The following is a 72,089-nucleotide window of genomic DNA, read 5'->3' as shown; positions in this document are numbered from 1 at the left end:
TAATAATAATAATCATAATAATAATGGTAGTAATTATAATAATAAAAATAAAACTATTATTACTTATATCACATAATTACTACCAACATTTCCAGTCTACCCGTCCCACTATGGACTCCACACCTACACGCTCAACCACACACCCTTAACAAGGCCAAACAATTAAAATAACACACGACGATTAAATAATTAAAAATAGGGTGTTACAACTCTCCCCCACTTAAATTATTTTCGTCCTCGAAAATTTATCCGATACAACTACTCCAACTACTTATTCCATCCGACTAATCAACCTCATCTCCGAAAAACAACCCCACGTATAATACAACAATTCATAACATCAACGGTGAAAACAACACGAATGCTACTCAAGTAACACACTTTACAACTTAACATCACAACACAAAGAGTAACCAACTTAAGAATTCACCGGTTTAAGAACTAGAACACAACAACATAAGAACACACAACTTAAACACGACATCAATGCAACCAACCTACCAACATCGTTGTTACTCACGTATGAACAACTGCACTACACCACGCGTTCGCCGCGCACTCTGATTACTTGTAAAGTATCAACTCTACCCCGTTTACTCCAACTTCCAATCACCAAAACCGACATAATAAAGATTTTCGACTTAACTCTTCGGAAGTTCCATTCCAACAGGTATTCTACGCTCTCGTAGTTACCGAATATTTCAAACTTAGATCCGTAAGATAACACCTCGGAACATTCAACATAATTACAACAATGACTACTTCCAAATCTTGAATGAGACATTCATATACTTCCATAAATTCCTAATTGTCATAAAACATAACTACAACTTTACCATCTTTTAATAACACATTCTCCAAAATCGTCTTAAACACATAACAACATTACAACCACATATGGTACATGGGTCCAACTAATTCTAACAAGATAACTCATTTTCTTCACTTCCCACTAATTCAACATACCAAATCATCGATTCCTACTTATATTGACATAGTGCTCCATAAATTCTTGTCCGAATCAGCACAATCGAGTAACTCATCTTTTTCCAACCAAAATCGCACTTTAATAAACCAACTTATAATTTCACTCCTTTTAATAATCACAACTCAACTTTCAATTATTCTACGTGCTCTTCTTCTAATTTTATAACAGCTCAAAACATTCACAACAAACATCAACTCCAACTCATCCAAACAAATATGGAAGATACGCTTCATACTCCATACATACACCTTAAGGCTTACTAGCCATTCGCTTCATCACAAACAACGACTCAGGTTATCCAGAACTCGACTGTGAGTCTCCATACTACTCATCAATCCAATCGCAACTTCATGCTATCATTCTTAAATTCAACTAATATACTTATATACGAATCTGCATCGACAAATCAAACAATTCTCAAGCGCTCGGCTTGACTTCAACCAATTCAACATACATACTATACTAGTTGGCACGACACATCTATCCATCAATTATGATTCTGTCTACTATCAACAATAGATTAAGGGTGATCAGTTCCTCAATTTGTCAATAGATAGCCGACAACCATAATAGTGGCATAAATCATCATTACCCAACGACAATATCGTACTTCAACTTGTGCCTAAAGTCCGTAAGCATAATGCTCCGCCAATTCTCTAAGGCCTACCAACGTCTTCTTAGTTTCCTCAATTCCAACATCGCCAATGATACAAAAACATTCAAAATCCAATACATATTCTTATACACGCTCGTAGCACAACACAATTATCAATTAAACATCCTTCTAACATCGGGAATTGCTACTACATCAAGTACAATCTGATTCGGTTCGCTCCAATTGCAACTTTCATCAAAGTTAAGAATTTCAACAACGCTAACCAACCAATCGTCTTTCTTTTATTCTCATAACCTTTATAATCCACCTATTTTCACACTTGGCCTCATTAAATTCACAACTCAACAGTATTATCGCGGTCTCTCTTAAATTCGTTCTTCTCTCAACATTACCATCTCATAACATCGTCACTATAATCATTCTCATTCAACATAAATTGCATCTCCATGCATTTTCCGATACCGTCGCATTCTTACAAATACCAATGTTTCATCCCTTATCAATATTTTACATTCTTCTTCACCTTTTCAATTTTCAGCAAGAATCACCCAACTTCAAACACAATTATCTCTTCCAATACAGACTTCCCAAGCATAAAATTATATTCCAAAATAAAGGGAATTTCGTGTAGATTCCAGAACTTCAAGAGTCTCCCATATCCGAGTTACGAGTAAAAAGTTATCATTCTTGCAATGGGACTGGTTTAGAATTTCCGTATGCAGAATTTTCCAAAATGTCAGCATCAGACCCAAATATTACAACGCATTTTTCTCCCTCTTCACAAACCTCCTGAAGACAAATCTTATATACAAACTGTAGGAAATTTTGTAAGCTTTCCAAAATGTCCAGAATCGCTTCAATTAGAATCACGAATAAAAAGTTATGCCCCTTTTACTGACAGCTGCTCCATAATTGCAAAAATCAGAATTGGAGATTGATGAACATAAGTTCCATCTCTCTCTCTTGCTTCCAAGATCTACCAACATCCTTTCTTTTCATCCAACTACGAAAATCACCTGACTTTAATCCAACTATACTCAAGACATACCATCTACCGAATTAATCCATCAACTATCATTTCCATTGGAATAATTCCTCATTCTCAATCAATTCACCATCCATAATCTACGCACATCTCAAACTCGACTGTTACGAATTCATGAGTCCATACTCTCACCGGTTCACAACAACATCGCTTCAATAACGTTTGGACTCTTACAATCAACACCACCTTGGACCAACTTCTACATACTAACAACACGTCCAGGAGACAAGCCTCTCCCCCACATATTTCAAACCAACACCTGCAGACAACGACTAAAACTAACAAACAAGTACCAACAGTGTTTCACACACATGTCGAGTACTAAGGGACAAACAACATTAGACAACATTGGCTGGACAGACCGACCTGCTCTGATACCACTTGTAACACCCCACTTTCCCATTTTATAAAAATACGGTAAAATAATAAAAATTTATCAGAGTTCACAAACAAAAGTGGAATGTCACGTCATTTCAAGCCAAACTGAATATGAAGTCTCAATTACTTCATCTATTCATTTCTCATTAATCAATAAAAACAGCGGAAATATTATTTTATTTGAAAATAATCACGGAACAATTGCCAACTTATTCAAACTCCACACAAAATCATGGTCCTCAAATATTTGAATCAAAAACAGATACGTAACAAAATTCAATTAAAAATAACAAATAAAATAATCTCCAAAAACATCCCGTGTTACGTATCAGAGCGACTCGAACTAACAACACGGAAGACTTCCATAATGCTATCCTGGACTTCCACTGCTATTCTTGAGTACCTGCCCATTTCCCATGGTAGGGGAAATATCAGCAGAAAGGGTGAGTACTTACATACCATTACAAAAGATATAGGAACTGATATAATAACATAATTCACAGGTTGTGGTTTATGTTCACATAACATCACACTGCATATACAAACTTCATTTATTCAAACACTCATCACAGTATAAATTAACGCATTATTCACAATATCATAAACAAGTCATCACAGATGCATTCATTTATGCAACTCCACAATGCACATATCACGACACACATGTCCCTCCCAATCACAACTCAACAAACATATAATAATAATAATGACAATGCAATGTGACTCAATGACTTGACACAATGCATGTGGTACCAAAACATCGTGGTTCATGACCACAGTTCCCGTCGGAACTCTCGACCCCTTTTTCATGGTCCAGTGTGACCCCTATTTCATGATCACACCCACGACCCCTGTTTCATGGTCAAGTACGATCCCTATTTCATGACCGCACCAATTCATGGTTCATTCAATTGAACGCGATTCCTAAAAGAATCCGGATAATTCGCATACACTGCACTGAGCAACGAATTATCTCCACCACGACTCCACAATTGAGTCCGGACCTACTAGGCATCTACCATAGATTTTCACCTAGCAGTCTCAATGCTATGTTATGCAATGCACAATCAACACAATATGCATAATCACAAATAACAACATGCATATCACACGATCCTCTTGATCACATGTAAGCCACACACTAACCGTAATTCACAAAGAATTACCACAACACAATATGCACATTCATAATAGATAATATGCATATCACACGATCCTCCTGATCACACGTAAGCCACACACTTACCGTAATTCACAAAGAATTACCACAACACAATATGCACATTCATAATAGATAATATGCATTCAACAACAACATACAACAACTACCAATTCTTATGACTATCATACAGTCACTACATCATACCACAACTGTCCAACACATCACATATACATGTCAAAACCTGCAGCAATCACAATCCACAGCTACAACACACATTCGCACAACCAAACTCAACATTTCACAGTTCAACACATCGTAACATATACGGAAACACATATAACACATCGAATTATTAGAATTCTGGTATTGAAAATAATTTTAACAAAAAGTACACGAAACCAGCTTTCCAACGATTCGAACGGCGCGCGAGTCGGACACACGGAACAAAAGTTATGATTTTTCAAAGTATTTCAACAAACCCGACACCGACATTTTACACTGACACCTTAAAGCACATTAGACCTTATTTAAATTTAATTCTAGGACTTGAAACCATTTTTACAAGAAAGTACATTGTATTAGGTTTCTCCAGGTTCAAACGGTGAGTCAAACGGACACCCGAAACTCAAGTTATGAATTTTTGAAGTTTTATGAAAATCCTGCATTTTTCCCGCGAACAGCTCTCGGGTTCCCACTCAAATCCCCTCAAAATCTCATCTAAACATCACTATAATACAAATTAAATACATAGCAACCTATATCTATCATGTATCAACAATTAGGAACCTTAAAACATGATTTCTAGCACAAAAGTTTTGAATCCAAATCCAAACCCTAACATTTTAATTCTAGCAATTTCAAGAACAAAATCCATTTTCAAAATTGTTCGTAACTTCATTCCGACTCTGACACACGAACACGCAACAAACAACACATTTACATCATACACTTCATAATCATACAATCTCATAACAACAATTGCAACCAATTATCATTCCAACAACAATCATCATAACAACATAGAATTCATAAATCAAAAATCAACAATCATCAAAATTATCTCATAACGACAAATCCCCAAAACCCCAAATCATATCATTATACCTAAACCCATATCAAGAATAATAGCATGGAAACCCCCTTACCTCGAAATTGCTCAGAAAATCCTGTGGAGATTGATTCTTGAAATTGCCCTAGTTCTCCCTTGATCTTCCTCTCTAGCTTGTTCTTCTTCCTCTTCTCACTTCTACGATGTTTTCACTTTTCTACGTAACTCCCCCTTTTCTCAACTTCTAATTCTCTTTTATTCCAATACTAACCCTTAGACCTCTAATACCTAATTCCAACCTTACTCTTCCCTAATTAAATAATTATTTAATAAATCACTAAATAATATTCATTCTACTATTCTATTAATAAAAATAACAACATTAATAATAATAATATTAATATTAATAATAATAAGCATAAAAATAATAATAACAATAATAATAATAATAATCATAATAATAATGGTAGTAATTATAATAATAAAAATAAAACTATTATTACTTATATCACATAATTACTACCAACATTTCCAGTCTACCCGTCCCACTATGGACTCCACACCTACACGCTCAACCACACACCCTTAACAAGGCCAAACAATTAAAATAACACACGACGATTAAATAATTAAAAATAGGGTGTTACAATCTTTCATCTAACGTCACTCATCATTTAATGCAATTGATTTCATTTGATTCTGTAACTGCTCATTCTCATAACTTTATTGCATTCATTTTCAAATCCGTCTCTATATATACAATTCAAATCATAATGTTTATCTTTTTCGCTCCCATTCTCTCTTTCTTCTTGCATGCATTTTTGCAACCTTTTTGGTCTTTTCTCAAACCCTAAGCGAAAACCCAGAAATTGTCTTTCAAATCTCTGTACTGTTTCAATGGCCGCTTCATCATCTCACAATGTTGGCTCATCTGTCCCTCTCCATCTGCAAGAAGAAGATCAGCAAATCACTCCGGTTATTGCCTGTTCTATTTCCAAAAAGGAGTTGGAAGTTATCTGTGAACTCATGGTAGATTTTGATAGCATCGAAGAACATGAATATCATCTTAAAGAAGATATCATTTTTCAAGGATGGACTTCATTGTTTGCTGAGTTCTGTGGACCGGTCTACCTAGATCTTGTTAAGGAATTTTGGGTGCATGCAGTTGTTGCCCCTAAATCCATTCTGTCTTTCATCCATGGGAAGTTTGTGGTCGTCACTGAGAACATTCTGAGAATGATGTTCGATCTAAGAAACCCTGAGGGTGCTTATGAAATTGATCAAAGGGCTTATTGGGATGAAGTGTTGTCTACCCTTTACACAGACGTTAAGGAGACAAAGCGTGTCAAGGACATGAAAGACCTCTACAAAATCTGGACCAAGATTCTTCTGGGGTGTTTCTATCACAGGAAAGGAACACATGCTGCAGATTTCGTCAACAATGAGCAGAAATACATTCTGTATTGCATTGCCACTAAGAAGAAGGTTGATGTTATCTACATAATCTTCAATCACATGTGGAATGCTGTGAGGGATTCCAGAAATGCCTTCAGAGTAAAGAAGTGTACTATTATTCCTTTTGGAAGAATCATTACAAACCTTCTGGTTCATTCCAAGATAGTTGAGGAATTGGAAGCTGAAGGTACCATCAAAGATCTGGCTGTCAATACTGGAAGTTGCTTGAATGCTCTCACTTTGAGGAAGATGAATGTTATTGATACTATCATCAAAACCCCTCAACCTCTTCCTGGAGCAAGAAGCAGAAAAGATCCTATTCTTGCTGACTTTGAAACCTTCTTCAGAAGTGAGGTGCCAGAAGTCAGAACTAGATATCTGAAGTCACTCAAAGAAGATGAAGGAGTAAAAGATCAAGAAAAAGGTGCTCCTGCTAAAGAAGGTCGCAGGAAAACTTCTACTTCTAGGGCTGCTGCCTCGGAAGATGTTTCAGAAGCTGCTCCTGAAGCTGCTGTGAAGAAGGAAAGAAGAACTAAGAGAAAATTTGATCTTCCTTCTGATAATCAGGTGAAGGTAGTTCAGAGTATAGCTGCTGCTACTACCGTTGAGAAAACTGTTCCAGAAGAAGCTGTTGCTGAAGAAGTTCAAGTTGTTTCAATTGCAACTAAGAAGAATGTAAAGGAGACTGCCGAGAAGAAGAAAAAGAAGAAGTTGAATAAAAATGTTGAAATTTGTATAGCTGTTGAGAAGAAGAAGACAAGAAAAAGAAAATTAATATTAAATGCCTCTGATGATGATGAGGATGTTCAAGAAGCTGTGAATCAGCAAGTTAAAATATCTCAAGGACCAACAACTCAAGCAGTTGAAGGTCAGAAGGTTGTTACTAGTAAGGAGGAAGCTCGTGAGTCTACCAGAAGAAGAGAAATCTCTCTTGGAAAGGCTAAGATTGTGGAAGAGCAGAAGAGTAAGAAGCAGAAGAAGCTTGAGGCTGTGTTTGAAGCTGTTCAGAAGGTATCCAAAGGTATTCATCTCTCTGAACCTGATTTTGTTCCCACTTTACGTTCAGAAGTTGCACCAATAGCTGTCGCTCAAACCCCTGAACCAGTAAATCAACCAGAAATAGCCCCATCAGAATCACCCATAAAAGTCCATGTTCTCACACCTCCTTCCTCTCCTATAACCAAAAACCTTACTCCTCCTCTCTCACCCATCAAAAACGCTCCCATTCCTTCATCTCCACCCACATCCAACTTTGCTTCTGACCAGGCCCTAGGAAACCCTGTTCTTAATATACCACCCTGTAGCGGGGAAAATCTGACATCGAAGCCATGGGATTGACTCGAATCAATATTCCGTTTTGAAATCGCCACCGCGCTTTATTTTTTCAAAGGAAAAGGGAAAAGAACGTAAAGCCCAAAGTTTTGTTTTTAAAACAAGAAAGAGAACTCAGGTTCGGGTGTTGATTATATGAGGGGAAGGTTTAAAGCACCCCTCATATCCGTGGTACTCCACGGGAACCTTTTTGAAAATCTGTGTGTGTGTGCTAAAAAGGGTTTGTTTTATTTTTTTAAAATAAGCTCGGCAAAGCGTTAAGCTTTGGGCCTACATACCTCCTCGGTGCAATGGAGAAGTCAGAGCTAATGTAGTTCCGCTTTTGGGAAAAACGTTTTTAAAACGAATAAACACTTTGTTGTCGTTAGAGAGAAATACTCAGCCATTGATCTTGAGCATGAGAACAAACAAGTTCTTTGCATCGCAAATGAAAGAAGGGCTCCAAATCGGATAAAATCAACGAGTATGCCACTAGCTCTCTCACGCGGAAAAGATCTCGTTATTATCAATCAATTTCAAAATCGTGGGGTATAACCACTCGTTTCGACAATTAACGGTGTCTAAACTTTTGAAGAAAAGCCACTAAGGGCGAAAGATATTTTTAAGAAAAGAAAAAAAATTTTGAAAAGGTTTGCAAACATAAGAATATTTTGGAAAAAGGGAGAAGATTTTGAAAATTTAAGAATGGGAGGAGATGAAGAGGCTAACCTAATGCATAAAATAAAAGCTAAGGAAAGAAACGGTCTAACCAAATAAGAAGCCAACACTTGACATTAAGAGCCAAGGTAGTTTTCCCATCCTTTGGATTTATCAATACCAACACATTAACACTTGGGGATCCACATGAACTTATTGTCTTAGAACCACTTTGCATTAAGCTCGTTAAGATTCTGACGAAAATCGGGCAGAGTAACGGCTGTTTTTCGGGTGAAATCCTTATATCAATGCCTTGGAATTAACCATCAAGGGCTTTCAAGGAAATACCTGCACACATAAACATACAACAGAACAATGCCAGACAGACAGAACAATCACAGGATAGTAATAGAATGAGTCCAGAGGTACTAGGTCCATAAGTCCGAATCTCCAAAGCGCTAGGGATAGTAACCGATAGTCCAAAGAGAGCCTTATGTATTTTTTAGATTTTGGTTATTTATTAGTGTTTTAGCGAAAAAAGTAAAGTATGGTCCAAGTGGACAAAAGAAAAAAATACGGAAGCATAAACATATGTCCAAGTGGACAAAGAGAAAATGACGGAAGGTAAATATGATGAAATGATAAAGTAAAGCGATAAAGCAAGAAATATAAAGAGCGGTAATATAAAGAGCGGTATAGTAAAGGTGCGGAAATTAAAGTTAGTTGTTAAGTGTTAAAGATAACCATCTTGAAACTTGTCAAGTATGTTATCAAAGTTAGTAGGAAGATCTATGGTGAGTGAATGATGTACTCGGATTTAAATTCAATGGGGTTTATCAGAAGCTTGATGAAATCATAGCGACTACACGATAAAAACCTCCACAAGTCTTAAATCAACCGCATACAATTCTCTTCCATATTTGATCTTTTTTATTCGGGACACGAAATATTGCGCTATGTTAAGCAGATCGCCAAGTGATTTATGTAGAAATCACCCTACAACGAGGCCGGTCAAAACTTTATGTGCTAATGCATGCGAGAAGAACGATATGTAGATCGCCTTCCGAAAGCAATACCGCACGAAAAGAAAATAGGTAACGATCTAGTCTTTATTAAGAATCCATAAGAATTCTCAAAGTATTAAGACTGTCATCGATCAAAAGAAAAAAAAGGAGAAGGAGAAGATAAAATGCATAGAGATAATCAACTCACACTATCATTAATATCATTCATCTAATATTATGGATTTGGTTCTTTCAAACCTATCAACATCCTAGATCCAATGATATTAATGAAATGGAGGAAGAAGAATAAAATTCACAAAAGATAATCAACTCACACTATCATTAATATCATTCATCTAATATTATGGATTAGGTTCTTTCAAACCTATCAACATCCTAGATCCAATGATATTAATGAAATGGAGGAAGAAGAATAAAATTCACAAAAGATAATCAACTCACACTATCATTAATATCATTCATCTAATATTATGGATTAGGTAATTTCAAACCTATCAACATCCTAGATCCAATGATATTGATGAAGTGGAGGAAGTAGGAAGCCAAAACAAGCATAAAAAAGGCAAAAAAAACACATTCTGCCTTACTGGAAATCGATTTACCTCTGTAGGAAATCCATTTCCTGAGTGCAGAGTTCAGTTTTGGCGCAAAAAAACAGAGTGGAAATCGATTTCCCTCTGTAGGAAATCGATTTCCTGCGCACAGTTTTCAAAAAAACAGCATTATGAACTTGGAAACTTGATTTAGACAAACATACAAACACCTTATGATCACATATCCATAGGAGCACGAATTTTCCATCAAATCACCATCAAATAGCACCAATATAGCATCAAAGATGCATTGAACACAAGCAACAAAGATCTACATCTTAGAATTGAGGAATTTACCAATTCTTGAATTAAAGTGTTGAAGTAGCTTCAAGAACAAGCACAAAGTGTAGATCCTTCAAGTATGGAGATGAACAATCAAAGAAAAGAGTGAAATGTAGGAGGCTTAGTTCAAAATTAGCAAGATTCAATGTGAACCTTACTAATCTTATGAAAATGAACTTTGGGTGAGGGTTTTGGAAAGGGTGAGAAATGAATTTGCAAGCAATTTTTTGGCTCTCCAAGCTTGAGAAATGAGAGAGTAGAGGGCTCTATTTATAGAATTGGAGGAAGAGTAGTGGCAAATTGGTCTTTTTGTGTTTGGTAATTAGCTTGTGTTTAATTGGTGATTAAAGTGGCAATTAAATGGTAAAAATGGTAAAATGAGGTTAAAGTGGGTTTAATGAATGAGTTAATTTTGATGAGGTGGAAAATTGATAAAATGATCAAATAAAAAGGTGCCAAAATGATGTCAAGCTTCCCTCCTTATGTTTTTTTTGAATTTTGCGCACAGGAAATCGATTTCCCACAGGGGTAAATCGATTTCCATCTTCAAATTTTCAAAAAAACGGTTTTCTTGCACTGTTTTGATTTTTGCCCGATCTTTCACCTGTAAAATATAAACAAAAGAGACAAAACATATATTTTTGATTTTTTTTTGGTTAGTATAAACAAATAAAAAGGCTATAAATGCTCGATAATTCCCCTCAGAGATAATCACAGTATCAAAGATAAAGCTTCATAATGGTGCTCTTGATTGATGATTGAATGCAAATGATGTATGATCTTAGGGTCAAAAATTGGGGTATGACAGATGCCCCTATTTAAGTTTCTTCTTTCCGGAGATGTGAGGGTTAAAATCCTCAGCTCGACGTAATTGAAGAGACTTAAATATAAAACACACAATTTTTGAACCTAAGGTATAATGCGATGCTAATGGATGCATCAAGTATGATTATGGAATAGAGAGGAGTATAACACCACTGGGGAGATAAGAAAGGATTCCACTGGGGGAAAAGGTATGTGTCATCCAGGGATAAAACTTGGATTCCACAAGAGAAAGAGACAGTCAACAGAAGCTTTCAAGATAAAACATGATTGCACTTCGAGAAGAGAATATCTGAGGCCTACATGGATGTGGCTACATCAAAATGAATATCAAGGTAAAACATGATTGGACAACATCAAATGACAACCAAGGTAAAACATGATTGGATATCGTCAAAGGATAATCAAGGTAAAACATGATTGGATAATCATCAACGGACAATCAAGGTAAAACATGATTGGATAATCATCACAGGTCCATCAAGGTAAAACATGATTAGATAATCATCACAGGTCCATCAAGGTAAAACATGATTAGATAATCATCACAGGTCCATCAAGGTAAAACATGATTGGATGTCATTAAGGGATAATCAAGGTAAAACATGATTGGATAACATCAAATGACAATCAAGGTAAAACATGATTGAAAAATACCAAATGACAATCAAGGTAAAACATGATTAGGTAACCAAGATAAAACATGGTCGAAAGTGATCAGGATAAAGCATGATTAGAGACAATCAAGATAAAACATGATTGAAGGGAAACAAGATAAAACATGGTGTAAGTGATCAGGATAAAGCATGATCAAAGACAATCAAGATAAGACATGATTGAAGGGAGCCAAGATAAAGCATGGTGTAAATCTTTCAGGAATGACACTAAAAGAAGAAAAGATACATCTAGGAACCACACTAGACGGACAAGACAAACAAGTATCTGTTTTGGATAGGTGCCAAGTAAGTTGGACTTTGATCTCAAGGTGAAGATGTTGATAGCAACAGGTGTAAGTTTAAGAGTGCACCTAAGAGGAGGGGTGAATTAGGTTTTTCAAAGATTTATCCGGTTTTTAGAATACTTGTACTTTATTGTTGGTTAAGTGTTTGAAGGTTGTTGAATGGTTCTTTTCTTTTCTTGATAATAGTGATGAAAGCGGTAAATTGCGGAAAAGTAAAGAACACAATGATGTATACTGGTTCCCCTCACAATCCGAGAGTACTCCAGTCCCCTTTCAAACACGAAAGAGATTTTACTATTGTTAGATCTTTGTACAAGCCTAGACTAAGACTCCTCCTACAATCTTCTAACAAAAACCACCAAGAACAATCCTCTTGGATTTCAATAAGTCCTTAAGAGAACACCCTCCCTAAGGATACCTCTTGTTTCCAAAACTATGGACAACAAGGTTACAACTACCAAGAACAATCCTCTTGGATTTACCAACTTGATTATGAGAACAATCCTCTCACTAATCAACAACCCTTACTTCCAACAATCTTGGATAGCAAGTCAATAATAACAAAATATATTTTGAGTAGAAGTTTTGATACACTTAATCAATCACTTGATTGATCTTCCCTTTCAAGTAAACAAATCTTTTAATGTAACACAAGTGTTTATGAATGGTATGAAATGTTTCTTTGCAATATTAAAAGAAAATATATGCAAGAGGTTTCAATGAAATTTGAAGTATATGACACTTGGTGTTTATATGAAGATTTCTTGATGTATAAGATTTGTATGAATTTTTGAATGAAAGAGGTGATTTGATAAATCTGAAATTCTGTGTTTTATAGCCTCTAAAACACCCCTACAAAAGATCATAATCCATGGAAGGTTGCCAATACAAAGGGTGAAGAGGTATGACATAAAAGCTGTTGGAAAAAATATAATTTTTCAAACTGCGCACAGAGGAACCGGTTCCCAAAATCTGGAACCCGGGTTCCCTAACCCAACGTTAAAAAGAAATTCAAATTTTGAACTGGGGAACCGGTTCCCAAAATCTGGAACTCGGTTCCTGACTCTTTTAGCGCAAATAAAAGTTGGCAGAAGTCTTGGGGAACCGGTTCCTCCAATTTGGAACCCGGTTCCTAAGAATGAAAAACTCAAAAAACTTTATGGAAAGGTTTGAAATGATTCTAGGATGTATGTAAGATTTATAGATGATGTATATATGTTTGAAAACACTTGTTATGCATTAATAGACTTGCTTTGCCATAAATCTTAATACCTTAGATCAACCAAGCTTGAAATCATTGAGAGAATCTTGAATCTTGATTCTTTTTAAAATACTTGATCCATTGCTTATTTGATCTTTTTGCTCATCCTTTATTGATGCATACTTATGATAGTTGTCTTCATCAAAACATAGTGTTGTAGAAGCTTGCCTTCACATTCTCCCCCTTTTTGATGATGACAACATTTGAAATATGAAGTGTAATGCTCTTATGTGAATGCTCCCCCTAAATTTGATAACTCCCCCTTGATCAAAGCTCTCCCTTGATTCTTGAGAAATATTATTTCTTTGTGGCTGCAAATGTTAGGTACAAGCAAGCATACACATATACACAAATATCTTCTCCCCCTTTGTCATTATCAAAAAGGATGGGAAAAAGATAAATTATTATAAAATATGAACACAAATAATTCTTTACCCATGAGTTTTACCTCATTGGTGACTTCATCAATGATCAAGCATTCTTCCTTAGTGAATTTGATCTTGAAGCCTTTGTCACAAAGTTGACTTTTGCTTAGAAGATTTTGCTTTAGTCTTTCAACATAACGTACATCCTCAATGGATATGAAAGTTAGTGATCCAACTTTGTTAATGCCAAGAATTCTTCCTTTAAGGTATTCTCCATATGTGAAATCACCCTTGGACTTAAAAATTAGATTTGAAAGATAGTTTATGTCTCCCATCAAAAGCTTAGAACCACCACTTGATAAAAACACCATAGATTTTAAGTGGTCCTCAAGCAAACCTACAAAACAAATTAAGTTTGATTTGGTACCCAATGTGCTTTGGGTCCATCATAGTTAGTTCCTTTCTTCACCCATACATAATGTCCACTAGGAACACTAAAGTTCCTTACATAACAAGCATTGGGTGTGTGACCAATAATACCACAATAAAAACAAGTAGGTTCAAAGTTATTTCTATATCTAGGAACATATGGTTTCTTTTTAGGAAACCTTTTAGGATGATGATGAACCTTTTGTACTTTATTCAATTTGTTGAATTGTTCACTTGTCTTCACAAAGATAGTTTTACTAGTACTTGGTTTAGACTTTGCATATCCAAGACCACTTTTATCATTAGGGAATCTTTGTTGCCTAAGGACACCTTCCAACCCATTTTGTCCTTTTTCATACCTTTCAAGGACTCTCTTTAATTGAGCAATTTCAAAAGAAAATGATTCACAATTCTTGCATGCAACACTATCTTCTTGAACACTAATCATTTTTTCTTTGTCATCTTTTTCTTCTATTATCTTAACCTTCTCTTCTAAAGATGATATTATTTTCTTTTGAGATGAGATAGTTTTATAGAGAATTTTGCACTCATTTAATAATTCATTTATAGCATCTTGAACATCATTATCAAAAAGAGAAAATTCATTACTAACCTCATTGTCTTCATCATCAGAATGGTGTGTTGCTACCAATGCAAGATTCACATGTTCTTCATCTGAAGATGAACTTATTTCATTGTCATCCCATGCTACATATGCTTTCTTTGATTTTTTATCCTTATTTTTCTTGAAGTATTTGTCCTTCTTTACAAGTTTAGGGCATTCACTTTTGACATGTCCTCTTTCTCCACATTCGAAGCTTTTAATCTTCCTTGTTGGTACTTCATCTTTAATGATCTCCTTTTTCTTTTCTTTTCTTAGAAATTTTTCAAACTTTTTGATAAACTCATTATCTTCTTCACTAGTGGATTCATCCTCTTGATTGCTATCATGATGCTTGACTCTTGTCTTCAAGGCAATATCTTTTGAATCTTTCATTTGAATTTCATGCGTTTCAAGTCTTCCGAGTTCTGTTTCATATTCTTGAAGTTTACCGAACAAGGTTGCGGAAGTCATCTTTGATAGATTCTTTTTCTCGGATATCGCCGTTACTTTCGGTTGCCATTCTCTTGTTAAAGATCTGAGCACCTTTAAATTTAGTTCTTCGGTAGGGAGAGTCTTACCGAGTGCCTTCAAGTGATTTGTTAAATGAACGAATCGTTTTTGCAATTCGAGAATAGTTTCTCTGGGCTTCATTCTAAATAGTTCGTACTCTTGGCTTAAGGTATTCAATCTTGATCTTTTAACTTCAGCGGTACCTTCATGAGTTTCTACAAGAGTATCCCAAATTTCCTTTGATGTTGTACATGTTGATATTCGGAAGAATTCATCCATACTAAGAGCACCATGAAGAAGACTGATCGCCTTTTTGTCAGCAAGAACTTTCCTTCTATCATCATCGTTCCATGAAACTTTAAGCTTTGTTGATTCAACACCATCGACGATAGTTGTAGGAACAAAGGGACCATTTTGGACTGCTTCCCATACTTCTTCTCCTTTTGCTTCTAAATGAGCCTTCATTTGGATTTTCCAAAAGTCAAAGTATTCACCACAAAATAATGGAGGCTTGTTGTTACTACCACCATCTCTAAAAACTGGATTCTGATTTGCGGAAGCCATTCTGGATCTTTAGGAACAGGTTACCTATAACCTGCTCTGATGCCAATTGTAAGTTTAAGAGTGCACCTAAGAGGAGGGGTGAATTAGGTTTTTCAAAGATTTATCCGGTTTTTAGAATACTTGTACTTTATTGTTGGTTAAGTGTTTGAAGGTTGTTGAATGGTTCTTTTCTTTTCTTGATAATAGTGATGAAAGCGGTAAATTGCGGAAAAGTAAAGAACACAATGATGTATACTGGTTCCCCTCACAATCCGAGAGTACTCCAGTCCCCTTTCAAACACGAAAGAGATTTTACTATTGTTAGATCTTTGTACAAGCCTAGACTAAGACTCCTCCTACAATCTTCTAACAAAAACCACCAAGAACAATCCTCTTGGATTTCAATAAGTCCTTAAGAGAACACCCTCCCTAAGGATACCTCTTGTTTCCAAAACTATGGACAACAAGGTTACAACTACCAAGAACAATCCTCTTGGATTTACCAACTTGATTATGAGAACAATCCTCTCACTAATCAACAACCCTTACTTCCAACAATCTTGGATAGCAAGTCAATAATAACAAAATATATTTTGAGTAGAAGTTTTGATACACTTAATCAATCACTTGATTGATCTTCCCTTTCAAGTAAACAAATCTTTTAATGTAACACAAGTGTTTATGAATGGTATGAAATGTTTCTTTGCAATATTAAAAGAAAATATATGCAAGAGGTTTCAATGAAATTTGAAGTATATGACACTTGGTGTTTATATGAAGATTTCTTGATGTATAAGATTTGTATGAATTTTTGAATGAAAGAGGTGATTTGATAAATCTGAAATTCTGTGTTTTATAGCCTCTAAAACACCCCTACAAAAGATCATAATCCATGGAAGGTTGCCAATACAAAGGGTGAAGAGGTATGACATAAAAGCTGTTGGAAAAAATATAATTTTTCAAACTGCGCACAGAGGAACCGGTTCCCAAAATCTGGAACCCGGGTTCCCTAACCCAACGTTAAAAAGAAATTCAAATTTTGAACTGGGGAACCGGTTCCCAAAATCTGGAACTCGGTTCCTGACTCTTTTAGCGCAAATAAAAGTTGGCAGAAGTCTTGGGGAACCGGTTCCTCCAATTTGGAACCCGGTTCCTAAGAATGAAAAACTCAAAAAACTTTATGGAAAGGTTTGAAATGATTCTAGGATGTATGTAAGATTTATAGATGATGTATATATGTTTGAAAACACTTGTTATGCATTAATAGACTTGCTTTGCCATAAATCTTAATACCTTAGATCAACCAAGCTTGAAATCATTGAGAGAATCTTGAATCTTGATTCTTTTTAAAATACTTGATCCATTGCTTATTTGATCTTTTTGCTCATCCTTTATTGATGCATACTTATGATAGTTGTCTTCATCAAAACATAGTGTTGTAGAAGCTTGCCTTCACAACAGGACCTCGAAAAAATGCAAATGAGTATGCATGATGTTGAATTTTTCTATGCATGATATATGATCAATGCAATGCAATTGTTTGTTACAACTGAGGTAGACTCTTTTGTGAGGCACGAAAGGAACTCGATTCCTCAACACGGGAACTCTGCCAATTCTGCTTACAAAGAAGATGCTTGGACATACTTCTATTACACTGGTAACTGTATCAAAACAATGATCCTTTGAGAAGGGCTGATAAAACTGCTTGGGGATTGCTGAAGAAGATTGCCCCTGATTCACTAATTGTTGCAAGTTAACTGATCATGGCTTCAGCTGAAATGTATGTTGGGATGGCTTGCCCCAGTATAAGTCTTGAAAGGATATTCTGATCAACAAATCTTGACTGAACATCTGAACAACAGGATCTTGAAATAACATGCCCCTGATAGGATCACTGGTCAAGTTTCCCGACTGTTTGAAATTCCTGAAAAATGAATGCTCACTTGCAAATAAAATGTTCATTCAAGAATGGTAATTTTAATGCAATGCTCAAAGAATATTTTTGAAATCAAAATCATTATCGGAATAATGTTATTGATGTAAAGGAAATGGAATCATTGGTAAAAACAAAAGGTTAAGACATTCAAAGTGAAAGATAAAGCAAAGGCATGATATCAAACAAATGATTGGAAAATCTCATGGGAGTCAGCTTACGCAACCTTGTTGTAGTATGCTTTCAAACAAACCTTGCCTCAATTAGGTCTTTTAAAGGTTGTAACGTGGCCAGGTTCACGGTTTAAGAAACAAAGGATATAAGGCTCAAAATTTGATTGTTCCCACCCCCTTCGTGATGATCTCCAGTCCTACAACTCAGTTAATTCAACTTATGCATTCAGGTTCCAAGAGACTTCTGGAATTGCACCTTTGATAATGATGATATTTCACAAGCAAAGAGAACTTTTGAGATGGCGATCACTTCTTCCTTTTGATATCACAACATTTTGTTGTTTGGGGAATTTATTGACTTCTCTTTTTTCATCTTTTCTTTTTATATATCCCTAACTTTTGCCTGAACTGTTTATTTTTGAACTTACAGTCAGCGGGATGCCTTATTTTTGCCTAAGTCATTTTATGGTTTTGACTTAGCAGGCTTTTCTTTGTATACATATATTTTTTTGATACATTTTTTTTTTGAAAGATAGTGACTTCCTTGCTTAATGATTGATAAACTATCGTTGGCTTTTGATTGACATCTCCAACATTTCTTTGATGTATGCGGAGGAAAGCTTGCGATTGAAGCACTTGTTGAAAGGTGTACTGAATGATTCTCTTAAAATAGAATGCACAGCCAAATTAACTGAGAACTACCCTGCCCCAGGTTAAAAATGCGGGTTTTTTCATACAGAAAGAAACTCCAACTTCGAAGGCTCAGAGGGGTTGACAAGGGATTAACTTCCTTATTTCTCCAATGTTTGGGAATTGAAACAATGCCTGTACATCATCAGCAAAGTTTTATTTGAAAGCATACAGTTCAACAACTTGGGTATTTCGTTGTCATCATCCTCCCTCCAATCTTTGCATAAAACACAAATTTGATAGAGAAAGAAAATGGAAGAAAAAGTTTTGTAAAAGAAAGCATAGTATATGTGAATGAATTCAAAATATGCAATGCTCATTTCATTAAAATTACCATTCAGAAACAAACAAAGTCTAAAAGTAAACAACACAATAAAGGAAATACAAACAGCACAGAATCAAAGCCTAGTGACTAATCAGCAACAAAGATGAACTATCTTGTCTGAAACACTTGGCTTTAGGAAAATTGGGCTTTGACTTATCTTCAGCCACTTTGATCTGGCAAAGGATTAGTGACGACATTAGGACCCATATCCTTGAAAGAGAGCATCTTTGATCTCACCAACTCTTGAACTCTTTCCTTCAGAGGGAAACATCTTTCTAAATCATGGCCTGCTGCACCTTGATGGAAAGGACAATGAAGATCAGATCTGAAACCATCAGGGAGAGGATTTCGAGGAGGCGGCATAGCTCTTGTTGTAATCAACCCTTTCTGGACCAAAGCAGGATACAGTTCCGTATAAGTCATGGGGATTGGATCAAAGTCGATCCTATTACGAATTTGATTCCGCTTAACAGCTTGAACTTGCACAGGAGCAACATCAGCTACATAAGGTTGATCACCATTTTGAGGTCTACGACGAGATCCCCTTCTGTCATCAGACACGGCATTGGTCTCATTCTCTTTCTTCTTGTGGAAGTTTCCATAAGGTTTCTTCGATCCACCAGAGGATTCAGCAACATTAGCAACTTTCCCTTTCTTGATTCCCTCTTCGAGTCTCTGGCCAATAGTAACCAAGTCTGTGAAGTTTGAAGACACACTTCCAATCATTTTCTCCCAGTAGAAAGGTGAGAGAGTATCCATGAACATTCCAGTCAATTCTTTCTCAGCCAATGGTGGTTCAACTTGGGAAGCCAATTCTCTCCAACGTTGAGCATATTCTTTGAAAGATTCCTTTTCCTTCTGAGCCATGTTCTGAAGTTGACGGCGGTCAGGTGCCATATCCAGATTATACTTGTATTGTTTCATGAATGCATCAGCTAAATCTTGGAAGTTTTGAACACAACCCTTTTCCAAATTCATGTACCACTTCAACGAAGCTCCACTTAAACTGTCTTGAAAGCAGTGAACGAGCAAATTCTGATTGTTGGTGTAAGCAGTCATCTTTTTGTAGTACATGGTCAAATGACTCCTTGGACAAGTATGCCCCTTGTACTTCTCAAACTCGGGAACTTTGAACTTGGACGGCATGACAAGATTTGAAACAAGACCCATATTATCAGCATTCACACTAAAGAAATTGCTTCCTTCCATGGCTCTTAGCCTCTTTTCCAATGCCTGATATTGCTCACGGACTTCTTCAACTTCACCACAATCTCCTTGACTAACACTTCGAGAACCAACAGAACGGTAATCATAGAGAGGATTGTCATAGCGAACTGGAACAGCTTGAGCAGTAGTATGAATAACAGGTGGAGGTTCAGAAAAGACCGGAGGTTGGAATATCTGCCTCGAAGTTTGACCCACCATAGAAGCATTGACATATGTTGGAGAGAAATTCTCAGGTAACCCAAATTCTGGCCAAGTAGAAGGTGGCTTCTGAACCTGTAAAGGATCAACAACAGCAGTGGAGACTTCGGAAATAACAGTCCTCTGAGGGGGATCAGTCCTAGACATCAACACTTGCATCATCTCGGTAAGCTTAATCATGCCTGATTTCAACTCATCAATTTCCATTCTGACTTCCATGTTATGTTTCTCTTGATCTGCCATTCTTTGTCTAACAGCAGCTCTAGTTCCGTACTTGTGTGGAGGAATCAGCTTGACGGTAGACAACAACTCTGAAGATGGAGACAGACAAGGATGAGTTTTCTGGACAACCTGGATGTACGTATGCAAATGATGCAATTGCTGTTTTTTTTTTTTTTTATTTGATTTTCAAAGAATTCAAGTTATTACTTTGTAAACATCAAAACATGAAGGAGGTAAATCCTATATTGGATCAAAACTTTGATCAAGTTATCATCAAGATCAATCATCCATTTTGGTGGATTAAGGTTTTCACCTCATCGACACCCAAGATCCATTGAGTTTGATGAAACTTATGATGTTTACAAAGAAAGACCTATGAGTTCCTTGGAAATCAAATGAATGCATGGATGCATGGTTTATGCATCAATCACAATCAAGATCACACACGGTCACACAAACAGGGTTCAAAGGTTCGACGTCACGAGCATGGAGTCAAGGTTAAGAACCACCCACAAAGGTATGAACTAGGGAATTTTGTACCTGCCGAACGGGTTCTACAAAGGTTCCCAGAGTTTTTAATCTTCTATCGGATACTACCGGCACGCACAATTGCTCATGGGCGCCAATAATATGCCTAAAAAGACCTCGTCTGAGCGTAGCATCGCATGACAACAAGCTCAAATTGGTACTTGATCTTGTTTCTGCGCTACATCCTAAAAAGGCTTAGATTGGTTAAAAAGGTTCTAGGCCATTCAGCTTCTACGGACACTCACTATTGAAAGTAATAGCGTTATCACGATGGTTCGTAACAACCTCTACTACCTTCCATGAGGCCTCCACTGATTGGGGTTCCACCATATGATGCTCATGTTAAGGATTGCTCCTGACATGCAACTATTGGTCTTACCGCCTCCTATCTCAAGTTACTCACCAAAGTTCGGGTTAGAACTTTATCTCATCATAGAGGAACCATCGAGCACCAAAAAGAAAAAAAAAAGAAAATAAACAAACAAAGCACACAACAATATATACAGATAAAAAACACACAGATAAACAAAAATAGGCTTAACACACTTAAAACTGGATCCCCAGTGAAGTCGCCATTTTTCTGTAGCGGGGAAAATCTGACATCGAAGCCATGGGATTGACTCGAATCAATATTCCGTTTTGAAATCGCCACCGCGCTTTATTTTTTCAAAGGAAAAGGGAAAAGAACGTAAAGCCAAAAGTTTTGTTTTTAAAACAAGAAAGAGAACTCAGGTTCGGGTGTTGATTATATGAGGGGAAGGTTTAAAGCACCCCTCATATCTGTGGTACTCCACGGGAACCTTTTTGAAAATCTGTGTGTGTGTGCTAAAAAGGGTTTGTTTTATTTTTTAAAAATAAGCTCGGCAAAGCGTTAAGCTTTGGGCCTACATACCTCCTCGGTGCAATGGAGAAGTCAGAGCTAATGTAGTTCCGCTTTTGGGAAAAACGTTTTTAAAACGAATAAACACTTTGTTGTCGTTAGAGAGAAATACTCAGCCATTGATCTTGAGCATGAGAACAAACAAGTTCTTTGCATCGCAAATGAAAGAAGGGCTCCAACTCGGATAAAATCAACGAGTATGCCACTAGCTCTCTCACGCGGAAAAGATCTCGTTATTATCAATCAATTTCAAAATCGTGGGGTATAACCACTCGTTTCGATAATTAACGGTGTCTAAACTTTTGAAGAAAAGCCACTAAGGGCGAAAGATATTTTTAAGAAAAGAAAAAAAATTTTGAAAAGGTTTGCAAACATAAGAATATTTTGGAAAAAGGGAGAAGATTTTGAAAATTTAAGAATGGGAGGAGATGAAGAGGCTAACCTAATGCATAAAATAAAATCTAAGGAAAGAAACGGTCTAACCAAATAAGAAGCCAACACTTGACATTAAGAGCCAAGGTAGTTTTCCCATCCTTTGGATTTATCAATACCAACACATTAACACTTGGGGATCCACATGAACTTATTGTCTTAGAACCACTTTGCATTAAGCACGTTAAGATTCTGACGAAAATCAGACAGAGTAATGGCTGTTTTTCGGGTGAAATCCTTATATCAATGCCTTGGAATTAACCATCAAGGGCTTTCAAGGAAATACCTGCACACATAAACATACAACAGAACAATGCCAGACAGACAGAACAATCACAGGATAGTAATAGAATGAGTCCAGAGGTACTAGGTCCATAAGTCCGAATCTCCAAAGCGCTAGGGATAGTAACCGATAGTCCAAAGAGAGCCTTATGTATTTTTTAGATTTTGGTTATTTATTAGTGTTTTAGCGAAAAAAGTAAAGTATGGTCCAAGTGGACAAAAGAAAAAAATACGGAAGCATAAACATATGTCCAAGTGGATAAAGAGAAAATGACGGAAGGTAAATATGATGAAATGATAAAGTAAAGCGATAAAGCAAGAAATATAAAGAGCGGTAATATAAAGAGCGGTATAGTAAAGGTGCGGAAATTAAAGTTAGTTGTTAAGTGTTAAAGATAACCATCTTGAAACTTGTCAAGTATGTTATCAAAGTTAGTAGGAAGATCTATGGTGAGTGAATGATGTACTCGGATTTAAATTCAATGGGGTTTATCAGAAGCTTGATAAAATCATAGCGACTACACGATAAAAACCTCCACAAGTCTTAAATCAACCGCATACAATTCTCTTCCATATTTGATCTTTTTTATTCGGGACACGAAATATTGCGCTATGTTAAGCAGATCGCCAAGTGATTTATGTAGAAATCACCCTACAACGAGGCCGGTCAAAACTTTATGTGCTAATGCATGCGAGAAGAACGATATGTAGATCGCCTTCCGAAAGCAATACCGCACGAAAAGAAAATAGGTAACGATCTAGTCTTTACTAAGAATCCATAAGAATTCTCAAAGTATTAAGACTGTCATCGATCAAAAGAAAAAAAGGAGAAGGAGAAGATAAAATGCATAAAGATAATCAACTCACACTATCATTAATATCATTCATCTAATATTATGGATTTGGTTCTTTCAAACCTATCAACATCCTAGATCCAATGATATTAATGAAATGGAGGAAGAAGAATAAAATTCACAAAAGATAATCAACTCACACTATCATTAATATCATTCATCTAATATTATGGATTAGGTTCTTTCAAACCTATCAACATCCTAGATCCAATGATATTAATGAAATGGAGGAAGAAGAATAAAATTCACAAAAGATAATCAACTCACACTATCATTAATATCATTCATCTAATATTATGGATTAGGTCATTTCAAACCTATCAACATCCTAGATCCAATGATATTAATGAAGTGGAGGAAGTAGGAAGCCAAAACAAGCATAAAAAAGGCAAAAAAAACACATTCTGCCTTACTGGAAATCGATTTACCTCTGTAGGAAATCGATTTCCTGAGTGCAGAGTTCAGTTTTGGCGCAAAAAACAGAGTGGAAATCGATTTCCCTCTGTAGGAAATCGATTTCCTACGCACAGTTTTCAAAAAAACAACATTATGAACTTGGAAACTTGATTTAGACAAACATACAAACACCTTATGATCACATATCCATAGGAGCACGAATTTTCCATCAAATCACCATCAAATAGCACCAATATAGCATCAAAGATGCATTGAACACAAGCAACAAAGATCTACATCTTAGAATTGAGGAATTTACCAATTCTTGAATTAAAGTGTTGAAGTAGCTTCAAGAACAAGCACAAAGTGTAGATCCTTCAAGTATGGAGATGAACAATCAAAGAAAAGAGTGAAATGTAGGAGGCTTAGTTCAAAATTAGCAAGATTCAATGTGAACCTTACTAATCTTATGAAAATGAACTTTGGGTGAGGGTTTTGGAAAGGGTGAGAAATGAATTTGCAAGCAATTTTTTGGCTCTCCAAGCTTGAGAAATGAGAGAGTAGAGGGCTCTATTTATAGAATTGGAGGAAGAGTAGTGGCAAATTGGTCTTTTTGTGTTTGGTAATTAGCTTGTGTTTAATTGGTGATTAAAGTGGCAATTAAATGGTAAAAATGGTAAAATGAGGTTAAAGTGGGTTTAATGAATGAGTTAATTTTGATGAGGTGGAAAATTGATAAAATGATCAAATAAAAAGGTGCCAAAATGATGTCAAGCTTCCCTCCTTATATTTTTTTTGAATTTTGCGCACAGGAAATCGATTTCCCACAGGGGTAAATCGATTTCCATCTTCAAATTTTCAAAAAAACTGTTTTCTTGCACTGTTTTGATTTTTGCCCGATCTTTCACCTGTAAAATATAAACAAAAGAGACAAAACATATATTTTTGATTTTTTTTTGGTTAGTATAAACAAATAAAAAGGCTATAAATGCTCGATAATTCCCCTCAGAGATAATCACAGTATCAAAGATAAAGCTTCATAATGGTGCTCTTGATTGATGATTGAATGCAAATGATGTATGATCTTAGGGTCAAAAATTGGGGTATGACACACCCCTACAAACTCTCTTTCCACCTCACACAAATATATCCACTTCTCAACCACCTCCTCATGCACACTTTGAACCCATTCCTTCCACCTCTCAAAACAACCCCTCTGGATCTGGTCTTCCAGATTCTGCATCACATGAGCAATTGCTCCGTGACTGCAACTACACCCACAAGCCTCGTCCTGAAGCTGAGATGGTAGTGTTAGATTCTGAGAATGAAGCAGAATCATCTTTTCGGTTGAATAGAGAGCCTCAACCCTATTTTGTCCCTAACCCTGTTTCTCCCATAACCAAAATAAAATCCCGCCGAGAGTACCCTATTGGTGTAAATTTTGAAATGATAAAGAGGAATCTCAGAAGAGTCTTTGATACTCTCAAAATTGTTGAAAGTTCTGGCTTGAATGATGCTGCTATGCGAAAGTTCTGGAGAATCTTCCGAAGAAAAGCAGATGCTTGTTTTGAAGAACTTCAGGAAATTTGTGTAGAAACTACTCCACGCCCTTGTGGAATTCTGAGGAGTTATGAAGACTTCTGGTTTAGTCGTCTCGGAGGGAGATATATTCTTGAAGAGAAGTTGTTCACTGATGAACTTGAGGAAGCAAGAATTGTTGCAGCAATGGAAGCCAATCCTTGCAGGGATATTGTGGTTTGGAGACCTCATTATCTAGTTCTGACTGGAGATTTCAAGTTCTTGTTTGACTTGCTGAGGGCAAATCCTTCTGAGGAAGACTCAAGCTTGGTCATTCCAGAAGTTGCTGATCCTCCAGAAGTTGAGGGTCCTTCTGCTCCAAGGAATCTAGCTGCCATTCTTCAGGCTCTTGAGAATGGAGATTCTGAGGTGCCTGCTGCAGAGTATGGAGATGCTTCTATGGAAGAAGCAGATGCTGAAGATCATCCTGCTGACAGTATTCCTGTTGAGGAAAATCAAGGTGATGATCTGATCATGGAAGCTGCGGTTCAGAATGCTATCCCTCTGGACAGAAGTTGTGAAGCTTCTTTTGATGAACCTTCTCGTCTCGCAAGGACTCTGGAAGTTATTCAGAAGAACTAGGTTGAGCTATCTTCTCGCATGGATGAGCAACGCACGATCAATGCTGAATTCCGCACCTTCATGGAGAGGCAGACTGAGAGCAACAATGGGATTCATGACATGCTGGCCAAGATCATGTCTAAGCTAGGGTCATCTTAGTCTTTGAGTCTTAGATTGTTTTCTTTGTTTGTTGCATCTGTCTTCTATGCATCTTCAAATCTCTCTTGTACTTCTGACAATTTCTCCTTGCTATCAATGAAATTATCTTTTCCTCTCTCATATTGTTTGTTCTGTTTTTCATCTGAATCTTTTATGTTTTTGATGTTATGACAAAAAGGGGGAGAAAGATGTGATAAATGATCTGATTTACTCTATCAGTTACTGGGAGAAAGGCTCCACATTTCTAACAGAACTACTTGCAAAGTTCTATGTCTTTGAGTGTTTTGCAGGAATTGAAGATCCTCCTTAAAGCTCAACATAAGAAGCAGATACATGGGGAAAAGCAATTCTGTATAAAATCAAGCTCATGGAAATTGAAGCAAGCTGAGTGCTGTAAAGCTTCAAGATCAGAAGCAAGAAGGAAGAATGTTCTGATATTCTGATGATAGAATATGCTCTAACACATTCTTTTTCCTTATATGTTCTGATGCATGTCTTTTATATGCTCTGTAACATTACTTGTTTTTGCTCTGATACATATTATATGTTCTGATACATATTTTATGTTCTGATTCATTCATGCTGAATTTTGTCGTTTAGTATGTTCTGTAACATTTCAGGATGTAGAGATGCTCTGATGATGCTCTGGTACATTCAACAATGTTCTGATACAATCTAGCATGCAATGATTCAAGAAGAAATTCAAGCTCTGAAGCTGTCCAATGGAAGCAAGAATCAGAAGCTGAATGTTCTGAAGATCGAAGAAATTCAAGTTCTGAAGCTGTCCTATGGAAGCAAGAATCAGAAGCTGTGAATGTTCTGAAGATCTAAGCATATGTGATCGTCTCAACTGAAATGAAAAATACTCAGGGAAGTCCTTTATTTATAAAATTCTTCCAGTATTTATTTCAGGGGGAGATTATTTATCTCAGGGGGAGATTGTTAATCTCAGGGGGAGACATATTCACACATGTTTATATGCTTATGCTATAACTGTGTAACTGTCTTTAGCCGTCTGATATTCTGATCGCAAATTCATATCATTTATGTATGTTTTTGTCATCATCAAAAAGGGGGAGATTGTTAGAACAAGATTTGTTCTGATCAATATTCTTAGTTTTGATGATAACAAGCATATGAATTTTGTATGAGATAATGTGGTACTCTAATACTATGCAATTTCCACTTCAGGAATTATATAAAGAGTATGCACAAAATCAGCGCAAGAAGCACTGACTCAGAAGGTTCAGCATGCAACATCAGAACATGGTTTGGCAAGACATCAGAAGATGGTCAAGCAGAATCAGAACATGGGTCTATGGAAGCATCAGAAGAACTTAAGATCAGAAGCAGAAGCACTGAAGTTCTCATGGTATCACGCTCAGAAGCACTTCAAGGTCAGAAGACAAGAAGATGCTCTGCACCAAGCTGTTTGACTCTGATGATATTCAAACGTTGTTTACACAAACATCAGATCAGAAGCAAGTACTAGACTGGCAGGCTACTCTGACTGACAAAAGGAACGTTAGAAGCTATTAAAGGCAACGTCAGTAGACACAGCGAAAACAAGGCTCGAGGTAGTTGACAAAAGAGTGAACATTAAATGCAATGCTGTACGGAATACGCAAAGCATTAAATGCTCCCAACGGTCATCTTCTCAAGTGCCTATAAATATGAAGTTCTGATGAGAAGCAAGGTTAACAACTTACGTATTAAAAACTCTGAACCAACTTGCAGAAACGCTGTCAAATTCAAAAGCTATCAAACTTCATCATCAAACTCACTACATTGCTGTTGTAATATCTTAGTGAGATTTAAGCTTAAACTTAAGAGAAAATCACAGTTGTGATAATAGCTTTATAAGAAGCATTGTAACTCTTAAAAGAATTTGTTTACATTAAGTTGTAAGTTCTAGAGTGATCAGGTTGTTGATCACTATACTCTAGCAAGTCTTAGAAGTTGTCTAAGCAGATTGTTCCTAGAGTGATCAGGTTGTGATCAGTATACTCTAGAAGACTTAGCAGTTGGCTAAGTGGAAAACCATTGTAATCTCGTGTGATTAGTGGATTAAATCCTCTGGTGAGGTAAATCACTCCAAGGGGGTGGACTGGAGTAGTTTAGTTAACAACGAACCAGGATAAAAATCATTGTGCAAATTGTTTTTATCTTACAAGTTTTAAAGCTACACTTATTCAAACCCCCCCTTTCTAAGTGTTTTTCTATCCTTCACTTTCTTGCTCCAATTTTTTCTGCAGTGAACAAATAATTTCCTTGGCCCTTGATGAGAGTTCACCTTCGTACCAAACAAAGTGGCTACACCTTTTATGGCCTTGTACCTGCAAACAACACATATATAGAATCACAAATTCGTTCTGCTACATACATATGAGATAAAAATGTAAATTTTCAGTTATAGCAACCATGACATTACCTTGTACATCCCACACCCAAAAAAATGTCTGCCTGGGTTCGAATCAGTCCATGAGGTCATCAATGGAGCTTCAAGCCCGCACCTGCACTGGCTTCGAAACTGACATGAACGTGTAGCCCAGATACTACTCGCCTTCGTGCATTGAGACATCTCTGGAAAACGAAAACGAAAGAAGAAGAAAAGGGGAAGAAGGATGAAGAAGAAGACTTCGCCCTAGTTCATGTACGCTTGCGTTGAAGGATGAAGATGGGGACTTTGCCCTAATTCCTGTACTCTTGCATTGAGAAGGATGAAGAAGACAACCTAATATTTAAAGAGTCAATTTAATCCATAAAATAACATAAAGTGTTTTATTAAAATATTAAATATTAACTTAAGAATTAAAAATTGAATTTAAAATAAAAATAGTGATGTGGCAAGTGACTGGACCAAATATTAGTTGCCATGTCATTAAAATTGCACTTAAGTGATGAGGGACCTTTAAATATTCACCAAAATTGAAAATGGGGACCTAAAACTTGACTTTTTTAATTTGGGGACTAAAAAGTTAAAAACATCAAAGTAGGGGGACTAAAAGTGCACTTAAGCCTATGTATTTTCTATTGAATACAATTTACTTTAATTAGGTTTCAGACTTTAAAAGCAATTAATGAAAGATTTTTAAAAAAAATTATGTCAAAAAATTCTCACATCAACAGTGAAAATTAAACTCATGATAAATATTTACGTAAACTAGTTTATTTTAATGACGTGGAATAGTAAAATAATTATTAAAAGTACCAATAAACACGAGGGAAAATTTTGTAAAATTTAACTTCTCTTTCATGAAGTAAAAAAAAAAAATAGAATAACTTAATTCTATATTTTTATACATTTTATTGTTGATGAATGAAAATATGGAGAAAATAAAGTGTAAAAAGATAAATAAAAAATATATATTATATGTTATGTTTTAACTTAAAAAATTAAAAGTAGATGTTTAATAATTTGTAGAGATTAAAAAGTGTAATTTTTTTCAAAAACTTAAAATGAAACATAATAATAATTTTGTAAAATAAAAAAATATTTAATTATTTTGTTTTCCAATAAAATTATATATGACCTAATATATTAAAATAAAAAGTAACTTAGATAAACAACAATTCTAATGAAACGAATCGTTTGAATTTTAGATCGAAGACGCGCTTCCTGTCCCGACGGCGTCGCATCGTTCCTCCGCCGCCGTGAATTGAAGGTTTCTCAGTCACCGGCGCACGTGCCTTTTCTAATTGCACCTCCTCAATTCAACTCTGTAAGTCGTAACTTTTTCTTCAATTTTCTCATCTTTCTTCAATAACATGTTTCAGTGAATAACATGGTTTCATAATTTACCTAAAAATCATATCTTTTTGTTCAATTGGTTCTCTTGTCCTTATAAAACACATAAAAAAGCACACATTTTTCGTAATTAGTACTTTTTTTATGTTTTTCTATTAATCACGGACACCAGAAACACGACCGTGAAGCAGACACGTTTTTTTCAGAGGTGTCGGTGTTGCAGAGATGTTTTTTTATAATCTTGTGATGAATTTTTTTATACTATGTTGTTTGGTGATTTAACTTTGGTTTCAATTTGTTTATCTCTAGAGTTTGAGCATACAGAAACAGTGGTTGGAATTTGGTAGTGTTTGGTAGTATTTGGTTGGTTAGAATTTAGAAGATGAAGCGAAAACGCGGACATAAGAAAGGAAAATCGAAGAGTAGTACCAACCCTGTTGCTCTTAGAATTGAAGAAGATCAAAATAATTCAGAAGCTTCTGGTTTTGATGTTGGTAATGATAATAAAGAAGATAACTCTGGTATGGAAGTTGACACGCCGTCTTCCACTGGCACCGATCAACGTAGCAATCTTGCTAACGTGAATCCCGATGGTTTTGGCAGCGTTAAGGATGCTGCAAAGTCGATTGGACGTGTTAAGGTGAAGCTTAGGACGCCGAAAATGTTGGACTCTCAACCGAATTCGTCTGATGCACCTTCGCAAAGTGATACTGATAGGAGTAGTCAGCAACATGGGCTGGAGAGACATAGTGTGAATGTTGATAGAATTGAAGATAGTGTGAGTTCGTTGCCTCATATTAAGTTTGGTGCTTCGTCAAAGAAAGCCGGTAGTATAAAGATTAAGTCTTCGAAGGGTTTGGGATTAAATTCTGACCAGACAAGCAAGCCTTTGCCAATTTCCTCGGAAACTGCTGTTTACATAAGAGAAAGGAAAGCACCGCCACTTAATCCCAGATATCATAAGCAGGAATTGGATACCTCCTTAATGGTGTGTTGGAACTTTAGTATTGGTTTCCTTTAGCTTTTTTTTTCCGGTCCGAGCATTAAATTATTCATTATAATGGAATCCGTATCGAGTAATTTTCTTTTGGGTTTGTTTTTTGTTTTATTGTACAGATTATAAGGAAGGTAATGAAAATGGATGCTGCTGAACCCTTCAATGTTCCTGTTAACCCGGAAGCTCTGGGAATTCCTGTAAGTATAAATATTTTCAAGTGACTTTCGAAGTTTATTTTCTAGTTAATATGGATCACATTCTCTAATTTTAGTTCCATTTAATGTAAAATATTATGTTTTCTTGTGTCTAATATCATAACTCGTACGCTATCTGGAACCAGGACTATTTCGATATCATCGATACGCCAATGGATTTTGGAACTATATGCAGCAACCTTGAAAAGAATGGCAAGTATATGAATTCGGAGGATGTTTATAATGATGTAAAATACATTTGGGAGAACTGCTATAAGTATAACAATAAGGGTGACTATATCGTGGATCTTATGAGGCGAGTAAAGAAGAATTTTATGAAGTACTGGACTGCTGCTGGGTTATACACTGAACAGCCAAAAGGGACCAAAGGTGAGACTTTTGCATGATCTTTTGAAAAACAGATTATTTCTATTTCATTTCTGATATCATTGTGGTAATTCATTTTTCTCTTTGCATATGGCGCTACGGCAGAAGATATTGCACTTTCTGGTGATGGAAAAGTAGGGAAGGGTGGCCAGTTGAAGCATAAGAAAAAAAAGGGTCATGGGTGTGTGTTCCAACATTTCAACTTAACCTTATTTATTGTATGATGTTGTCATTCCTAAAGTAATCTTTCTTATAGTGGAAATGATTGAGAGTTATAAGGTTTTAAAAACGGTCTGCGGCCACAACAAAACGTTATCGGCAGATGCCGTTATTCATCGTTTTTATGTTAAAGAACAATTTGTGGTTGGTTCACACCGCGAAGACTGCAATTAGGGTCGCAACACCCGTACCGACCAAAATCGCAAAAGCCTTTACGCGACCGCAACCGTTATTTAAAACCTTGATATAATGTAAACTAAATGAAATCTGATGTTGATACTGTGTTTGTTTGTATTAGTATTATGATCAAGTTAACAATACAAGTTCACTAAAAGATTGAAGGTAAATAAATATACTTGTTACCATAAACTTGATATATGCCTGATATCTATTTTTCTTATAACTTAATTATAAATCTTATTTAAGATAAAGGCAAAGAGAAGCCTTTGACTTTAGGGAATTGCATTTCGTTATGCATAAGTTCTTCAAAATGCATCTTTTAGTTCTTTTGTAAACTTGGTTGGTTCTTACATAAATATTAATGTCCTCAATGATGAGTTTAATGACAAAGGATGCTTTTCCTTATTTGAAATGTTTATATGCTTGTTTTTTCTTATTTGCAAAAGATACAATAAACATGATAATGTTTATATGCTTGTTTTTTCTTATTTGCAGAAGACACCATAAACATGATTGTTTATGTGCAATTTGTGTGCTAAAGCGCCGTAGGAAGGAACGGGAGGAGAATGACCGAATTGCAAAAGGAAATTTTGGGCCCGGTGGTGATAAGCGTGTTAGAGACTTCAAACAAGAGGTATTTTTATTGTTCGTGTTAGAGCAATATAGAAATTGAAATATCTGCTCTTGTTTATTACCATGAAATTCATAAGTAGACATATGGCTCAAATAATTATGTACTTTCTCTTGGTTCAAAGGAATCGATGCTTGGAGATAGTCCTGGCGGGGAGGATTCATCTTCAAACACAGATGAATCGGCGGGTACTGATGGAGATGCTGACGAAAACAAAGGAGACGTGACAAAGATGGAGACTAGCGAGAAGCAACGCAGCCCTTTTGAGGGAAGGCATGAGGTCAATGAAGTTAACGACGATGAAGATGATGATGGGATGGAGGAAGATGACCGTGGCCCAGAGAATGCGGAAGAGGAGGAAGATGAAGAGGGAGATGAGGAAGAGATTGAAATGGACAGTGAGAAGAGACAGATAGATGGAACCTTGGCAGAGAAATCGGAACTTGGAGACACAACTGGTCTTCATGATGAATATAAAACGCAACTAGAAGGACAAGCTGCAGCGTTCCAACAACACAAGAAGCACAAGGTATGCCAAACACAATTTGATTTAGCCTCAAGGAAATTATACTTTTCAGAATGCAATTGCATTAAGTTTCTGTTATGACTATTGGCATATTTTCGGTTGCAATATGTATTTAATGGTTGAATGTGTTTGTAGGAACCGCAAAATAGACATCAAAAAGCTAAGCTACTTGAGAGCTTTTATTCTGAAAATCCCATGCTTTCAAGTTTGTGTGGAACTCTCTTCCCCGAAAACAGCCAATCTGTGTGGAGTGGCCCGCACTCGCTAATATGTCAAAGAAATTCGGCTCGCAATAGTTCAATCCACGCGGCTATTAGGTCGTTCATGAAGTAGTTCCAATAAGTCTAGATTTTTAATGTTGTAGATTTTTCTTGACAGATTTTAGCGCATTCGTTGCTAAATGTACAATAGTCATAATAATACTTAGAGCAATGGTAGATTTTGTAGATTTGCTTTGTTTTTTATATTTTATCTTCAAATTTGAAGTAAATGTCACCAGAGGTGGGGTTTGAATTGTGATTTTATTTGTTGAGTTTTTGCATGTAATAAAACCAAATCTCTAAAGTTTGTGAGATTTTTTTTAAGTGCTTAGAAATTCTTTCTTTGATCTCCATTTATACAACTATGTATTTATTTATTTCTAACTTCTTTAAATTTGATTTTGATTAGCTTCGGTAAACTTACACTATCACTCAAAAAAATTGTTTGTATTTACTTTTAAGAAGATTGATCCTTGAATCTAAATAAGTTTGTACAAATAAATTTGCGATTGTAACAAGTAATTGTAAAAACTATCATTAAAGAAACTTTCATGCAACAAGAATATTAAAGAAACTTTTATTCTAACAAGTAATTGTAAAAACTATCATTTATTCTTTATTTTAATACTTAAAAAGCAAGACAATATTCTTGCTCCTGGTGTGAGGATCACAAATGTCTTCTTAAAAGTTGTGACATTAAAACAGGAGTCTCATGTTTTATGCTTGAAAATTTCTTTATCAACCCCCATGTCTTCTTGGTCACCTCTGGTGAAAAACCCAAATTATCCCTAACTTCGGAAATGCATTTTCGAAATGCAAGAAAAAGGTGTTTTCCGAGATGCATCTCCGAAAGCGCCTTTTTTTTTGAAAAAATTGTCTTATTTCGGAAGTTCATTTCCGAAAACAGCATTTCGGAAGTTCATTTCCGAAATACTGCGCGTTTTGCAGATTAAGCAAAACAGCCCCCTCCCCCTAATCATTTACCCTAATCTTCTTCCAAACTCAACCCCAAGAGATTTTTGTGCAAACCAGTTCCAAGCTACCTCAAAGGCTCCATCTACTTGCTCTATTACATTCAAAAGTCCTCCAATCTATTCAATCGGTAAGCATTTTGATTTTAAGATCTATGATTAAAATGTATATTAGGGTGTTTACAAATAGCAAAAAATGTATTAGGTTAGGTTTATACTGATATTTAGGATGTTTAGAATGTGTAGACATAGGTTTGATGTTTGGTTTAGGGGTCTGCCATGGAAGTTGCAGAAAACTTCCTCGCAGGGGTGTTTCGGAAGTTCATTTCCGAAAACACCTCCATCCCAGTTTCGGAAATGAACTTCCGAATTGTATCAGAAGTTCAATTTTTTTAGTTTTTTTCTTTTGTCTCGCATATTAATCGATTTCAATTGTTTACAGGAACATGTCAGGCAACCAACCAGCACGCATCAGACAGGGTAGGGAGACTCAGACTGCGTCGGCTAGACGCGAGCGGGCGGCGGCGCAGCTGGCGTCGACACAGGGACGGGGGCAGGGCCGGGGACGACGTGTGCGAGTTCCCGTGGGCGAGGGAGAGGGTACATCTGCTTCAGGATCTAGGAGACGGTTGGCTCGGGTATCTTCTTCCCGCCAGCGAGAGGAGGAGGAGGAGGAGGAGGATGAGGAGGAGGTGGCGGCAGTGCCCTACCACGAGCCGGAGGGGGCACCGGATGTTGACCCTCCAGCCGGGGAGGAGGATGAGCAGGAGGACAGCTATCCGGGAGGGCCCTTTGACACTTCCGTGCTGATTCACTACCACGATCACGTCGCTCGGCGTATCTGGGAGGGAGAGGTATTTTTTATAAATTAACCGTTTATTTGTCACCATTTTTTATAATTTAACCGTTTATTTGTCGCTTATTTAATATATGTCGCTTATTTGTTTTTTTTGTAACAGGAGAGAGCCGTTGAAAATGGTGAACCACGCCCGGAAGATTTTCAGTCTGTTTAAACCAGCAGCTGAGTGGTTTAACGACCATGTGCGAGGTTCAGGACTTAGCGGGCTCTGCATGACGGGGTACACCACCATCAGCACCGGCATGCAGGGGGCATTTGTGGAGCGCTGGCACAAGGAGACGTCCTCTTTCCACTTGCCGGTTGGGGAGATGACGATCACCTTGCATGACGTGCAGTGTCTTCTCCACCTGCTCATTAGGGGGTCGGTGTTGCACCACTCCCGGATCCAGAGGGTCGAGGCCATTGAGTGGATGACGCTCTATTTGGGCATGGAGCACGAGGTTGCTCACTTTGAGTGCGTCACGACATCTGATCCTCATATCCGGTTCACCACACTGAGCGCTTATTTTGAGCACCACCTGAACGCGGCGGCCGATGCCGAGCAGGAGGGTGACGAGCTATTCACACAATATCACCGCGGCTGCGCTCTCCGGTGCTGGTACATGCATGTGGTAGGCGCTGCATGCTTTGTAGACAAGAGTGCAAGGTACGTCGACGTGACCTACCTCCGCTACTTCATGGACCTGGATACCGTTCACCAGTGGAACTGGGGGGCAGCTACTCTGGCATACCTCTACCAGAAGCTGAATGAGGCCTCCAACTGGAGGACGAGGTAGTTGGTCGGATCCTGCACACTACTTACGGTACGTTTTATTTTAATACATTATCGTATTTATTTATTTATTTATGTTTCGTATTTATTTTTAATACATTATCGTGTTTCTGTTTCAGAGCTGGATCATCTCCTACTTCTCCCGCATCCACGGCTTTCACATCGATCCTGCGTACGTGGACGCCATGCCCAGGGCCGCCAGATACGTTCTCCAGAGGGGGAACGATGCGATGGGATCATACCGTGGATACCTGGACCGCACGATGCACGACGACGTCACCTGGAGGCCGTTCAGCGACTACGCTCAGATTGTCCCCTTTGACGGCATTGCTCTATATTCAGGCTGGCTGGCATGCGGGACTACCATCATGGTCCGGTATCTCCCTGAGCGGTGCATGCGTCAGTTCGGATTCGTGCAGCGGATACCCAGGTCACCCTTTGAGGCTGCTCCCGACATAGTGACCCGAGTGCAGCTCACTGCCATATGGGAGGACTGGCATCATCATGTGGTACCGCAGGAGTACCGTCTCACTCGGGTCACACAGGACTGGCACAGTGAGGAGGGATACGTCACATGGTTCTACCGGGTGTCACATCCTCTGCTGAGACCCGACGTTCCCGGCGCTCCTAGGCCAGCACACGAGGAGATCCTGGAGAACCAGCAGGCCGAGGATGATCACGCCATTGATCTCATGCCGATCTGCCAGCGGATAGAGATGCTTGGGCGGGACGCGTTGGATCGAGGTGTCGTTCAGCAGGGCGGTCCAGAGGCTGTGGCCGTGATGGAGATGATCGTCACTGATGCGGGCCGTGCGGCGGCATACAGGCGGCAGAGGAGGTCCCAGGGAGAGAGGGTTAGGCACACCCAGTAGTGGTCGGGTTTATTTATTTTTTGTTTTCGGATTGTATCTTTAGCACATTATTATTATTATTATTATTTGGATTCAGATCGGTTGTATATATTACTTTTTTTTTATCATATTAGTATTTTCACCTTTATATGTCGTTTATTTTATTTCCCGGTTTCTTTTAATTAAAAATACGAAACTGTTAAGAAAAACATAAAAAAAAATCTCTGTTTCTGCATAATTCGGAAGTGCATTTCCGAAACCCCTCAAAATCTGAACAAAGGTGTTTTCGGAAGTTCATCTCCGAACACACCCCCCATGAAGTGTTTTCGGAAGTTCATCTCCGAAGACACCCCCCTTGAGGTGTTTTCGGAGATGCACTTCCGAATTGTGGAAATGTTTTTAAAAAAATCAAAGCTTCGGAAGTTCATTTCCGAAGCAGGAGTAATTTGGGTTTTTCGCTGGGGGTGACCCCATAGGAAGGTGGCTAAAGAAATTTTCTTATGCTTTTATATTGTTTGGTCCCTAAATAGTTTATCGCCCCACATACAAAAATAGTAGTAACTTCTTTTTATTCTACTTTAACATTAAATAATTGTAAAATAATTTCTTAACTGAATTTTGTATTACTTGGCCTCTAGGCAATTGCTCGTACTTAGATGTTCATCCTCAATCTTAAAAAGATATCTTTTAACTAGAGAATTGTATTATTTCTTTGTCGCACATGATACCCAACTGTTCTTTTTAAATATGATTTTTTTTTCAATCATATGATCTGTTTTTTAAATGTGATGAAAAATAAGAAATGTAGGAATTATTTGAGTTTAACAACTAGGACGATACTTGTTTAGAACTGACTTGGACTATTTATCGTGCAAGTAAACTCAGTTTTACCACTCCATGCAGTCCTGTAACCGTGTACTTAATCCTAATAGCCTGCACCAAATTTGGTTGTTGAAGTTTTAATGTTTCAATAAAATCGACCAAGTATCTAGCTTGATGATTTATGTTTAACCCTCAACTAGAAAATATGGAACACAACAAATTACAATACTTTATTTGGAATTTAACTTTAGTAAAGACTCAAATCAAAGACTCATATCTCAATCACTCATAATTTGTTAACATAAAGAGTTAGAAAGATACAACTTACAAGGGTACAAATAAATAAATAACCACTTTAGTCCACTACCATTTCCTAGAGATTCAAAATGTTAAGAGCAAAAGGAAGAACCTATCTCAAAATTAATCTATTAGGTTGATGAATCTCCTAGAATTACAAGTCCCTTTCAATGAACTCCTAGAATTACCAGTTGTTATGATCAAATTAATTTCTAGGTTTAAGGCTAGGTACCTCCAAGAAGAGATAGAAAAATATGTATTCATTCAATGCTTTTAAATTTCATGTTACAGTATTTATATTATTTATTCTCTCAAAAACAGTCATTCCTACAATTTGGCATTTTTGTTATCAACTATATTATAATATTAGTTATAAATACCCATGCCTAAAATACTTGCTGTCTAGATTTTTTTTATCTCATCTCTTCTTGGAGCTACTAGGCCTCAAATCAGGATCATAACACCCAATGTCTACTAACTAGGTAGATCGTATTTCACCTCTGCCAAGTAGAGACCACATGCCGGGGCCATTGGACTTGCGGCTTTAATAGTCTTTGCATTCAGAATTCTTTCAACTGAAATGGTACACCAAGTGAAATCATTTTTAGCCGAAAACATAGTATAGATATTGTCAAGTATCTATGAATATATATTATCACATACGAAAAGAGAAAACCGAGATGAGTACCTACCATCTGGAACTGTTAAGTTTCCAGTGCCAACTGCTTTGAGAACCCCAACAAGTAGTCTAACCTGAAATGAATGACCATAATTATTCAGATCAAAACAGTTTGTCCATGCAGGATTAAATCACAAAGCATAACATACAACCTAGAAGCCTCATTCGAAAGGAAGATACCAACCTGATGGTATAGAAAAGCACGTGCGCGTGCAGTTACTACCAAACAACGATGATACCTTCTTTTACCAAATCCCACATCTTCATTTGATGTCCTTACTTCATCAATTCTTGCACTAGAGCCAAGAGGAATGGTGGATTCAGATTTGCTGTGAAAGCCATGAAGATCATCAGCAACTTTAATTTGTCGTTCTCTATCCATTACAGATGGAAAATATGGACTTGGTATAACTTCAATGACACTGAGTTCATCTAAAGTTCTAATTGGTGATTTTGCCTGTAAAGGGGTAATTTTGCATCATATTTTCTGGTTTATATAAAATAAATTTTGCATGATATGATATAGAACTTAAAACAAGACCTCTAATTTTGAAAAGAAAAGATAAATAGACACAGTAATAAGCTCTTCAGAAAGAATATACAAGGAATATTAAACTGAAATTAATCCTTCAAGTAATGGCATAATAACAACTTATAAGTGATAATCATGAAATTGATCCTTCAGAGGAATACAGCAGAGGGTCGATGGGTACTAGGAAGTTTATCATTATAAATTATTATTGGTTACAAGTTACAACATCGGAGAAAAGAAACCTCACCTGACAACCAGCTGCCCTGAAAGAACTAAAATCATGATGTCCAACTAGAACTCTGCATGCTTCCTGCATGGATATCATTTATCACTCGCATCTCATATGATAGTTCTGAAAGCATAATAATCTACTAAATATAGGAAACTGTTAACTAACTTGCATTGCTGGAAGATTAAGCTCCTCCTCTACATGCCATGCTCGATCTTTCTCCAAGGTTGACAAAGGCTCTGGCCCAGACAACAGGCGATAGAAGTATCTGAATGGAAGTTCCAAGCAATTCTCAAAACATGATCACAAGATAATAAAAAATAAAGAAAGAAAGAAGAATAAAAAGAACTATTGGCCAGTGCATGATAAAATATACATATACATCATTAGACAGTCTAAGATCAATCTTGTCGTGATATTCTTAATCATCCCTATCATATACAATCAGTGTTGTCAATGGCGGACGGCGGTCCATGGTGGAGAGCCAAAATCCTACCATACCTGCCGCTGTGTGGTGCTGTTATAGCGGATTATGACAGAAAAATCCGCAATATCAGCCAATATTTACCATTGCGGCGGGCCCAAAAACCGCAATATCAGCCAATATTTACCATTGCGGCGGGCCCAAAAACCGCCATGTATATCCGCCATAGCGGCCCTATTTGATAACACAGTATACAATAGAGAATTTTTATATATCAAGCAACTCATCCATCCATAATACAACAAATGTCAATTGCAAATAATAATAGTTTCATAAAATAGAACTTCACGAAAGCCAATGATGCTACATAATATTGTAAGTGCATTTGTAACAAAGATAACCAATGCACATGTAACTTACGTGCGCTCTTGTGCGCTATATCTGGCATGCAAATCTGATGGAATACATCGAACATCAATGACCATTAAGTCACCATTTTGCTTCTGAAATAAATCAAATTGCCAAAAAGAAAACTGTCAGGAGCTTTTAAGCACACACACTTTACTCGAATGGTATCAGCTGATAAATTATGGAGAAAGTTGATCCATGTAGTCGACCCCACTTTGTGGGATAAGGCTTGGTTGTTTGTTTGTTTGGTTTGGTATCAGCTGATAAATGAAACTTCAGGAACAATTGAGGTTTTTAAAAATGTGGCTCCAACTTTATATTCGAGCCAAACATGTAGTTGATAACAAACATTGGAACAGAGTCACAGACTTGAGCCAAACATGTAGTTGATAACAAACATTGGAACACAGACTTGAATAAGAATATATTCAATAATTCATTTATCTTCTCGAAATATACATTTTAATTGAAAATGAAGTTTGTTCTAGTATAAAAGTTAAGAATCCAGACTAAGGGAAAGCTATTATAAACAACACATCTATTCTTCAAAAACATGATTGATTTCCCATTCAGTTATTATTTGGCATTTACATTGCCTCAGATGAAAACTAAACATGATTTTGATTATGACAACAGCATTTTACCAAAGATAGAAGAAGCACCAATTTCAAAAGATATAGAATAGAATTTACCAATCATAGAAGAACACACCTGTAAGAAATGGTTCACAGCCCTTCTAACCACAGCAGGTTCATGAGGTTGTAACTGTATTTTAACAAAAAAAGAAGTTAGTGAAAAATGATGCAAAAGGGACAGAGAAAAAACAGATAATTCAATCAACAATTAGAAAAGAACAGAGACCCGCATCATCCACCATAATACACATCTGAGAAAAATGCAAAACTGACAGCTTAGCAAGAAGTGGGAAAGTATAAAGTAAGCATCAATTCAAAAGAGCTATCAGCATCAAGATTAATAAACTAAGTATGCCTATATCAAACCAAGACAAGATGTCTCCTTTGTTTGCGCACGCAGATTACTAAATTGATTCTTTAAGAAGCTACAATAGCTTTATTTACAACTTTAAACTAAACTCATTTGACAGAGGGCACTTTCCGCCGACACGTCAATCAGAAGGCGTATCCCCGCACCGGACATGTATTGTACACCGACACGCATATGACACGTATTAGACACTTTTTTGAAGTGTCCAACGGAAAAAAATAATTAAAATGTAACGGACACGGATACAACACACTCTTTCAAATAATGGACACATCAACCTCTCAAATTCTCATAATTTTAAAAAATAAAAATGTTTTTTACCTTTCATATTCCATTTCCCCCACTATAAAAACAACTCGTATTCCTTATTTTTTCATCTTCTCTGTTTGTTTTCATCTTCTTTGATTGTTTTTATCTTTACCGCATGCCGCTTCGCCACCATCCGTATTTCACTCTTTTTCTCCAGATACTCATTCTTTTTTCTTTCTTAATTGATAGTACTCAATTTAAGTCTCTTTTTTTGTTGATTGAGAGTACTAGATTTAATTATACATAAATTTTGGTTTTCATTTTAGACTCTTTATAAATTGTACTCATAAATTGCATTATTTTATTAATATATAAAATATATATAGCCGTGTCCGTGTCCGTGTCCGTGTCCTATGTTTTTTACATTAGCAGTGTCCTCGTGTCCGTATCCGTGTAGTGTCCCGTATCTGTGTCCGAGTCCGGACTTCATAGGATCACACCAACGTAGATTGGGCAACAATTCATCAAAGGAAGTTGCACACAAATCATAAATTCATCAAAATTGTTCACCACAAGCGAAACACATACAATCAACTATGTTGAAGTTTATCATGTTGAACATTAGTGAAAGAGAAAGTTGAATTATAAGTGAGATACCAACCACTTCACCGGGCTTCCTTTTGCTGATTCGCTCGATATCTACATGACAAACATTCGACAAAGCATGCACTCCAGCATCCTGAAACAATCGATAATTTCTCAAATCTCATATTATGTTATATACTAATACAAATTCTAATACATTATCATCAGCATGATACTCACAGTTCGACTCGAACAAATAACCGAAACTCGTTGTCCAACAAATTTACAAAAAGCTTCCTACAAATGCAAAACATTCAAGAATCAATCAATCACAAAAAAAGTACAACATTACATTACATAATGAAAATGGAAACGTGGTGTTAGTTACATTGTTACCTCAAGAACACCAACGACAGTACGGTCAGTGAGCTGTTTCTGAGAACCACAGAAGCGAGTGCCGATGTACTCAATCGCCACCAGGTAGCGTTGAATCTTATGGTGTTGGTTCATCTCTTGCTTTTGGTCTTCGGTCACTGTCTTTGCTGCTTCTTCTTCTTCTTCACCGTCGTCGATGGGATTGGGATACTCGATTTTTGAAATCTTTGACGGCCTATTGTCACTGCATTCTTCGAATTCAACTGTGTGCTTAGAGTTTTGTGACATTGAATCGGTTCCAACTTCAATGGTGCACTGTCACTCACACAGAGGTTAGGGTTTAGGGTTTCAGATTTTCCATGGCTAAATGCAATAAAGAATGATTAAGAAAAAACCAAATTAAAATAAAATTGATTGTTTTCGGTTTTAAAACCGAACCGAACAAATGAAAAGCGATATAATTTGGTTTGATTCTCGATCTTAGTTTTAGTTTATAGAAATCAAACCGATGAATCGAACCAAAGAATATCATTTCTCTTTAAATTTGTTGTTCTACTCATCATTAAGTCCAAGTTTTGTATTGGTCCAACTATTCTCTATTTTTCTTACACTTTTTTATTTTAGCAAAACACACCTCTAAAACCAAACTTTAGAACATAAAAAGTAGAAATCATAAGTCACAAAAACTTGTTTAATCATAAGTCACAAAAACTTGTTTTCATTAAACTGTTGCTCTTGATGTCAGTTGTCAGTTGCTCTTCCTACCGCATTCTAATATGTTATGGTCTCTTTTTTTGTATTTAAATTCTTCTTCAACAAAATTTCTTTTAGTCTAGATACAAAATAATTTTAATGTGTATTTGAGGTGTGAAACATGTTAATTGATGTGAATTTTGTTGAGTATTTGTTAAACTTTTAAATCTCTTTTCAACCTTTTGATGTCAAGTGTCAACTTATATATTTAATAGTGAACTTATTTCATAATGCAATAGAAATCATGTCACTTTTCTTATGAAATAAGAGTATCTTGTAATTTGTTTGAAAAAATAGAGCATAAAATAAATTAAAAATATATATTATTTCAAAAAATAATAGCATAAATTTCATCGAAAACCGTGATAGTAGAGAATATAATGTTTGAAAAAAACACTATAAACCGATCGACCAAACCAAGGTTTGGTTCGGTTTAATTTTTGAAAAAGGTTAAAAATCAAACCAAGCCGATGGAGATATCAATGTTAAATGGTTATTAACCGATTTAGTTGTTAATGGTTGGTTATTCATCTATATAATTCATATATAATTAAATGATTATTAACGGGTTAAGCTATTTTTGGATTCGGTTATAATTTTGTTATTATCCAAAATCTAAAATTAATCTAAATATTTAAATTTAATTATAAATTTTTTAATTTTCAAAATAAAAAATATTTTTAAAATTGGAATTATAAAAAACGGTTATATAATCATGACGAGTTTTATAATAAGTTTTGGTTAAAATATAGTTATGGTTTATAAATTCAAACTATTTAAACGATTTGAAAATAATTATGATTTGGTTTCTAAAAATAACCAATTATGCACACTCCAAAAAATTATAGTCATTCAATTGTTCTTAAGCATAAAAATTAAATATCAAACATTAATAAAGATTTTTGTATTTCTCTAAATTCTAGTATAGTTTATGTATTTGTACTTCTATTTTGGGTTTAAAGTAATATATTGTCGTCTTAGGTTTTGAGTTCTATTTAGTTGTTTGTGTAGTTTTTACCACTTTCTTCTCTTTCTAATTTAGATTTTGTTTTAAATATGGTTAGATGTAAAAAAGATGTGAGTGGGAAGTAATATTGTGCTAAGTTGTCAAAGGAGATTTTTGGCAACAGAAGAAACTAGTTGACATTCACAATGTTAGTAGAGATTATAATGTGAATATGATGACTACAAAGTGGTTGAGTAAGAGAATTCGTAATTTTTTAAAGGATAATCCTAAAATGAATATTAAAAATATTAAGAAAAAAAGCTTTAAAATTTTTTGGAATGTAGGGGTAAACAAGACAAATGCAATTAGGACAAGATGTGCAGTTAAAGACATCTTAGAACTGTATACTAAATTTATGAATATTGTTATGAAATTCTAAGAGCATCTCCAATGGTGAACCCATTTTTGGGTTCCTTGTGGGACCTATTAAGCCACGTCAGCTTGAAGCAACTCAACTAATTTTTCGCTCCAATGGTGCAACTCTTAAGAACCCATATTGGGTCCCACGATTTTACTTTACTTATTAATATTTTATTCATATTAAATTTTATAGCAATTAAAATAATAATTTTAATTATTTAAATTAAAAATGATATAAAATAAATAAAATTCAAATTAAACTTATAATTTAAAATGATAATTAATATTAATCTCAAATACATGACATATAATTAAAAATAATAAAAATAAATAACATCACATAATAAATTAAACTTAAATTTCATCATCTACATGTCCAAAACGTTCCCAAATATACTCGACTAAATCTCCTTGAAGTTGACGATGAACTTGTTTTTCTCGAATACTTGCTCTTCTTTGTAGTCTTGTTGCAAGATTCGGATGAGGACCGCTAAATGTTTCGGTTATTGAGTTGTTGTCATCCACATTATCATAAGAGTAATCAAAATTACCTCCATATGTATGTCGTTCGTCTTCAACAATCATGTTGTGTAATATTATGCATGCATATATGGTATGCTTGAGGGTGTCCATGTGCCAGGCACGTGCTGGGCCACGTATAATTGCAAATCGAGATTGAAGCACTCCAAATGCTCGCTCCACATCTTTTCTAGCTGATTCTTGATGTTGAGCAAATAACTTTTTCTTTTCTCCATGTGGCATTGAAATGGTCTTGACAAATGTAGCCCACTCGGGATATATACCATCTGCTAAATAATACCCCATGTTATATGGTGTCCCATTGATTGTATATTGCACATTCGGAGCATGTCCTTCCAAAATATCGTTAAACACGTTGGATTGGTTTAGCACATTAATGTCATTGTTTGAACCTGCAATACCAAAAAAAGCATGCCAAATCCATAAGTCTTGTGATGCCACTGCTTCAAGCATGATTGTGGGCTTACCATGATCACCTCGACGAAACTGTCCTTTCCATGCAACAGGACAATTTTTCCATTCCCAATGCATACAATCAATGGAACCCAACATACCTGGAAAGCCACGTGACTCTCCCATTTGTAAAAGATGTTCAACATCAATGTTGTTAGGCTTTCTCAAATACTCAGCCCCAAATACAACATTCACGCCCTGAACGAATCTTTGTAAGCACTCAATTGAAGTGCTTTCACCGATTCGAACATATTCGTCTACAATGTCAGCAGCAGACCCATACGCCAACATACGAATAGCAGATGTACATTTCTGCAATGGTGAAAGACCCATTTTACCAGTTGCATCAACCCTCATTTGGAAATATTCATCATGATTTCCAAGGGGGCATCTACAATTCGAAGAAATACATGCCTATGCATTCTGAACCTTCTTCGGAATTGAACATTTGTGTATACTGGATTTTCTGAGAAGTAGTCATTGAACAATCGATTATGCCCTTCTTCACGACCTCGATCTATCGTTGTTCTTCTCTTTGGCCTAGAAGAACTTCCAGATTGAAGTTCATTTTGAACCTCTTGTTCTTCATCACTGTCGTCCATAAATTCTTCTTCAACCAACTCCCAAAATTCTTGATCGTAATTATCTGAATCGTCTGAATCCATTTTAGTAAATAATGAGAGAAGAATAAGATGAGAATGAGAAAACAATGACATAAGTGGTAGTATATATAATGGTTTGAATAACGGCTAGTTTGGATAACGGTTAGTTTGAATAACGGCTAGTTTGAATAACGGCTAGTTTGAATAACGGCTAGTTTGAATAACGGCTAGTTTGAATGACATAATATTTATTATAATTTAAAGTGGTACTAATGACCATGTTACATGGGTGTTGATAAATTAAAGTGGTACTAATGACCATATTACATAGGTGTTGATAAATTAAAGTGGTACTAATGACCATGTTACATAGGTGTTGATAAATTAAAGTGGTACTAATGACCATGTTACATAGGTGTTGATAAATTAAAGTGGTACTAATGACCGTTTTACATAAGTGATACTAACTATATTCCATTTTTTTTTCATCTTATTACAATATTTTTCATGAATATCTCGTTGACTATCGCTCATAGTAGAAGTGTCTTTCATCATTAGTTGCACTACCTTTAATTCTATCTCGTCCTCCTTACTTTGCGCTAGTCTTTCCATTGACACTAATCTTTTATTCCTTGCATCTTGCGTTGCATTTGGAATTTCCTTTGCCTTACCCTTCCTTTTTGCTGCTTTTTGTCCCATTGGACGCTCCATTGGTGATGATGAGGTAAACTCATAACTTGAAGGTGTATCTGGGTTATCTGATGATGCCTCACTAACATAAGTCTTTGTTATTTTTGAAGAACTTCCAATCGATTCTCCCATCCATTTAGGTTCATCTTTTAACAATCGTCATGCGTACTCAAGATTGAATGTTGTACCTTGATCCTGAGCAAAAAATGCATTTGCAGCGGCCATGATATCGTTCTCTGATGTCCCACTTTTCTTTCCATTAACAGCTTGTTTGTAACACCCAACAAATTTTTGAACCAAGCTATTTATTCGATGCCATCGACACTTTAATTGTCCCTTTAACTTTTCCCGCGATTGCCCACGATACTCGTTATAATTGACAGCGACTCTTACCCAAAAACTCTCAACCTTTTGATCAACTCCCACAATTGGATCCTTTGAAACATTGAGCCATGATTGGATAAGTAGTATATCCTCATCCCTTGTAAAGTGCTCTCGAGATTTTTTTTTAACAACAACCCTTTCTTCTTTTTCAGTGCCAACTTGAGTAGAAAATGGTGGAACTTGAGTAGGAAATGGTGGAACTTGAGTAGAAAATGGTGGAACTTGAGTAGAAAATGGTGGCATCGGTGGAATTTGAGAATTTTGAGGATTAGGATTTTGATAATTTTGCATGAAATTGAACATAGCTTGTTGATAATGAAAATGATTAGGATCCATTTGACCTAAACAATTGTAATTTGAAGTAAAAAAAATGAAATTTTGAGTTAAAATGATGAAATTGTGAGAGAGAAATTTGAAATTGAATAGAAAATAAAAGTGTTGGTAAAATTTGTGTTAATAATTTTTTTAAAAAAACTAAATTTATAACAAAAAAAAATAACTTTAAAAAAAAAAATTAGCCGTTCAACAACGGCTCTTTTTAATATTATAACATTATAATATTAAAAGAACCGTTGCAATATTATAGGATGATGACCACGCTGGCAATGGTTTTGAATGGCTACAGTGGAAAAGTAAATGTCCATGTTGGCAAACCAAAGCGAAAATCCACCGCTGGAGGTGGTCTAAGAACAAATCATGGTTCCACAGTTAAGTCAAATGTCCAACTTGTGCAAGAAGTAACTAATAAAATGTCTCATTTCAATATATTATACATATATTATGCAACATAAGGAGAGTTTCAAGCTTTGTTGACCTCTGATTGGTATTCATGAGTGTTTTTTAAATGGTCTTTGTGGAGGACAAATATTGAAGCCATAGGAAGATATCCTAATGACCATGTTAATAGCGTTTGTTGTTGTTGAAGGGGAAACAAAGGATAATTGTACATGGTTTTTAGAACTTTTGATTGATGATCATGAAAGTAGTTCTTAGTCTCGTACCTACACTTTTATATTTTATCAACAAAAGATTATTATCTTGTATTTATGTTAATTTCACCTTAATCTGGTATTTATCATGTATTTATGTTGTATTGCAGGGTCTTGGATGACCTTCTACCGGGTGCCAAGCCACTCGCACATCAAATTCAAGCCACTCAAGCAACTCAGACCAGCCAGTCAACTCATGGAAACCATGCAAAGGTAAAAAAATTGAATGTTAAGAGAGCTCCAACAAGTGTTCTATTCCCAGGTCCTACTACCACATTGCCACAAAATGTTGTTAGATCTTCTACACGACTTTGTTCATATCAAACAATGAGGACTACTCTAAAAAAGAAGACATTTTAATTTAGAAAAGTAGATTTGTGAATGATGTAGGATTATGAATGTTGTTTGTTAATGAATATTGTTGAGCATATTTTGTAGATTATTTGAAAGGCACTTGTAAATGTGATCTGAACTTTATTGAAATGCAAACGTTTCGAGTTCATCTTATGTATAAAGTATCATAAATTAAATAAGAGCCATAATTATCTTAACTCTCTAAAATATAAAATAAATTAATAAAAAAATCTGGCCATCCTTTTTTTTGTTGGTATTTGGTCAATCATATTATCTAAAGCCTTGTCTTACAGAGGGATTGAGAGAGAGGTTCTTTGTTAGTTTGACCAGACTTTCTTGATTGCTACCACTTGAATGCATCTCTATTTTCTCCTCTCTTGCCTTCATAGTGTTCTGCACAATATCAAAATACTTGCAATAAATCACATATATTCTATGTTGCAATCGCGTATATATTCAGCAAGTTTTCTAGACAAAACAAAATTGAACTTACATAGTAACTGTCATTGTGGTACACTTCCTGTTTTGGACCTGTATGCTTAGTAATCTTTTGGGAATGTATTAACTTCTCTCGATTTTCATAGAAATCAAAATCATCCAATAGACAAGTCTTAGCTTGATAACTTTTAAATATTTTCAGCATTTCCAGACCCTCTTTCAGTCCAATCTGCAAACCAGACAATTAATGGTTTAATGATAAATTGTATCCAACAGAAACGCACAACTTCGGTACAAACTTTCTTTTGGGGTATGTAACAGCTATTCCCATCGAAGACTATGAGAGAAGAATTATGTTAACATAATTAAAAGTAAGAATTACCTCTTGTGTGTCCCTACTGAAAGTTACACACTTGTTCTCATTGTTTTGAAGGATGATGTGCACGAACTGGCGATTCGGAACATCTTTTATTATATGCCACTTAATTGGGAAGAATCCGTTGTATTTGTCGAGTTTCCAAAATTTCATATCTTTTTTGAAGTCCACTGGCCCAAGCATCTCAGCTACTCCGACAAACTGCCCACTTGCATTAACCTTATTTGACAACAAAATACATTCAGGACAACTGAATACTTACGAAAAGATTCGAAAACACGAACCCCTAATTCTTAAATGTAAAACAACAGAAAACTTTCGGATGAGATTTTAACTCACCGAAAAGAAGAGGAAGACTGGGCACTGTGTGCCTGCCTCGCTAAATTTAGCTTCTGCATTTTGGAATGCGGCGTTCAACTTCTTATTTCCATGTGGAGTGCTTGTCCAAACGTCATGTTTAATACCCTTATGAATGTCATCTTCATTGAAAGATTTAATCATATAAAATTTAGCACTTTCATATTTAGTTTGGAAATCCGGAAGGTTATATCGATCTCTGCATACTGTGATTGCAAACTCATCCTTAACAACGGATGATTGTGGTTGAGAACTTTTTTGATGAAACCGAGGACCCCGAGTCACTTCCTTAGACATTTCAGGCACTCCACTTCTGAATTCCTCACTCAACAAAACTCTATCATTTAAATTAGACACTCTACCATTTGGTCTGTAGTTGGTAGAAGCATTCGGTCTGTAGTCGGTAGAGGCATTCGGTCTGTAGTTGGTGGTAGAGGCATTCGGTCTGTAGTTGGTAGAGGCATTTGGTCTGTAGTTAGTAGAGGCACCTGGTCTGTAGTTAGTAGAAGAATTTGGCCTGTAGTTTGTATGCGGGAAGACATGGCTTCTTGGGTTGGCAAATGATGAAAAATTTCCTGTTTGGTTGTAGGTCCTTGGAGGTGCGGCAGCTGTAAAATTAGAATGCAAATGAGGAGCCTGCAAAATAAAACATTAACTCGATCAAAACACCATAATTCTACAGAAGTTACAATGAAAATATAAAATACATAACACAGAGTTCGTGTACATCATAATCTACAGCTGATTACCTTTTTTTGAATTTCCATTTCTTTTCTATCAGTCAAAATCTTGGGTAACCTGCTGGTTAAACTGCCAGTTCGATGTGCATACTGTGAGCTGTTTTGATTCTCTAAGGTAGAAGATTTTGGATAATTTTTTGCAAATACAGAACCACTGACAGGTTTATATCGCATGCCAACAGAAGGTGATGCGGAAGAACGATAAGGCATGGCTTCTGATTTATGAACACCTGGTTGTTGAAAATAACTGGTGTAGGACAGGTCAGGTTGCTGATCAGCATAATCCCCATCGACGCCGACAACAGTTCCTGATATTATAAAGGGCATAGTCAGTAAAGTAAGAATAAACGGGAGAACTTTGATCACATTCCAAGTAAACTAGTAATATATTGTCCATGAACTTGAATCATGGAGAAAATTGAATATTATATTCTGTTTATCAAATGTACAAAAGCCAAAAAGCTAAAATATAGTATGAACTAAGCCCGGAAAATCTAGTACTTCCTCCGTTCCTTTTTAAGTGTCATTTTTTGACTTTTTACGCATACAAAAAAACTAATCATTGTTGTTACTTTTTAAAAAATAATTTTCTTTTTGCCTATAATGCCCTAAACTTTTTATTGCTTTATTTGACTTTTCTCTCTATATAATAAATGGCTAGGGGTAATTTTTGACAAAATAACAATCATTACTATTTTGAAATTTGAAATGACACTTAAAAAGACACAGAATTTTCTTTCAAAAATAACAATTAAAAAGGAACGGAGGGAGTAATAGCTATCCTAAAACTAAGCGAAAAGGAAATAAAATCTGTACGCATTAGAGAAAATAAAATCTATAAAACAAAATATTTTCTTAAAATACAATAATCTCCCTCGACTTGGTGAATGAATATCATTCTCAACCTGCAATGTCTTTATACTTCTCTATAGGAATTCCCTGTGAGAAATGAAGCCCTGAAGGGATGTATGCCGTACATCTGTGCCTATAAAACATTCTTTCTAGTTTCCCCTTGGTGAAAGATCGTTTTATCGGTATGTTTCATCGAAACGCGCTCAACCAGGTTGTGTGTAATGTTAATGGTTGATTTTTAATCACAAATTAGCATTAATTTAATTGAGGTCATGCGGTACGATGTCCATCCATAACAGCTCGCAAACCCCTTAAGACACAGCTCAAAAGTCAAAACTAGGTACAGAGATGTGCCCTTTACCTCACATGGAAGGAACTAGGTTCAAATATGCTCAAAATAACCTTTTAAACTCAACAATGGTGGCTAGAAACCTGGTCTATGGTGGCTAATTCACAGAAGGCTCCTAATACAATGGGGTGTAGCTTGTTGGATTTAGAGAGCAAAAACAACAAGTTCAGCAGTAACGAAACCACAAAGTAAATTAAAAAAAGTAACCGAGCTGAGTCGTGAATTAGATTCCCTGTCCTTGAGAGTTTTATTCAGGTATTATCCTAAACACTCCCCAGGATTAAACAGCTCCTTTTGGTTGCAGTAACCAGGAACTCAAGAACTAGCAAGAATCTCAGATATATATTGCCCAAGAACAAAGAAGGGAGGAGAAGATAATTTTCTGGCATATAGTTTCTTGAGAAATAAGCCAACTATTTATAGGACAAAATTGGTGAATAATAACAAGGTAGAGGAAGGAAATAAATGATGGGCAGCAAAGTTTAATAACTTGGGCGGCAGCACAGCAAACCATACTGATTTAGCACTGAACTTCCACTGGTGGAAGTTGTTCTTAAAAAGGTTGCAGTAGTGTTTTGGTCTGATTTCGCACTAACTTCCACTAGTGAAGTTGTTCTTAAAAAAGTCTGAAGTAGTGTTTTGGTCTGATTTTGCACTAACTTTCACTGGTGGAAGTTGTTCTTAAAAATGGCTACAGTAGTGTTTTGGTTTGATTTCGCACTAACTTCCACTGATGGAGGATGGACTTTAAGGTAATGCAGTATGACTTCCATCCATAACAACTCGCAAACCCCTTAAGACATAGCTCAAAAGTCAAAACTAGGTTCAGAGATGCGCCCTTTACCTCGCATGGGAGGAACTAGGTTCAGATATTCTCAAAATAACCTTTGAAACTGAACAACGGGTGACTAGAAACCTAGTCTATGGCGGCTAATTCACATAAGGCTCCTAATACAATGGAGTGTAGCTTACACGCGCCAGAGATTGAAACAATAAGTGGCGGCAAACCAAAGCTCCAATGATGAAGCATAAGGACTCTAAATCGAAGGTGGTTAAGGTTATTCCACCAATAAAGCACTGAGGCTTTCCACCTCCAAGCTTCTGATTAATCATTCCAAGCTCTAATGACAAATTTCAAATTTTCACCAATTCTAGAACGATCCTTTCGAAAAAGAATCAGTCTGATGGCCCCTGGCCGACATGTTGGACTGCGATTTTTTAAAACCAAAACCTAGAATTTGTACAACCTGATTTAATTTCCACAGCATTGAAGCAACACTAGCAACACCTGTTCGGGTTTCAAATTCGCGAGTATAATTATAGTTATATATACATGTATGAATTCAAATTATGATCAATTAATTCAATAACCTCTAAATCACAAGATTTAACTAAATTCATAACCATAAATTCAGAAGTCGATAAATAATTCAAAAAATGAGAATGAATAACAATCATTGTAGATACGTAGTAATTTGAATGAATTGACGTTACCTTCTACAGCACTATCCGAAACTTGTGGCGGGGAACCCGAACCACCATTGGTTGAAGCCATTAAGACAAAAAGAGAACAGAGGATGAAGTAAGTGAAGTGAAACAGAGGGTGTAATTAACCGCACGTAAGGAACATAGAGAACACTACACAGTGGTGAGTGGCGAAGTGGAATTCACAATCGCAGATAGAGAGAGGTTTTGTTTTGTTGCGTGAAGAGATCGTGGGGAGCGAGAAGGAAGGAATGTTCGTTTTTTTTTTTTGGTTTTTATATTTATTTTTTGTGTTTAATAAAAAATGGGTATTTTGTTGAACCCTTGACCCGAACAGATTTTAGGGTTTCTGAAAAGAAATCTAATTGGACGATGTACTGTTCCCCTAGTTTTTTGTGATATCAAACTCTGATCCCAATCCCAAGTGTTACCATTCATTACACAACATACATGTCACTCCTAACTAACCCAACTTCTTAGATCCCACAACAGAGAGTACTTATACTTTTTAAATTTATTAAATAATTAATGTATTAAGATAAATATGTATTTGTTTCAAAATTAAAATTATATATATTATTTTTGAGAATTTTTATTTTTGTTTGATAAATAATTTAAATTTTTATTAATTATTAATAAAACATATTTAATTTAAAATTTTAAAATAAAAAATAAAAGACTTGAGTAAATATAAGTGAAAATTTATCCGTGGTTAACTCTTATGAAAATATAAAATTCTTATTCTATTACATGGGAATAAAAAATAAAAAAATAAAATATAAATTAAACTCACATCACATGAATAAAAAATTTCAAAGTGTTCCCTGTATAGGGTGTCTTATTCGGTTGAGTCAGAAGCCTCTCAGAGGTTTGTTAAAGCATACGTGGGCAGAGTGTCTGTTATAGGTTCTACATACCATATGCAAACCAAGTTTGAGATGGAGGGGTACTTCAATGTTAGGGTCACGCCGTTGGGTGAAACTTTGTGCCTTTTGGAAGAATCGGAGAGGGGTATTATTGATAATTTCATTGAGGAAGGTGAAATTTGGTGGAAAAATTGCTTTGAGGAGGTTTTCAGATGGGGAGGAGGGAGTGGTAGATTCGTTCAGACCTGTATGGATTAGACTTCGAGGAGTGCCGGCTCACGCATGGAATACGGAGTTTTTCGCGTTGGTGGCTAACTCTCTTGGGAGATTTTTAGCTCTGGATGAGCATATTGGCAGTGGGCACTTTTTTTATTATGCTAGGATGAGAGTTCTGGTTTCGTTAGAGTTTATCATGCCGGAAAGGATTCCGGTCACGGTCGACGGCAAGCTATTCAATATTAGTCTCTCGGAGGATTATAATAATGTGGTATCTTGTTCTGAAGATTCTGATCTAGAATGCTCTGTTTCGGTTTCCTCCGAATCGGAATCCATTTTATCTTGTTTTGCTGTTTCAGAGGAAGATATTGAAGAATTTTCCAGTTTTGACGGGTTGGTCGTCGTTGTTGTTGACGCAGTCGGTAAGGAGGTGGTTCCGGCGGGTAGTAAGGGGATGTCTGATGGTGAACACAGCCTGACTGATTCTAATGAGAAGGATTTGCAGAATTTCGTGAGGGACAGTAGCGCGGAACAGCTTGGTGACTCTACTGTTCCGGAGACCACTTTCTCGAGGACAAACTCGTTGGAGATAGCTGGGGCTGTCGGTGGTTATGCTGGAGCAGCTGGCGATGTCTCGAAGCCTCGCGTGTTTGACCAGCAGCACGGAGCGGCTGTTTTGAGGCCATGTTCTGCCAACGGCCAGCTTCCAATTTCTGGGCAGGCTGCGGCTGAAGGTGTTTGTTCAGGGGAATTTATTCTTCCTAATATTGGTTCGATAGGTGTTTTTGACAAAGCGGTGAACGTGGCTAAATTAAACAAGAAACGTCGTTGTAAAAAGGTGTGCTTTAAGAATCTGTCGGAGTGTGGAGGTTCTCTTCATAGGAGAACAATGAAAAATGTGTCCAGGGGGAAAGGTAAGGTATCAGCTCTGGTTTTTGCAGGTGGGAAAAAACAGAGGAGAGCTTCTTCATGTGGGGGCAGCAGAGTTTTTTCTTCGTGCAAATCTGGTTCTAGTTCCTTTTTTAAGCTTTCAAAGGATGCTGAAATTTCTCAAACAGGGGATGTTTGTCATGGAAATTTAAGTGGAGACAGTGACATTAATAGGAATAATGGTAGACAATGGGGTGCTTTAGACATCGAAGCCGGAACTAAAATTTGGAAAGCAATGGAAGGGTTGGGGGTGGTGGCTAAGGGAGGTGATGATATAGTTATTGAGAAAATTGAAGCTTTGGAGCGTGAAGCGGTCTTGAAAAAAGCTGGTAAGAAGGAGTCAAATAATGTGGGGTCATGATTATTGGATCTCTTAACATTAGAGGGGGTGGCAATGCTCTTAAGAGGAGAATAATTAGTTCTTTGGCGATTAAGAGTAAAGCGGACATTTTTTTCATTCAAGAGACCAAATTATCTAGCATGCATGACTTTGTGGCGAAGAGTTTTTGGAATGCCAATGATATTGGTTATTCTTTTTCTAATTCTTCGGGTAGATCGGGAGGCCTTTTAACCTTGTGGAAGGAAGATGGGGTTGATGTTTTATTGAGTTTTAAAGGGGAGGGATATCTTGGAGTGAAGGTGTGTAAGAACAATAACTTCTTTTATTTGATTAATGTTTACTCTTCTTGTGATATTGTCAAAAAGAGAATGTTGTGGCGCAAGTTGTTGGAGTTGAAGGATGTTTTCAATGATGGCGAGTGGATTATAGGAGGTGATTTTAATGCCATTAAAGTGCGGGAGGAGAGGAAAGGTAGAGGTGTCACTTCTAATATTTATGAAGCTATAGAATTTGCGGAGTTTATTGAGAAAAGCTTGTTGGTGGACGTTCCTTGTAAAGGAAAAAAATTTACTTGGTATAGCGGCGATGGAAAATCGATGAGTAGGATCGATAGAATTCTCGTGTCGGAAAAGGTGTTGAATGATTGGGGGGTGATAGGGCAAGTGGTGGGGGAGAGAGATGTTTCCGACCATTGCCCCATTTGGTTAGAAATTGATAAGAAAGATTGGGGGCCTAAACCATTTAAGTTCAACAATGAATGGTTGTCGCATGATTCTTTTATGCCTTTTGTGGAGGAAGAGTGGAAGAGTTTCAAAGTGGAAGGTAGAGGGGATTATGTCTTGAAACAAAAATTATTTCTTCTTAAAGGTCGGCTAAAATGGTGGAATAAGGAGGTTTTTGGAAGAATAGATTTGGACATTCAAGAGGAGGTTAGAGAAATCAATCGCGGGGATGATTTGTTGGAGTTAGAGGGTGAAGACTTTCTACCGGATACTTTGTTTAGGAGGAAGGAAGCCACTAGCTGGTTTTGGATGAAATTGAGAATAAAGGAGAATATGTTAGTGCAAAAAGCTAATTTGAAATGGTTAAAAGAAGGAGATTCTAATAGCGGTTACTTTCACAAAGTCATGAAGGAGAAAAGAAGACACAATCATCTAGGGCCTATCAACACTTTGGATGGGAGGTTGGATAAGGTAAAGGAAATTAAAGATTTTGTGGTAAGGCATTTCTCAAAAAAATTTGATGAGGAGGAAGGGGTGGTGTCGTCTTTGGAAGGTATCTTATTTGATCGCATTAGTGAGGAAGATAAAGTGTGGCTTGAAAGACCATTTCAAGAAGTTGAGATTCTTGAAGCGTTAAAAAGTTGTGGTGGATCTAAAAGTCCGGGCCCGGACGGATTTTCTTTCCTTTTTATTAAAAGATGTTGGGCTTTTTTAAAAGAAGATTTCTTGAGATTTTTTGAACACTTTTTCGAAGGAAAAGAATTATCAAAGGCGGTTACTTCTTCTTTTTTGTCTTTGATCCCGAAGACCGCGAACCCACTTTCTTTGGACGACTATAGACCAATTTGTTTGGTGGGTTGTATGTGCAAATTCATGGCGAAAAGGTTGGCTAGTCATTTGAAGTCGGTGTTAAACACTATCATTTCTCCGTGTCAAAGCGCTTTCGTTCCGGATAGGCAATTACTTGATGGGGTGTTGGTGGCCAATGAAGTGGTGGATTTTGCTAACAAAGAAGGTAAATCTTGTCTTCTTTTTAAAGTGGATTTTGAGAAAGCTTATGACAAAGTTTCTTGGAACTTTTTGAGACAATTGTTATTAAAAATGGGCTTTGGTGGAAAGTGGAGAAGATGGATGGAATTATTGGTTTTTAAGAGCGACATGTCGGTGTTGGTAAATGGGAGTCCTACTAGTGAATTTTTGGTGAAAAGGGGTTTAAGACAAGGTGATCCTCTTTCGCCTTTTCTTTTTGTCATGGTGGCGGAGGCTCTTACGAGGTTGGTTCGGAAATCCATAGATATTGGAGAGTATGAGGATTTTTCGATTAATCGGAAGTGTGGTGTTGATATTTTACAATTCGCGGATGATACTTTGTTGGTGGGTGATGGTACTTGGAAACATGTGAAGGCGGTTAAGATCGTATTGAGAGATTTTGAGTTGGTATCGGGTCTTGGTATTAATTTTCACAAAAGCAAATTGATTGGGATAAATGTTTCTACGAACTTTTTGGAAGCGGCTTCTTTTTATCTTTCATGCAAATTAGAAAGTGGTAACTTCCATTTCCTTGGCATTCCAATTGGTTTCAATCCGAGGAAGCCGTGCACTTGGAACCCTCTTTTAGAAAAGATGAAGATTCGCTTGATGGGTTGGAAAAATTGTTTTTTGAATCTTGGCGGAAGAATAACTCTTTTGAAGTCCATTTTGAGTTCTCTAGCTATTTTCACCATGTCTTTTTACAAGATGCCGGCAAAAGTGGTAAGAGAATTTTCTATGTTGCAAAGTAACTTCTTATGGGGAGGGGTGACCGATAAACGGAGAATTCATTGGGTAAGTTGGAAGGGTGTAACATTGCCTTATTTAAAGGGTGGTTTAAACATTAAGGATTTAAATGATTTTAATCTAGCACTTTTAAATAAGTGGAGGTGGAGAATTGCTAATGGGGGGAGGTTTTTGTGGCTAGAGGTTTTGAAGGCGCGTTATGGAGATATTAATATGCATCTTTTTGGTGGCGGGGTTCATAAGAAAAACTCTTTTTCTTCCTTTTGGTGGCGTGACTTGCTAAAGGTTGGAAATTCTTCTTTTATCCATAAAGATCCTTTTCTTGAGAATAGTAGTTTTATTGTTGGTAATGGATTTAGCACTCCATTTTGGGAAGTTTGTTGGTTGAACGATGTATGTTTGTCGGAAGCGTTTCCGGAGCTTTATAGAATTTCTTTGTTGAAAAATGTTTCCGTAGCGGCAATGGGAGGATGGAGTGAGGGGGTTTGGAAGTGGGGGGATTTGGGCATTTCGTTGGTAGATACGGGTGAGGCGGATTTATTATCCGAGTTGTCGTCTTTAAGGAACTTTTTGGAATCTTTTGCGGGTTGTAATTTGGAAAAGGATTCCGTTAGTTGGAATATTGAAACGGATAAGATTTTTACGGTATCATCATGTTACCGTCGGTATGCTTTTCGGCGAATTCCTTTTGGCCCCATTAATAAGAATGATGAAGTGTTGGAAAAGATTTGGAAGATGGAGATTCCGTACAAAATTAAAGCGTTTGCGTGGAGACTTTTTGTGAATAGGCTTCCAACCAAAGATCTTTTGAAAGTTAGAGGTATTGCTTTTCCTACTTCTAATTTAAATTGTATCTTTTGTGGGTTACACTTGGAGGATAGAGATCATATTTTCTTCAATTGTTATGTAATTAAACTTGTTTGGAAAGATATTGGTGAATGGGTGGATTTTTCGGGTTGGAAAGAGGAGGATTGCATTCCTCTTTTTATGGAATGGTTTGCAATGAGCCGTTCGAAGAGAATTAAAGAAGGTAAATTGGGCGTGTTTTGGTTGGCCACTTGTTGGGTTATTTGGTTGACAAGGAATGGCTTTTGCTTTAAAAATGAAGCTTGGAATATTAATGATATAGTGTGGAAAATCAAATTTTTGATGTGGAGATGGTCCTTATTTGGTGATATTACATATCCCAAATGTAACTTTTACGATTTTTGTAAAGATCCGTTGTCTTTTTTATCGTGATTGTATTTGGTTTGTAATTTCGCTTTTTTTGCCGGTTTTGTGCCGAGCTTGTGTATCAAGGTTGGAGAACCCTTAGTTCTCCCGTTAATATATTTCTTGCTTACACAAAAAAAAAATTCCAATATTTAAATTTGTGTATTGTAAGGGTGAAACAAGAAGCAATGGGATACGCGGCAAAGAACATGCTAATTCTGCGGAAGCAATGGGATTCAAGCGAGGCACTAGGAATAAGTGACTAACCGAAATTTGGAGGACTACGTTCGTAGCTAGTGACTACTATAAGATAAGAAAGTACTAGTACGAATAATGTGAGAGTGGGGAATTTGTAATTTTGTATCAAGTCTTGTTATCTCTCTCTCTCTCTTTCTAAATTCTAATTTTTCTTTGCTGCAACTATTTTCCTGTAATTGAATTTCTTTCAGTGTAATTCAATTTCCATTCATTGTGGAAAATTGAGAAACATCAATTAAAAGCTCTCAGTACACTTACGTATTTCATTCCACATTTTATTCCTTTCACGTGTCTTTTTCTAAATATGTTTTAGATCCAAAGTGTTTATAGGAAAATTTCAAAACAATTTGAATAGATTGTTATTTATGTAAAAAATAGAGAGAAACTAAATTAAATGGTATTTAATTTTTTTTGGATATTCTTACTACTCCAAGAGTAAGTTTAAAACACTTATTCCAAATTTTAACCATTGATTTTCATTAATCTAACGGCTTTAATTGATTATAAATATATTTAAAAATAATTAGATTAAATGATCAATTAAAATCATTAGATTAATGAAAATCAAAGGTTAAGATTTGGAGTAAGTGTTTTAAACTTACTCTTGGAGTAAGAATATCCCTCCTCACACACACACACACACACACACACACACACACACACACACACACACACACACACACACACACACACACACACACACACACACACACACACACACACACACACACACACACACACACACACACACACACACACACACACACACACACACACACACACACACACACACACACACACACACACACACACACACACACACACACACACACACACACACACACACACACACACACACACACACACACACACACACACACACACACACACACACACACACACACACACACACACACACACACACACACACACACACACACACACACACACACACACACACACACACACACACACACACACACACACACACACACACACACACACACACACACACACACACACACACACACACACACACACACACACACACACACACACACACACACACACACACACACACACACACACACACACACACACACACACACACACACACACACACACACACACACACACACACACACACACACACACACACACACACACACACACACACACACACACACACACACACACACACACACACACACACACACACACACACACACACACACACACACACACACACACACACACACACACACACACACACACACACACACACATATATATATATATATAATGGTTAAATGAAATAAATAAAGTAGATGTTTTTTTTTATAATTTGTAATAAGAAAAATGATTGCTTTTGGTTTATAAATTGGTACAAAGGGAGCATAATTTTATAAATATTTGAAATAAATATGGGAATACAGGAAAAATCAAGGGGATTACTTCTCCAATCCTTAGTGGTGGAAAAGCACCCTATAGAAACCCAAAATTGTCATTCCTAATTTGGATGTATATTTTGTTGGAACAAAATTGGTTTGTACTATATCCCTTGTGTTTTGATGATAACAGAGTATTTAAAGAACAATTGGATATACTAATGTTTGTTCAAGTGTGTTGGTACAAAGATTAATAGTCTGATTCAAATTCAGTTCTGAAACGACATTAAACATTCAAAGAGAAGCCTTAAGATGTAGATTCCGAAGATCATACTCTGAAGAATCAGCTTTTGAAGAGGTCAACTTCTGAAGAAAGTCAACCTTTGAAGGATTAGAACTTGAAGTCTCAAACTATGAACTTGATTAAGGAGCATAACCTCTGAAGATCCAGACTCCGAAGATTCAAAGTCTGAAGGATTAGAATATGAGATTCGTCTTTTGAAGACTCAGAACCTGAAGCATATCAAAGCTCAAGGAACACGAAACTCTGATAGGTCACTATTAGACTGTGAAGACATTTTGTCTTCTTCTAATTGTCCACTTTTGATCACGTGAAAACTTAGCAGAAATCTCCAGAAGACAGAAGGATTGCAACTAATAATTTCTCTTATAAAAAATGATGTTCAAATGGCCTCTCAACGGCAGTAACCATATCAGGAAGTTTTCTAACGTCTTTGATAATGCCTTTTTTTAAAGACTCCTTGTGAATGAAGTCTTCTCCAACGTCTCTTTTGTGTTCATCTATAAAAGAAGTTGAAAATCTTGGAGAAAACTACAACATTGCGCCTTGACAATTAAAAAGTTGTTACTCTGTCCAAACTATTACACAAGCCTAAACTTAGAACTTCTTATCAATTGTACATTCTTAGAAGTTGTTAAGTCTTAGAGTCTTTCTCTGTTGTATTTTGTTTACACCTCTGATTGTATATTAAGTGTAAGTCTGTAAACAATCTTTAATCTATAAGATAGGTTGTTAGAAGTCTCTTGCTTGTTGCTTGAGCATTTGAAGTCTCTTGCTTGTATGCTTAAGCATTAAAGTCTCTTACTTTTCGTGTTTGAGCATTTGGAAGTCTCTTGCTTGTGTGCTTGAGGATTTGTAATCAGATTTGGTTATAGTGAAAATATCTTAGAAGTGCAAAGGGACTGGACTACTCCTGATTTGTGTGAGAAATCAGGATATATCATTTGTGTTCTTCTTCTTTACCTCTGAACCTTTATTCCTCTGCTATGCTCAGACTCTGAATCAAATTTTAACGTTGTGTTCAAAATCTGATAAGGAACTTTTAAAGAGTAAAAGAAGAAAAGTTAACACAATTCAACCCCCCCCCCCCATTCTTGTGTTTTTTTATCACCTTCAGTTGGCATCAGAACTTGGTATGTGCTTTAACACTTAACAGTGGTACATAAAATATCCTGAGAAAAACATGTTTGGTGGTGAACTTGAATTTGATGTTAACTCTGGTTATTCTAACGTAAACAATGATTATATTGCTTTTGAGAAGAATAACTATATTGCTAGACCTCAAACCTTCAATGGAGATTCTACTCAATTTGAATGGTGAAAGAGCAAGATGTACACCCACATGGGCTATTACGATCCTAATAACAAGGCCAATCATCAGTGTAGCTGAAACGGAACTGCAGTAGGTCGAGAACCCACTAGGGCTCTCCAACTACTCTATGTCTAAAATCAACTAGGTTCTACGATGCTTTCGGGTCGAGATCCCACTAGGGCTCTCTCACTCTTATACATAGCGAAACCACTAAGCTTCTCAGGCTTCCTCCGACTTCATTAAATGTAAAATCTCCCAAACACCATTTTGAATCTCGCAAGAATTGACCCCTTATCGAAACCATGAGTTCAAAGGGAGTTTACTCGATTATGATAAGTTCGCATGATCCAGGATAAACTTAAAACACTTCACCCTTACCGGCCTTGTGCTTTGGGGGCTTAGATACATCCCAAAAAAATTATGAGGTCATACGACGACTTTTGGGCTTATCACTGACTTAATTTGTCAGTTTCTCGAAGGATTTATCAAAACAGAATCGTTATGAACAATCAAATGGGCGAATCGGTTACAAAATGCCAATAGTTAAATCTGTCACAAAGTAACTAATAAGTGATGGTTACAAGTAATTAAGATGAATTAGTTATAGTTTTTAATATCCATTAAGCATGGCTAGGCTATAAACGAGGATTTTTAAGCTATTACAAAGGGAGGGGAGAAGACATAAATAATACAAAAATGAGTGAAAACACGGAGAATATGGAATAGCCCAATAATAACGGTCACTCTTGACATCCTCCATAAAACACTTAAAATATTCAATTTTCTTTCCATTTGTGGATTTTCATTGCATTTGTGGTCTCACCTGCTCGTTTCAATGATATTATCCAAATAATATTTATAAGAAACAATATCCATCCTTAGATTCATAAATAAAAAATCGATTTGATTTGCAAAATATATACTTTTAAAATTAGTTAAATGGAAGCTCAAAACAATACCAAAGAACAACTAAAAAACAAATAAAAAATTATTAACTTAAAAGACAATTAGAGGATGGATGGTGCAAATCCACATCATACACATAGTAGTAAGGGAAATGCTAAACACTGTCTTTGGGGCACTTTTTAAATAATTAAAGTGGTAAATTTTTAAAAAAATACGTGCATTCAATGCATTGGAAATTGAAATCATAACTTTTATAAAGAATATTTTCTTTATTTTGTATATTTAAAGAGTGCCCTGCGGGCACTCGTTAACATGACCCTAAGGGGGCGTTTGTTTCAAGTTATAAAATAGTATTCCTTAGAATTCTATTCCCAGGATTATTATTCCTAGGAACAACATTCCTATGTAAGTGTTTGGTTAAAAACTGAAATTCCTAAGAATATTTATAATATTTATTAAATTTAAAAATTATAAAAATTAAAAATTAAAGTAAATGTGAGTAGTAGTGGGGAGTTGTAATTAGTTAAATTTTATTCCCATGGGAATGTTGGATTCCCACCCATTAAGCATGGGAGCAATTTAAGCAAAAATCATGTGTAAAAATATTCCTTGGAATAAATAATACCCAGGAATAATTTTTAAAAATTTGAAACAAACGTGGGTTTGTTTCTTTTCCAATGTGAGATTCCCGAGAATGCAATTCTAATCCTTGAAACAAACACACCCTAATAGTAATCGAGCACCTTGGGTAAGCCTTCAGAAACTGGTTTTCTTGCCTCCAGTGCCCCTGCATTTTGTTTCGTTGGGCCCTTTCATAGTTAGCTTGGACCCTTCGATTCAGCATAATCAAGCACCTTGGGCACATTAGCATCCTGTAACATCCCAAAATTTCTAATTTAATTAGTTTAATTTAATTTTAAATTAATTAATTTGAATTAACATTTTATTGGAGTTATGTGGAAAGAAAAATAAAATGTTAAGTTGTTGGGCCTTATGGCGGAATAAGTAATATGGGGGTGTAAGTGTGAGGGAGCCCATTTCTAATTTTATGTTTTCATAAAATAAGGAAAAACCAGAGGAGAAAGGGTTAGAACGTGAAAAACAGGAAGTTGTAAGAAGAGGAGCTGAAGAACGTGAAAGAGGATCAAAGAGGAAGAAGACCCATCCAAGGATTTGGCTAAGGTAAGGGGGAATTGTCTAATTATCATCTATTATCGGGTTAGGGGCCGATAATACTAAATAGATGTAGAATTCGGGTCGATTGAGTCATATGATAGGTTTAGGGATTGAGTCCAATTGTGTGATGTTTGATCCTATAATTGAATCCATGATATCTATGTTGTTATGATCTCAATTGATGTGTAATTGATGTATTATGAGGTGTTTTTCGTGTTGTTTGTGCATTCTATTTCCCTAGGTTCGTACTGGTATGAATTGGATGAGTTTGGAATGTATGAAATGTTGTTTTCTGCAGGTTGGGGTTCCTGAAATCGCCGGTTGGCACCGCGTGCATAGGGTTGGCGCCGCGAACAGGTGGGCAGAATGCCAGGAAGTTGTGATACGCTCAGGTCGCGCCGCATACCTGTGTTCGCGCCGCGAAGGCGTAACTTTTTCTCGTTTTGCGCCGCGTGCAGATGTTTGCGCCGCGAACAGCTTGGCAGAGAGCCAAGGAATTCTTTGAACGCTCAGTTCGCGCCGCGAACTGATGATGGCGCCGCGTGCTGTTGGTGTTTGAGATATTTTTAAAAGTTCAAAGATGCATAACTTTTTAACTGTTGGTCCGTTTGATGCTGCAAATACGTGTATGTTTTGTATATGATGATGATGGAATTGTGATTGAATGATGTTAATATATATGAACATACTCGAATAATGATGATGATGTTGATGATGATGATGATGATGGTATAAGTATGTTGTATATGTTGCATTCATTCATGTTCATTGATGATACTGTATCCATAAGGGTGTCTTGGATCAGTAAAGGGCATGATTCCCATTGTGTGGAATTTGTGCTGGCAGGGCCGTATCTTGGATGATGTTGGATCGGTCATGGGTTATTCCCATATGATGATGTTGGTACCACATGCATAGTGTCAGTTCATACATATGCATAATTTATAACATGATTGGATGTATTCCAGTGTTGTAAATGTTAATGATGTGTTGATTGTTGTTTGACTTGTTTGATTGTCTGTTTATGAAACAATTGGGTGAATGATGCAACTGTGATGTGTTATTACTTTATAACCTTATAACATTTGTTAATTATGATGAGACTCACCCTTACATGTTGTCATTTTCAGATTGAGGATAGCGGCTGTTCGACTCGGTGAGGATTAGCTCATGAGTCTGTGTTTTAGTAGCGTCAGGTGTCATGCTTTGATAGTTGTAACACTGGGGATGCGATTGTTTAGAGTTTATGATTATGACTCTAGTTATGTTTTGATGTTTTGAAGGATAAGTTTTAAAGATGTTAAACTTAGTCCGTTTTTGATAAATTTCCGCTGTGTTAACATGAAACGTTTTAATTTATGATGATTACCTCAGTGAATGCATGACCTGACTGAATGATGTTTATTTATTATGAATTGTGGCACCCTTATTTCATGTACTTTGAATAATTGTTTTAAATTGCCGCGGGGTTAGTAAGGGGTGTTACAATAGTGGTATCAGAGCATAGTCGGTCGTTATGACCAGTGTCTTAGTGTCAGTTTTGCTTTCCTCTGTATACGACTAGTAAGAGTTAACTGTCGATACTTCTGTTCTGATTAAATTGGTTGTGATTTAAGCAGAACAATGGCTGGAAGAGGAGGAAGAAACGATGATGCTATCGCTGAGGCCCTGGGCATGATTGCTGGTGTGCTGGGAGAAAATGCCAATGGAGCTGCGATTGGTGCTGACAGGCAGTTGAACAGTTTTCAGAGGAACAATCCTCTATTGTTCAAGGGCACGCATGATCCTGAAGGTGCTCAGAAGTGGCGTAAGGAGGTCGACAGAATCTTCAGAGTCATCGATTATGCTGAGGATCTGAAGGTGAGATATGGTACTCACATGTTGTCTGAAGAAGCTGACGACTGGTGGATGACTACCAGGACTGAACTGGAAGCTGATGGTGTGGCTATTTCTTGGGTTGTGTTCAAGAGGGAATTTTTGAGAAGGTACTTTCCTGAAGACGTAAGAGGTCGAAAGGAAATTGAATTTCTGGAACTGGTTCAAGGAAGCATGACAGTACCAGAGTATGCTTCGAAGTTCGTTGAGTTGGCAAAGTACTACGTTCACTACAACAACGATGAAGCTAGTGAATTCTCGAAATGCATCAAGTTCGAGAACGGTCTCTGTGATGAGATTAAGCAGGGTATCAGATATCAGAGAATCCGGAGATTTGTAGACTTGGTGGACTGTAGTAGGATCTTCGAGGAAGATAATCTCAAGCTGAAGTCATCTCACTCTCGCGAGTTAGTTGATGGAAAAGGGAAGAAGCCTATGGATAAGGGTAAGCCATATGGTAGACGTAATCCAAAGACTGGTGGTTGGAAGAAGCCTAGTGGGGGAGACTCCAGTGCTTTTGTTAGGTGCTATAACTGTGGTGAGGTCGGGCACCGTAGGAATGAGTGCAAGCTGAATCAGAAGAAGTGCTTCAAGTGTGAAGAAGTGGGTCATGTTGTCGCTGATTGTAAGAAGAAGATTGTGACTTGTTACAATTGTGGTGAAGAGGGTCACATTAGCCCACAGTGTCCTAAACCGAAGAAGAACCAAGCTGGAGGAAAGGTCTTTGCTTTGTCTGGATCAGAAACCACTCCGGAGGATAGATTAATTAAAGGTACGTGTTTTATTCATGGCACACCTTTAGTTGCGATTATTGATACTGGAGCAACTCATTCTTTTATTTATTTGGATTGTGCTAAGAGGTTGAATTTGGAAATATCTGAAATAAATGGAAGCATGGTTATTGATACTCCGGCGTCGGGTTCAGTAACTACTTTGTCTGCATGCTTGAATTGTCCGGTTGATATTTTTGGTAGGGAATTCGGAATGGACTTAGTGTGCCTTCCGTTGAAACAACTCGATGTAATCCTGGGGATGAACTGGTTAGAATTTAACCGTGTTCACATCAACTGTTTTTCGAAGACAGTAATCTTTCCTGGAGAAGTTCATTCTGATGATCTGGAGATGACGGCTAGACAAGTGGATGAAGCTATCAAGGATGGTGCAACAGTGTTTATGTTATTTGCATTAACAAATTCGAAGGAAAGAGTAGTAAGTAGCGAACTACCAGTGGTATGTGAGTTTCCAGAAGTTTTTCCGGAAGAAGTGAATGAATTACCACCAGAGAGAGGTAGAGTTTTCCATTGAATTGATTCCAGGAACTAGTCCAGTGTCAATGGCACCGTATCGTATGTCACCGTCTGAGCTGACCGAACTGAAGAAGCAGTTGGAAGAATTACTTGAGAAGAAGTTCATTCGTCCTAGTGTTTCTCCGTGGGGTGCACCTGTGTTGCTAGTGAAGAAGAAGGAGGGTTCAATGAGGTTGTGTGTGGATTACAGACAACTGAACAAGGTTACTATTAAGAATCGGTATCCCTTGCCGAGGATTGATGATTTGATGGATCAACTGGTTGGAGCATGTGTGTTTAGTAAGATTGATCTGAGGTCTGGGTATCACCAGATTCGTGTGAAAGACGATGATATTCAGAAGACCGCTTTCAGAACAAGGTATGGACATTATGAGTATTCGGTAATGCCGTTTGGAGTTACTAACGCACCTGGTGTATTTATGGAGTACATGAATAGGATATTTCATCCTTATCTCGATAAGTTCGTAGTGGTGTTTATAGATGATATCCTAATATATTATAAGAGTGGGGAAGAACGTGCGAAACATCTCAGAATTGTGTTGGCGTTGTTAAAAGAGAAGCAACTTTTTGCCAAACTGTCGAAGTGTGAATTTTGGTTAGAAGAGGTCAGTTTTCTTGGACATGTAATTTCTAAGAATGGTATTGCTGTCAATCCTACTAAGATAGAGGCTATATCTCAGTGGGAAGCGCCGAAGTCAGTGTCCGAGATTCGTAGTTTTCTTGGTCTGGCAGGTTATTACAGGAAGTTCATTGAAGGATTTTCAAAGTTAGCATTGTCGTTAACTAAATTAACCAGAAAAGGTCAGGCTTTTATTTGGGATGTAAAATGCGAGGAAGGATTCCAAGAGCTGAAGAAGAGGTTGACTAGTGCTCCTATTTTGATTTTGCCGAATCCGACAGAATCATTTGTGGTTTATTGTGATGCTTCGTTGATGGGTTTAGGTGGTGTACTGATGCAGAATCAACAAGTGGTCGCGTATGCGTCGAGACAACTCAAAGTGCATGAAAGGAATTATCCGACTCACGATTTAGAGTTGGCAGCAGTAGTGTTTGTTTTGAAATTGTGGCGACATTATCTGTATGGTTCGAGATTTGAGGTGTTCAGTGATCATAAGAGTCTGAAATATCTCTTTGACCAGAAAGAACTGAATATGAGGCAGAGAAGGTGGTTGAAATTCCTTAAAGACTATGATTTTAGTTTGAATTACCATCCGGGTAAGGCAAACGTAGTTGCTGATGCTTTAAGTAGGAAGACTTTGCATATGTCTATGCTAATGGTGAAGGAATTGGATTTGATTGAACAATTCAGAGACTTGAGTTTGGTATGTGAAGGTACTCCTACTAGTGTTAAGTTGGGAATGTTGAATCTGACCAGTGGTATTCTTGAAGAGATCAGAGAGGGCCAGAAGGCTGATGTCGAATTAGTCGACAAGTTGACTTTGATTAACCAAGGCAAGAGTGGTGAATTCAGAGTTGACGAGAATGGTATACTGAGGTTTGGAGACAGAGTTTGTGTTCCTTATGTTGCTGAACTTCGAAGAAATATTTTAGAAGAAGGACACTGTAGTGGATTAAGTATTCATCCTGGTGCTACCAAGATGTATCATGATTTGAGAAAGCTATTTTGGTGGCTTGGAATGAAGAAAGAAATTACTGAGTTTGTGTATTCTTGTTTGACTTGTCAGAAGTCAAAGGTTGAACATCAGAAGCCATCTGGATTTATGCAACCGATGTTTATTCCTGAGTGGAAATGGGATAGCGTATCGATAGATTTTGTTTCGGGTTTGCCGAGAACTGTTAAGAATTGTGAAGCTATCTGGGTTGTGGTGGACAGGTTGACGAAGTCTTCACATTTCATACCAGTGAGGATGGATTATCCAATGGAAAAGCTGGCTCAATTTATATTGATAAGATAGTTAGTCTACATGGTATTCCTTCGAGTATCGTGTCAGACAGAGATCCGAGATTTACGTCTAAGTTCTGGGAAGGTTTGCAGAAGGCTTTGGGTACTAAGCTGAGATTGAGTTTTGCTTATCATCCGCAGACAGATGGACAGATCGAGAGGACGATTCAGTCGTTAGAAGATTTGTTACGTGCTTGTGTGCTAGAAAAAGGAGGTGCTTGGGATAGTTATCTGCCTTTGATTGAATTTACCTACAACAACAGTTTTCATTCGAGTATAGGTATGGCTCCGTTTGAGGCATTGTATGGTAGGAGATGTAGGACTCCATTGTGTTGGTACGAAGCTGGTGAGAGTGCTGTAATTGGACCAGAAATTGTACAATAGGGGCTACGGAGAAGATTAAGATGATTCAAGAGAAGATGAAAGCTTCTCAGAGTCGTCAAAAGAGTTATTATGATAAAAGGAGGAAGACACTTGAGTTTCAAGAGGGAGATCATGTGTTTATGAAGGTTACCCCTATGACGGGTATTGGTCGAGCTTTGAAGTCAAAGAAGTTGACTCCGCGATTTATTGGACCATTCCAAATTTCAGAAAGAGTGGGAGAAGTGGCATATCGTATTGCGTTACCGCCGATGCTTGCCAACTTGCATGATGTATTCCATGTGTCGCAACTGAGGAAATACATTTCAGATCCGTCCCACGTGATCCAAGTGGATGATGTGCAGGTTAAAGACAACTTAACGGTTGAAACATTACCTGTGAGGATTGAAGATAGAAGACTGAAGCAATTGCGGGGCAAGGAAATAGCTTTAGTCAGAGTAGCTTGGGGAGGACCAGCTGATGGAAACGTAACTTGGGAGTTAGAGAGCCAGATGAAAGACTCATATCCGGAACTCTTTGCTTGAGGTATGTTTTCGAGGATGAAAACTCTTTTAGTGGGGGAGAGTTGTAACATCCCAAAATTTCTAATTTAATTAGTTTAATTTAATTTTAAATTAATTAATTTGAATTAGCATTTTATTGGAGTTATGTGGAAAGAAAAATAAAATGTTAAGTTGTTGGGCCTTATGGCGGAATAAGTAATATGGGGGTGTAAGTGTGAGGGAGCCCATTTCTAATTTTATGTTTTCATAAAATAAGGAAAAACCAGAGGAGAAAGGGTTAGAACGTGAAAAACAGGAAGTTGTGAGAAGAGGTGAAGAACGTGAAAGAGGATCAAAGAGGAAGAAGACCCATCCAAGGATTTGGCTAAGGTAAGGGGGACTTGTCTAATTATCATCTATTATCGGGTTAGGGGCCGATAATACTGAATAGATGTAGAATTCGGGTCGATTGAGTCATATGATAGGTTTAGGGATTGAGTCCAATTGTGTGATGTTTGATCCTATAATTGAATCCATGATATCTATGTTGTTATGATCTCAATTAATGTGTAATTGATGTATTATGAGGTGTTTTTCGTGTTGTTTGTGCATTCTATTTCCCTAGGTTCGTACTGGTATGAATTGGATGAGTTTGGAATGTATGGAATGTTGTTTTCTGCAGGTTGGGGTTCCTGAAATCGCCGGTTGGCGCCGCGTGCATAGGGTTGGCGCCGCGAACAGGTGGGCAGAATGCCAGGAAGTTGTGATACGCTCAGGTCGCGCCGCGTACCTGTGTTCGCGCCGCGAAGGCGTAACTTTTTCTCGTTTCGCGCCGCATGCAGATGTTTGCGCCGCGAACAGCTTGGCAGAGAGCCAAGGAATTCTTGGAACGCTCAGTTCGCGCCTCGAACTGATGATGGCGCCGCGCGCTGTTGGTGTTTTGAGATATTTTTAAAAGTTCAAAGAAGCATAACTTTTTAACCGTTGGTCCGTTTGATGCGCCGTTTCGAGCTAAACGAACCTTATAGAATAATCTATATGGTGATGATTGATTGGTTTTTAGAATGATGAAAATACATGTATGCTATTCTTATTGAGTATGATGATTGATGCAAATACGTGTATGTTTTGTATATGATGATGATGGAATTGTGATTGAATGATGTTAATATATATGAACATACTCAAATAATGATGATGATGTTGATGATGACGATGGTATAAGTATGTTGTATATGTTGCATTCATTCATGTTCATTGATGATACTGTATCCATAAGGGTGTGTTGGATCAGTAAAGGGCATGATTCCCATTGTG

At 36.7% G+C, this 72,089-nt stretch overlaps 4 protein-coding genes and 1 pseudogene across 6 annotated transcripts; 1 reads left to right on the top strand and 4 right to left on the bottom strand.

The window, feature by feature from the left end:
- The first annotated feature begins 30,056 nt into the window (after positions 1-30,056).
- On the top strand, positions 30,057-33,959 carry LOC131635610 (uncharacterized). 2 transcript variants are annotated; one of them, XM_058906244.1, is made up of 8 exons: positions 30,057-30,215; positions 30,551-31,229; positions 31,358-31,435; positions 31,579-31,822; positions 31,928-32,000; positions 32,714-32,852; positions 32,974-33,378; positions 33,511-33,959. In XM_058906244.1, exons 2-8 carry the CDS (start codon positions 30,624-30,626, stop codon positions 33,706-33,708), a joined length of 1,743 nt encoding a protein of 580 aa, XP_058762227.1. In that variant the 5' UTR covers positions 30,057-30,215; positions 30,551-30,623; the 3' UTR covers positions 33,709-33,959. The 2 variants fall into 2 exon arrangements, with proteins under 2 accessions (XP_058762227.1, XP_058762226.1); XM_058906243.1 differs by having other exon boundaries at positions 31,925-32,000.
- Positions 33,960-38,449: 4,490 nt separating this feature from the next.
- LOC131635613 (uncharacterized) lies at positions 38,450-43,188 on the bottom strand. 2 transcript variants are annotated; one of them, XM_058906248.1, is made up of 10 exons: positions 42,715-43,188; positions 42,559-42,615; positions 42,395-42,472; positions 41,191-41,244; positions 40,492-40,574; positions 39,816-39,915; positions 39,666-39,728; positions 39,071-39,343; positions 38,896-38,960; positions 38,450-38,782 (listed from the first exon to the last, which is right to left on the bottom strand). In XM_058906248.1, the coding sequence occupies exons 1-10, from the start codon at positions 42,979-42,981 to the stop codon at positions 38,779-38,781; spliced, it is 1,044 nt and encodes a 347-aa protein (XP_058762231.1). In that variant the 5' UTR covers positions 42,982-43,188; the 3' UTR covers positions 38,450-38,778. The 2 variants fall into 2 exon arrangements, with proteins under 2 accessions (XP_058762231.1, XP_058762230.1); XM_058906247.1 differs by having other exon boundaries at positions 38,900-38,960; positions 42,715-43,184.
- Positions 43,189-45,166: 1,978 nt separating this feature from the next.
- Positions 45,167-46,607, bottom strand: LOC131635632 (uncharacterized; annotated as a pseudogene).
- A 226-nt stretch (positions 46,608-46,833) lies between these two features.
- On the bottom strand, positions 46,834-47,817 carry LOC131635631 (glutathione S-transferase T3-like). The gene is made up of 2 exons (XM_058906265.1): positions 47,286-47,817; positions 46,834-47,243 (listed from the first exon to the last, which is right to left on the bottom strand). Exons 1-2 carry the CDS (start codon positions 47,815-47,817, stop codon positions 46,834-46,836), a joined length of 942 nt encoding a protein of 313 aa, XP_058762248.1.
- A 1,107-nt stretch (positions 47,818-48,924) lies between these two features.
- On the bottom strand, positions 48,925-53,798 carry LOC131635612 (YTH domain-containing protein ECT4). Its single transcript, XM_058906246.1, has 6 exons — positions 53,431-53,798; positions 50,745-51,043; positions 49,978-50,631; positions 49,645-49,857; positions 49,318-49,491; positions 48,925-49,217 (listed from the first exon to the last, which is right to left on the bottom strand). The coding sequence occupies exons 1-6, from the start codon at positions 53,489-53,491 to the stop codon at positions 49,095-49,097; spliced, it is 1,524 nt and encodes a 507-aa protein (XP_058762229.1). The 5' UTR covers positions 53,492-53,798; the 3' UTR covers positions 48,925-49,094.
- Between the last annotated feature and the right edge of the window lie 18,291 nt (positions 53,799-72,089).

Source organism: Vicia villosa, unplaced genomic scaffold, assembly GCF_029867415.1.
Source record: "Vicia villosa cultivar HV-30 ecotype Madison, WI unplaced genomic scaffold, Vvil1.0 ctg.001519F_1_1, whole genome shotgun sequence".
Taxonomy (NCBI): Eukaryota; Viridiplantae; Streptophyta; class Magnoliopsida; order Fabales; family Fabaceae; genus Vicia; species Vicia villosa.
Note: the sequence above shows the minus strand (reverse complement) of the source record. Positions and strands in the feature narration are given on the sequence as shown.

Excerpts from the sequence above, each read along its gene's own strand:
- LOC131635631 (XM_058906265.1), bottom strand. The coding sequence starts at position 47,817 with ATGGATCCTAATCATTTTCATTATCAACAAGCTATGTTCAATTTCATG. Across the intron at positions 47,244-47,285 it reads ATTTTTTGCTCAGGATCAAG|ATGAACCTAAATGGATGGGA; the intron begins GTACAACATTCA and ends GATTGTTAAAAG.
- LOC131635612 (XM_058906246.1), bottom strand. The coding sequence starts at position 53,491 with ATGGCTTCAACCAATGGTGGTTCGGGTTCCCCGCCACAAGTTTCGGAT. Across the intron at positions 51,044-53,430 it reads TTCGGATAGTGCTGTAGAAG|GAACTGTTGTCGGCGTCGAT; the intron begins GTAACGTCAATT and ends TTATAATATCAG. Across the intron at positions 49,492-49,644 it reads TCAGTAGGGACACACAAGAG|ATTGGACTGAAAGAGGGTCT; the intron begins GTAATTCTTACT and ends TCTGGTTTGCAG.
- LOC131635610 (XM_058906243.1), top strand. The coding sequence starts at position 30,624 with ATGAAGCGAAAACGCGGACATAAGAAAGGAAAATCGAAGAGTAGTACC. Across the intron at positions 31,230-31,357 it reads AATTGGATACCTCCTTAATG|ATTATAAGGAAGGTAATGAA; the intron begins GTGTGTTGGAAC and ends TTTATTGTACAG. Across the intron at positions 32,853-32,973 it reads TTAGAGACTTCAAACAAGAG|GAATCGATGCTTGGAGATAG; the intron begins GTATTTTTATTG and ends CTTGGTTCAAAG.
- LOC131635613 (XM_058906247.1), bottom strand. The coding sequence starts at position 42,981 with ATGTCACAAAACTCTAAGCACACAGTTGAATTCGAAGAATGCAGTGAC. Across the intron at positions 39,916-40,491 it reads TATAGCGCACAAGAGCGCAC|ATACTTCTATCGCCTGTTGT; the intron begins GTAAGTTACATG and ends ACTTCCATTCAG. Across the intron at positions 38,783-38,899 it reads AAACTTAACAGTTCCAGATG|TTGAAAGAATTCTGAATGCA; the intron begins GTAGGTACTCAT and ends GTACCATTTCAG.